We start from the raw sequence: 72,089 nt of genomic DNA, 5'->3' as shown, positions 1-72,089 counted from the left end.
GCTCCGGAATTTGCTAGTATTGTTGGCATGTATAAATAGAGTATTTTTTCTATGCCACAGGGAGTCTGCAGCTGCTTGCTTAATACAGACAGAAAGTAAATGTTTTGCTCTTGTTACGGATCTGCGTACTTCTCCTCCAAGCTTCTCTGCTCTGAATGAATTTCACTGGCGCCAAGCCCTCACTAGGTGAATTATATTTACGTAATAAAAAGGATGCCTGTTTGGGGTATTTTCTGAAGTTGCTTCATGTTAATGGCTGCTGTGCTTTGAGGCTGAGTGAGAAACACTGGCACCTTCCACCTTACGCAGAGTGGCTCATTTTGCAGACAGTCCTTCAAAAGCACAGCTTTTACTTACCTGGTGGAAGAATGTGTTCAGTTCCCTTGAACTGAGTATTAAAATTTTGCAAATTCTCTCTTTATTCAAATAACTCATGAACTGCTGAAAAAAAATTACTTCATTTTACTCCTCCAGATTTTGCTGATAAAGATCCAGTTTTCCTTCGCATTGTGATTCTGTCCCTCCACACTACCCTTTCCTTGAGTGGTAAAAGAGGACTTAAGGATTACACCCTAAATGCCTTGCTTCAGACATGAGTCATTGTTTCATTAATACACCTATTCTTAGACTTAAAATAGCAAAGAGGACAATTTGCTTGAGTCACTATGCCTTGAATTGTCTGAAATTTAAGATTAACAAGAATAAAGCATCATATTACATTTCAACAAGGCAAAAAGTGAATTATGTTTAGATGTCTATAGTTGATATTAAGAAGTATTTTATCAGCTGGACTTTTGCTAATCAATAACTGATGGGAAGCATGTCCCAGTTTTACATTTTGTCTAAAGATTATGCTGTAAAACAAAAACATGTGTATATATCCTTTACAGAGTAAGTTAATTCAGAGGATTATGCCCTGTCAGTAAAATGCAAGCAAGATACATTACTCCAAAGCCTATCAGAGCATCAGTAGGCTGCCCCCATAAACTCTTTAACATGATAAGACAAAACATAACTGTGTTTAAAGAATCATAGAATGGTTGAGGTTGAATGGGATATCTGGAGGTCACCTGGTCCAACCTCCTTTCTCAGGCAGGTCTGCCTAGGACAAGTGAACCATGACTGTGTCCAGATGTCTTTTCTGTTTCTCCAAGCATGGAAACTTCACAACCAACTCATTAACCTCCTTTCCTGCAAGGGGACATAGCTAGCTCATGGCCAGCTTGGTGTCCACCAGAACCATTAACGAACAGGTTTTATTTCTGGAAGAAGAAGCCTATGCAGCAGTGGGGGAAGATGTCGGAAGGTTCTTTTATCTTAAGCGCGGTAATGTATGATCCGTATATCCGTGGTTGATGCTTAGTGTTGTATCATACAGTGCTTAGTACAAATGCCAGAGATTAGTATGGCCTTGTGTTAACTCCCTACAGCTGTGACTAGTAAGTTGTTTTCCAGCTAATGCTTCCTTATTTACTTGTATTAGTGATTAATATGTACTAGCAGATTTCTTAGTTTTGAGAACAAGGATTGTATGTCAGAGCAAAGAATGATAGGAGAAGTACATTATGACTTGATGACATGTTTGAGATGGTCTCAAGGAGAAAAAATTCATCAGAAGACCTGGAACCATATTCAAATAGGTCAGTGGGAATAATTAGCATATATGCATGTATTAAAAAATGTGATGAATATGTATTAGTTTCAGGAATATAACCTGGTCTGATAGGTTCCTTAGCATGCATCCTTTGAGGACAATTCCCCATGCATCCAGCACTGCTAATAAAGTAATGTTGGCTTTCTAACCTAACAAATTTGTTGGAGAGTCTATTTTGAGGTTTGTGGTGACAACCCCCAAATCCTTTTATGCTAAGGTTCTTTCTGTCTGGGTGGACCCCAGCATGTGCTGGTTCCTGGGGTTCTTCCTTTCCGGGTACAGAACTTAGTCCTTCTCCACTTTGAACTTCATGGATTTCCTGTCAGCCCATTTCTTCAGCTTGTCAGGGACCCTCTGGGAGGCAGAAAAAACCTCTGGTGTATTAGCTCTCCTCCCAGTTTTGTACCATCATCAAACTTGCTGAGGACACACTCTGTCCCAAAATGCAGACCATATGAAAATGGACGGGATTGGTCCCAGACCTGACCCCTGGGATGAAGCATTATTGGCCTCCAGCTAGACACTCTATGTCTGATCACTAACATCTGAGCCTGCCTATTCAGTCAGTTTTTAGTCTCAGACTAGATGAGGTTGGCTCATCCAGACCATAATTTATGAGCTTCTCTGCGAAGATGTTATGGGAGACAGTGTTGAAAACCTTACAGAAGTCAAGACAGAAAATACCAATTGCTCTTCCCTTGTCTACCAAGTCAGTCAACTCATTGTGGAAGGCTATCAGATCAGTCAGGATGACTTGGTGAATCCATGTGGACCAATCACAATCCCCTTTATAGTCAAACTAGTAATTTGGCCTCTAGAATATTATTAAGACTCTTCTGTTCTTTTCTGTTTGTTAGTAGTGCTGCAATAAGGATGAAGAAAAAGAACTATGTTTTGTATTTTCATGTTGCAAATTGTGTGCTCAGTTGCAATTGCTAGAATCTTTTGATATTAAAACAGAAACCTGATCTAGGAAGGTCTCAAATCAAAGTATAAGCTGTCACTAGCACTGTCCAGTTCCTCTCATCCAGTAAGACATAGGAGTTGCTACTGCATCATGTGAACTGGGACTTCTGCATGCACTTTCAAGTGTGTAAAGACCCTCTTGATCTGGCAGAACTTTTCATATGCTCATGCTGAACTTTTCTTGGAGTATGGGATTTCTCAGTCATGTTTCTCATGTTTATTTCAAAGAATTCTGGAAAATGAGCAGCAAAACTTCAGTGGCTCCAGAAAGGCAGGAGATTTTCCAGCTCTTTACCTCTATGTATGGAAGGTGTTTTACTGCCAAGAACAAACATGGATTTTAAGCTATCTTGGGCACAGAGCAGTCCTTTGTGACCTTTTAGCTGAAATTTTTAGCTATGTATTAATGTCTTCCTCTTTTCTCCCAAACTGACATATTACCTAAAAAAAGTTCAGTGTACAAGCATGAAGCTCCATGCCTACGCCTCAGCTGCTGCTGAGAAAAATTCCAACTATTTTGCTCAAAAGCATTCACATGCATCTGGACTACTAAAAAGAAGAGCTTGAGCCTTCTTTGCTTTGCTTTTATTCACAGAGTACAAAATACAATTTTTGTGGGGGGTTTTTCTTCCCTTGAGCATCCATATGAGGCCAGTGATAAACCCATGCACAACCTTAGACTGGAGTGGTCTTTTTACGCAGTAGAAATTCAGCCTTTTTCTATGTGAAGTTGTAAAATTGGGTAAGACTAGGTGCAAGCCAGCATGCTGAAGACCCAAAATATTGTTTCTGTCTCAGCCACCATTAGAAGTTTGACCTTGAGTCTGCATCTTTACTGTGTGTAGGCTTCTTGGCACCAGAATGGCTTAGCACAGTGGGGCTGTAGCTCAGAAGGGAACTCCATGCACCGTTATAAATTTCTACACACTATTTTGCTGGAGATTCCAGGGTCACCTTGTCTGATAGAAGTAATCACAGAACTATAAAACTAAATACTCTATTACTGCACAGAGATGAGGTGCAAGAGTAGCAGGCATATTGTTCTCAATGCTCTTCTGAATAATAATAGACAAGGTCGTAGTCTCAAACTTCTAAAAAATCTCTTCCAAAAGAAACATGCAATAAGGGCGTTCACTTTGCTAGGACTTTGCTTTGTATTAGACAGGGTAAGGAAGGGTCCAAGGATACAGTAAAAAGGCCTGAAAGTTCCCATTTTGACGGCAGCAATTGTGTTTTTCTGATTTGCATTTTGGCTTAGACTAGCACACTGTTGACAGGTGTCCCAGTCCTTTCCACTTGCCTCTCCTACTCACTCATAATCATTAATGCAAACATGGACACATTTTAACAGCCGCAACATAAACTCACAGCAAGCATATAGCAATGCAGACATCCAAGTATTAATATCTGAAGAAGGGGAGTAATTCCTGAAAACTGCTTTCTTCCTGCGCTGAACATGGAACTTAAAGCTCAGCACTATCTGCGTTTACTCAGATCCCTTCCAATATGTGCATCTGGATTCTGAAAAAAGACCCCAGCCCTAGAGACCTCAACTGCATGAGGTAAAAAAATGAGAGGAACAGAGTATGCATTTTAGACCTCAGGAGAGGGCAAGAGTCCTGCCTGAGTAGGTCCTGGTAGTATGTGAAGCTGCCAGACCATTAACCCTTACAGCTTGATACTGAGTTTTCAGGGCAGAATTAGGTCAGGTCAGCACTCCATGATCAGGCAGTGGTAGGTAAGTCTGAGACACCAGGCTAATTTGTTGCACCTTGCAACAACAAAAGGGTCATGATATTAAGATTCAGGCATGATATTCAGTTCTACTGGGAGATGTTTGTTCAGTCACCTTGTCTGATAGAAGTACTATTAAGAACTAGTTGCTGTTCTGCTTCATCAGATTTATTTCTGCTGCTGTACAATAGATTATTGTAATTGCAAGGCCCATGGTTGAACATAGGTTTCACTCAAACCCGGATCTCTTCTGACAGCTGTGTGGCCAGACCAGATACTGAGCTGTGTAGGCACAAGAACTCTGGAAGAAAGTCGTGGTACCTATATAGCCAGCACTGGAAGCCAAGTAAATCTCACATTTGTAGGTTGACAGGATCCAGGCGTATTTCCCCACCCTTAAACCAGTATCCCTCGTTTTATAGCTCTTGCAGTTCTCAGAAACATAAATCTATCCTTACGAGACTTTGTATAGCCATGAGGCTTAATCTTCTGAACCTGCTATGCACTGGACTTCTGTGTAGTAACAGTTCATGGAAAAGATTATTACCAGGAAGCCAGGTCTTAAACCTGCTTTCCAGCTTTGGCCCAAGCTTGGTGTCTGTTGACTCTGCCCCACATTGAATGACACAATTGGATGAACAGCTCTTGAAAGCATTATATGTCCTGAGCTGGCAATAGAGTTTGGCTGGCTGGACAACCTGCCCAATGGTCGCTGCACCCCTTTCACCATGACAAGAATCAGTGGCAGAGGTACCCTAGATATGGAGGAGGCAGCATTCAGGGAAACTGGGAAGAATAATTCTCTGGACTGAAGTAAAACAGAGAAAAAACGTTATCTAGCAGCACCTTAATGTAATTTTAAATAGTGTTTGAGATAATACATTTTGTGCTTGTTGATGGAATGTGAGCCAAGTACCACAGCACATGGGAATGAGCCCAGGATCTCTGGCCCTGAAATTCTGTGTTTCAAAGGATTAATCAATGCCTCCACCTACTTCACAGTATATCACTGATGGTCACACACATTGGCTTCAAAAAGTAAGAGATGAGGCCCATTAAAATCAGGAGAGTAGCCAAGATGTTCCCACATTTGATGATCCTGCAGAAAAGAGGCATGGGGTTCTTTCCATGTATCTTACTTCCAGTGTCTTTATTTGTAAGAAAATCAAGTGTTACACCAGTATAATTGTGAAGCAGCCATTCCAAGGAGAAAATAAGTATGCTGTCTGCAGAAGAGGAAGCAGGTCGTATGGTTAATGCAGGTTTATACAGGGTCTCTGCACCATCAGGCTACTACTCTAGCAGGCCATGTAGGAGATGCTTGGTAATGTTTTCCCCTAGCCCTTCATAAAATGCAAAATCAGCAAAAAGAACCAAAACAAATACTGTTCACAGTAGATCTGAATGAACTATGGTTTTCATACCTCTTGGTACAAAACTGGGAGATGAAAGGAAGGCTACAGGTTGCTGTTCATATGAAAAAGTGGCTTGAGAGAGGACAAAAACCCTTGCTGTCTCTGTTGTGGGAAATACTCAGTAAGAACATGTCACCATGCTGCTCACTTCCAACTGGACCATTTTCTTATGCACAGCTGTGAGACTGATACCATTGTCCCCCATGCCCCATACCTGCTAAGTGAATTCCCAGATCTGGGAACTAAGTTTTCCTTGGACATGAGCTCATTTTATGATAACAAGCTCCTTTCATGCATGAAGTCTGGCTTTCTACCAGAGGGTAGACAGTTTTCACCAGATATCCCCTCCATGTTTCTTTACTTACAGGACATGTTAGAAAATTCATTTGCCTCGTGGATCTTTGTCTTATGTCACCCACAGGAACATCTCAGTTGCCCTCCTCTATCATAGTGTACCTTCACCTGTATAAAGTTCTTATAAGGTTCTGTTTGTGATGCCTTGTCTGATAGAGCAGCAGGAAGCTGATCTCTGCTGCCATACCAGAGCTCTCTGATGTGTTGGAGGCCTCACACTGAGTGACAAATTGGTTGACCACCTTCCAAGATTCTTCCTAGCCGCTTATTACCCCTTCAAGAGATGTTGTGTAGGTCCTTTAGTCATTCCAAACTACTTTTTCTTCTTTAATAAGGAAATAATATAAGAATTATCACTAATCTTGTTACACTGAAATAGTATTATTAATTACCATTTTTCTAAATTAGCTCTCTGGCAGATGCCTTATCAAACCAGTTAATCACATTTGGATGAGGCTACATACCTGCAACAAGTGATTAGATTGTCTGTTCACCCCAGGACCAAGAATTATCAGGAATTACAGGCAACTCAGAGTCACCACAGTGCCAGCTTGTGTCTTGAGGAGAGGATGTGTTGCTCTGGATGACTTCGAATTTAAAATTCTAGTTACATCAAATGTATGTGGCTCTCAAACATGATTAATGAGTGCAGAGGGTTTAATCCCAATGCCATAGCTACAGCTGCTTGTAAAGCAGTGCCCAAAAGTGTTGAATTTCCCTGCTAATAGGCAAGAAGCTAAGACAGGCTGATTTGTAAGCATGCTTAGTTCAGACTTTTAGTGATTAAGCAAGCACTCACCTGATATAAGTAGTAGCTCATCAATTTCCAACAGGGTATGCAATGCAAAGAATTGAAATTCAGACAATGTTTGGAAGATCAGAGGTTGTTTCCAGTCTAGCCTTACCAAATTCTTGAAGTCATCCAACACTTCCAGTTTTAAAGGAATGATTTTCTCTCTGAAATTCAATCTATGGAAAGAATGGCCCCAACTCAGTCTGAAGGGCTCTACAGCCTTTCTGATTACAGACAGGCTTTGTTCTCTGCCAGCTCACTTCTGCCCCAGAAAGCAGGGGCTGTGCAGAACCTGAAACCTGTCTTTCCCCTGGGCAGTGGACAGTTGGAACTCCAAGCAGAAGCTGAACTTCAGAACGGCAGCACATGAGTTGTTCCACTGAACTCAAAAAATTCCATGGAAGGAAAAGCTGAAACCTGTAAACAGCTTATTTCTTCTCACACAACTCACCAAGCTCATCACATCAAGTAGGTATTTTAGACCCACTCAGTATTGGACAGAGTCCAATTTTTAAAACGGTTTTTCTTTAAGAGTGTGAGAGGTGAGTTTTGCTCTGGGGTACAAGTAACTTGTCCCTGAGCTCACCTGAAATTTTGTCCCATTTCCACCTCAGTGCACCTTGGCCATTGTAGTCTTTCACATTGCTATCCTGAGGAATTTTGAGTGATTAATTTCTGGATGCAGGAGTCGCTGTGCAGGGGCTTCTTGAAAACAAAACAGTGGAGCAAGTGTCTATTCTACTAGAGCATCTTGATGCCTTTTTGTTTCTTTACAGCCCCCTACACAGTCATAATTTTGTTAAGTTTTCCTCATCTCTGAGAGAAATGACCTAGCCTATACACCACCTGGCATTGTCTCATCACCAGAAATAGCCTGGAACACCAGATTTGGAGCTGCTCATCACCTCCTTCTCAGAGCCCTTGAGCAATGGATTTCACAGTCCATTTTTTCACCACTGTGTTTTAGACTCAGACCTGTAGTCCCCAGCGCTTATCCAAGTCTTTGTTTGCCTTTGATCTGGAATGTGCTGCAGTGATGTAGAGAAGAGGAAGAAAACCAGAAAGCAATAGACCCTGAAAAACAGATGGAGGTTGCGATTCAGACTAGGACAGATAAGCAAGCTCTGACAGTGCATTTATAGCTCTAAATCACTTCATTTTCACATGACTGATGGGCTTAGATCCCCTGGCAGCGTGTCAGATACAGTGATCAAGCTATAGGATTCTTCTCCTTTGTGATATACTTTTGACTGAAACACTTTTCTCCATTGCATGAGACTTGTGCATCCAGGAGTGTCTATAAGCATGATTTTAGCACCACACAATCTGAGCTTTCACTTGAACTGTGCAATTTTGGGAATCAACCACAAAGATTCAGAAGTGGCAGGATAGTTTTTAGTGACCGACATACTTCTGCTATGCACAGAGGAATGGAAGTAAAGGTTTGCCCGGACAGCTCTGAGGAAGGGACAATTGTACCCAGCCTGTCAGTTTCAGTTTTCTCTCTCAGAGTAGCCTGAAGCTTCTTATCTTTTAGTTTTGGTTTCTTGTCAATCAGGCAAAATATCACTTTTGAGCTTAAAAGTGCCTCAGTCTTTCTAGAGAAATCCCTAGAGAATGAGCTAGCTGCATCTTTCTCTGGATGTGTTGAGTACAGGCTACTTCATACATTAAGTTCTTTCTTGGCACCGGTGAGTTAAAAGGTCACTTTCCAGTGCTTAATATTTTGCAAAGCATACCCTGCCTGTGTAACAAAGGGAACAGACCCAAGGCAGTCTCTAGGGATGCAGCTCAACATGTTGTAACAGTGAAGGATGCAAGGCCCAGACCCTTAAATCTAGTCTGAAAGGTATTCATAACTCTAAGGTGCACAGAAATAATGATAAAGATGACATAGACAAGGGGTTTATATATTGAGATAGGTTTCTGTAAGCTGAGGGCTGACTAGTAGAGGACAGCTCTCAAAGGGTTGAGCACTCAAAAGGTGAGGGAGCTCTCCATCCAGTCTCAGACTGAAACTGAATGGGTACCTTTCATATATCAGTTGATAGTTAAGTCAAATATGACACCCATCCTAGGCAGCGTTTTCTCTGTATATGTCAGTGCATACACACACACATTGAGCCATGCTGAGTCACTCTGATGTCCAACCACATCTTGTGAATATTTGCCATACATTGAGTACAATTTTTGGTAACTTCCATATTAGCCATTATCAATGTTAACAAATAATTATCTTCACATATAAAAAAAATACCAGGCCAAGACAAGCTACAGGTGAGCTCCTGTACTCTTTGTTCAGTTCCCTTTCTTTGTTTTGTTTACATAGCTTGTGTTCTGATAGCATCAGCCTCACCTTCCATCTCCTCTTATGAAAAAGAAAGCACACCTAATATAGGACACTCAAGTGCAGACTACACAAATGTCTTGGGGTGACTTTATGATGTGTATCCCCTATCGCTGCTCTATGCCCAGAAATTAATTTTGTGTCTTTCTGTGCCTTTAAACTGAGCCTGAGGGGGGGGAGAGGAGAAAACCGAGCGAACTTTTCAAAGCAGTTGTTCAAGGACACAGACACACAGACTCCTCTGCTTCTGCAGCAGCAAGAGCAGAGGAAGCAGCCTGCTTGCTTTTCAGCCAGCTTTCGGCTCCTTTTCTCCAGAGGAAGATGGAGAGTTGAACTTTGTTTTCCTGGGACTTCGGGGATTTTTTCCCTTCTTCTCTTCTGGACTGTTTCAACATCAGAATGCATCGGGAGAATTTTCCACCAAGGCCCTGAAGGTGGGCCCACACTGACCCAGCTCCGAGGAGGAGGAGAGAGACCACATGTGCAGAAGGACTGTGAAATCTTCCCAGGTTTCTCTCCACAGCTCTGAGGTTTTATTATTTAGCATTATTATCCTTTTCCTGTGTGCTTGTTAAATAAATAGTTTTGATCTCTTTCACCTTCCTCCGAGGAAAATTTCTTTTTTTTCCCTAACCTGGTGAGGGAAGGCTGGTTGTAATCTGCTTTCTATCAGAAGATATTTTCCTCCAAATTTGTCCAAACTGGCACAACAGATTTTAGACAAAGGCCAGTGGTGGCAGAAGACACTGCTTGACAGGCTATAGGATACCATGGTGGGTTTGAACCTTAGCTTTGCAGTACTGAAATGCAGAACTGGCAGCATTCACTCTCCTACATGTTCTTGGCAAGCAGATTTCTTTTTTAATAGAGCATCAGTAGCTTACCACCCTCACAAAGGCATTTTGAGGAGTTATTCCTGATGCACTGAAAATACCTTTTTTCTTGTCTGTTGAAACATAGTTAATGTATTAAGATACCACTTTTGTTTAGCAAAGAGTGAAAGGTTTTCCAGATGCCGTGCACAGCCCTCCTGATGTGTTCATGGAAAGCAATCCAGGCCTGCGCTACACAGTTACTCTGCTGCAAGAAATGAAACAGAGTGATACCTTTCTCTGCAAAGCTCTAGGCTGTCAGTGTCTTAGGCTAGGTACAGCCTTAATCTTTTCCATTTCCATGGTTCACCATAACAGCCATGATTTAAGACCTAAGCAGAAAGTAACCAGCCAGTTACTTGCCCAGTGTGTAATTTACTGCAAATTCTGCCCTTTAGTCAAGAAGGTTTCAAGGCAATTTGTTATTTCAGTGTCACTTCACTGCATATAGCTGTTTTGGGAAGACATTTACATTCTCAATCAAACTTGGAAGAGGAAGCCTACCTGACTTAATGACTGACTATGCTTAGAGCCACCTGAATAACATGCACTGAGTGAGGAGAATAAGAAACATCAAGATTAGTTAATCCCATAATTTTACCTTTCTTCTGCTTTTCCTCTTCATCCCATTTGGACAGTAATGAATATCAAAATCATAGATGACATCAATTCTAATTCACGCAGAAGGACATTAAACACCCCCACTGAACTGATGTGAGGAGGGCTGAGCAGCCTTCATGTGTCTGAAACCTGGACTCAGGTGTGACTGCTGATTTTGGAGAATACTGGAACAATTTGACCCAAACATAAGAGCTATTTCTTCAGAATGGATTCTGCATCTATAAGAAGCAGCTTGGTAAAATGCGTACAGCACTTGTGTAACAACATGCAGTACAAGGTTACTGAACCTTAACTAGGTGTGAAAAATTGAAGGAAACAGCACTTCCAGGAGTTCTGGGGAGCAAGTAGCACATGTCTGCTACCCTCAAATCTTGTTCTTGATGTCTGATTAAATGAATCCAGATGAAACTTGGCTGGCTCATTGATATATATGCATAAACCAAAGTAATGCAGAAACCTTTCTGTGTGCCAGGAGCCCGAGCCAGACTGCTTGTGGATGATGAGAAGGAGCAATTTTTTCAGTCCAATGGAGAACTCAAAAGAGGCCTTTCTTCACAAATAATTAAAGGATTGTCTAACTAGGAACAGTCAGAAGGCAGAGTGTAAACAGCCAACATGATGATTTTCCTTATTCATCTTTTAGTGAATCATTCTGTTTGTTGGACAAAATAGAAACTAGTGAATTTAGTACAGGGCTTGTAAAATAGTTTCATTGAAATAAAAATATTGTCTCTCCTTGGGGAGACCCAGTGTTTTAACTTTGCAGGACATCTCCAGCTCAGCCCTGAAGCTTTTACAGACAACTGCCCTCATTAATTTAGAAAAGTGGGTTTGTTTAATATTAGCTGTGTAGTATGATAAATGGCTCACTGCTGTTTTGCCAGTGATTCCTGAGGCAGAAATCCTCCTTCATCAGCACATCACAGAAGTGGTTGAATTCAAACATTCCCAAAACTACACCAAAGAAATTCTATGGTCAGAGCAATTTGTTTTCCTAATGCAAAAGGGGTGCACGCTGAAATTCAGTGCAACACATAGCTAAAATTGTGGGTTTTTTAGAGCTATGACTATATGGGATCAATTCTTTAGCAAATGAACCAGCCAGTTCTTGCAGCTTCATATGTTATGCTAAGAACAGATTTGAAGGAAATGTTCTGTATTTCCCTATACAGGCCATGTCCCTGCGGTCAACTGTATTCCCTGCATTAGTCCTAACTCTTTCCCCTCTTCTCACACAGCTGGACCCCTAACAAACGAGTCTGCTCCCCCTTGGTTCTTTGAAGAGCCTACAAAGGTGACACAGAAAATAGGGGACCCTCAGCTCAGCATGCTTATGAGGACTACTATCACATTATCTTTTCTAAAATCCTTGGGAAGAGGGAGCATCAAGGAAGCTGTTCCTAGAAAAAAGAAAAGTTCTCACTCCATGCAGCTCTTACAGAAACCCACAGCTAGGTCAGTGTAATGCACAACTCTTACCAACTACTTTCAGAAGTAAGCTGCTTTTCTGTATCATGTATTAACTGCTTCTGTGAAGTCTCCTTTAGCACATCTCAATTTTCAGAAGAAAATTCCCCTTGCTCTTCATTGAGAAAGCTAAATATGCTCCAACAAGGTGCCTGATCATGTAGGAAGGAATATTTCTGCATTACATTCAGGTGTATTATCTTCTTGTGACTGCACTGTAACACATTAGTCCTGCTGTAAGTCTAACATTGAAACACCACGGAACAGGCAACCACCCCAAAAAGAATAATACTTATTGGTCTGCCAATACTGTGGTTCTCCAGAAAAGTCCAGGGACTCTGCTCATAGGAGCACACAATGTTTTTTCAGGGTGTTTTCCAGTGTGTTTCACCATCTGTGATACTTCCAGCCTTGCCTCTCCTGCACCCATAGAAGTCTCTAAGTACTTAAGTAAAACCAACCCATTCAGGAGTCTGCTTTGAGACAGAAAAAGTCTTGGATAGTTTTGATTAACAGAATTTGATAAATTAATTACAACTGTTTTCCGTATAAAATCTAAGCCTTAGGATACCAATTCTCTACACTGTCGTGAACAACAGGCATTTTGCACACTGATTGTAAGAATAAAACAGAACTCAGATAAAGACACAGAACAGTCCTACAAAGCCCATCAAGTCCCTCTGGTACTTGAAGCCTTAGAATTATTGGAATAGCCGTGTTTCAATAAAGTACTCGGTATCTACTTTATTTAATTTATGTCATTCTATATATCAAAGTTTTATCACAATACTTGTCTGCATCAAGTATTCCAAAGCTGTCACATATACTTATGAAGACATGGTTTTAAATAGATACTTTTATTTTACCAGTTTACAGGTGGTTATAGTGCTGACATATTCCCTTATGTTTCAATGAAATGTCAAAATAGTTTTTACTGTAACAATGATGCTATTACTGTAACCGCTGTAACAAATGTTCAAGCTGATATTCACCAAATACTCTCCTATTGTAGTCATGGAAGACGGCACTGCATATTTGAAATTACGCTTTCCAAGGGAATTATTCAAACTTACAGGACTGAAACATTGTTCAGTAGAACAAGACCCTTTGACCAACATAGAGGGGAGGGGAGTTGCTCAGTTCCAGTCAACAGTGAAGGAAATGCTGCTTGGAGTTAAGCCCTGTAAGTCCTTACCTAAGCTTTGGTGGGACTGGAACCAGGAGCCACTTTCCCTTTGAATGGAAATTATGATATTGGATGAAGGAGAGACAGACATCCTGCCTCCTTTCAAGTTGCAGCGCCCCCTGACAACTCCCTCAAGACTGTGCTGTGCCACAGGGCTGAACGACATGGAGGTTCAGGGGAATGTCTGGTTCTGGTTCTGTGATAATGGCATGGTCAGAGGCTCCTCCTGGCCACTGCTTTATGAGGGGCAGCTTCCTCATGTGAAGGCAAGTATGCAGCATCAACTGAGAAAGCTCCTTCCCTTCTTGATGAGTGTGCACACACTCAAATGCACACATGCATATGCGTGGTCGTACACATGGGGATCATGTGCTCACTGAGACTGCAGCCACAGACTTGGGTATCTAGGGGTGTGGGGATCTGTTAATCCATTGCTTTTCGTATTTCACATGTTTCCCCTGTTCCCTGCCCTAGTCCTGGCCACTCCCTCGTTTTCTCCCTATTTGCTCCTGTACCCCAACCCTGCCCAGGGACCGCCCTTGGGCCCCTGACAAAACCACCCCGCACCCAGACCCTGTGGTCTCTACCTCTGAATATCACAGGGACAGGATGTGATTAAAGCCATCTCAAGCCCTCATGAGAGACCCTTCTCTACCTTCTTTACCACCACTGCATTGCAACACTGCTGGCTGCCGGAGCCAGATCGCAGGGCCGTCCGAAATGGACTCCGGGATGCGACTGATCACACGGCCCTAGGAAACCCTCGCTGAGCTCTCAGGGAGCAGCAGCCTCCTAGGCAGAGTCTAGAGGTTACACCATAGCGGGACTTTAACCATTTCTTAAACACCTGCTCTTTTTCTTGTTTACTCTTAGCCTCTGGGTTGTGAGAGTAAGTCCCCATGCCAAGCAACCAGATGCCTTTTCATTTAGATTTCAGGTTTGCCTGCTGCAAATCTTTTATTCCCAGTGCAGACAATCCTATTGTGTAAATAATTCAAAGCTTCCTAGAAAAACTGGGACATGTGGAAATGAAGAGCTGTGATTGGACTGACAATCTGAAAGTCTGAACAATTTCAATAGATCAAAGAAGGAAGTACTGAAAATATCTTCCTTTCCCAAGATGGATGACACGCTGAAGGAACCACTTCTGCTAATAATGACAGCAATTTTGTGGCTCCATACACATTGAAACCAGCTTCTACTACTAAGCATTCACTATTAGATGTGGGGCTAAGTGTACAGTAATACCGTATACTTCAGTGCTCAAGCTTCACATTGTTGAATTGAGTTTCAGGAAACAGAAGTTAAGTGCCTAAAATATAGTGAAAACATTGAATTAAAAAACAAATCCCATGAGCAGTTGTGGTTTCCACCATTTATTCTTTTTTATCTTTGCTGCACCACGGTCTCTAACAGAATATCAGTATATCCAGCAGTCTGTTTCATGGAAAGAAGGAAACCTTGGGTTTCATAAAACTGAAATGCAAAGAGAACCTATCGACAAAAAAATTAAAAGCTAACTTATCCTGAATTCTTCCATTCTGCCCCTTGAAGCAGCCTCCGGGCAGCATTCAGAGGAGAATTTGTGGAAATACCAACCCAATACAAGTAACTTCATGTTTACCCAGTACCTGACTGGCTTCCTTTGTTATTAGCTATTGAACTTATCATCTTTCTCATTAATAATATCAAGTCACTTATTTCCTACTTTAGAATATCTAAAGGTTGCCTCCAGTCACTAAAAAGTGTATTTTCTACTCAAGTTAGTTCACAGAAAAACACAAAGTTCAAGAGACAATATATGGGCTGCAGGTCAAGAGCAAAGTTTTGCTCCTAAATCTGCAGTTGTTTTGCTATGATGCTTTGGACCTTTCCCCACGTGTCTACTTCCCTTTAATCACTATGTTCACCTAAATGGTTCTCAAGGTGCAAAATGTTTCTTCCAAGGCTGGAGCATTTGAGTAAGATTTTTCTAATTTTTGAATCATAGCTAGATGTTCAAACCCCAGCACAGCAATAAAGTTTTCTGTCTCTACCTTTGCAATAAGGGTTATGGAATTTCTCATCTAAACAGGAGGCAAAGACCTGACCATCATTATATGGTTAATACCAAGGTTTTCCTGCTGTTAGCAGGACTATGTTGGGTTTACTTGTCAGTTGGAAGAAACACAGTCCATCCCATATCAAGCAGTAAGAAACTTTTCTGCAAGACTGAGCTTGCTCAGAAACTTTTTTTTCCACAAAGATCAAAGGTATGGATTCAGTTTGTAAATATGGTAGACAAAAGACCCTAGCATCAGATCTTTAAAGTCAACAAACAAGGAGACATGGTGTGCATGCACTGTCAGTAGGAGCAGAGTTGGTTTTGTTGTGTTTTTAGAAAGTATTTTCAACAGAGAACCTAATGACTTATAAGCATTCATTCCTACAATAGACATTTAACAAGCTCTTTTTTCAATAGCTATTCCTTCCGACCATAGACTTTTAACAAACTCTTTTTTCCATAGATTGATCAGCCTAATCCAGGAATTTTCCCACTTTCCCAAGCCCTCCTTTCAACTCCCCTAGTTGTGTTACTCAGGGTATGCAAATTTTTTTTAAAAATCTCTTCAACTGTATCCTACTATTGTAGTAACCAGTTCCTGAGAAACTGCGAATGCTCAAGACCAGTTCAGAGAATTGAACCAGTGGAATTTTATGAGCTCAAGAGCTACAACAGAGGACAGACACCCTCTCCAGTCAGCAAGGATTCCCTGTTGGTGGTCTTTCAGTGCTCCTGTCACTGTGATTCTTAACAAATTATTACCCAAAACTAGAATACCTAATTTTGCCCAGACCCTGCAAGCTGGTTTGTGTTCATAAGAGAAAAAGTACTCCCAGCAAGCCAGAAGAATCCTCAAGACAAACAGAGTGAAGAGTTGCTAGTCCATTTTCCATGTAGTTTGCAATACTGACCTTCTAATGCTTTGCTCAGGAACACGGCAAATAAATCCATGGAATGTGTCATTTGTAGTGCTCCTGGCAACAAGAAATTCAAACTACTCCTCAAAGAGGTAATTTACTGTCTCTCTAGTTCAGACATTTTTCACTATCCCCACTACTAAATGCAAAATTAAGTTAGTTATTGTATGGACATTTGGTTTAAAGACTGCCTTCCCAGAGGTGTTAAAATCCATTAGATGCTGTAAGGTATTGTAGACCGGCCTTAGGGGATTGAGAGTCAATTTATCTTCTCTCTGGCACTGAAGGAGGCAGGGTAGTGAGGACAAATGTGAGTGACAGCTTGTTTTCCTTTGCTCCCACTTAGCCAATCAGCATGTACCAGGCTTGGCGAAAAGGGACAGACCTGAAGAAAAGATGCAGAGGCAGGAAACAGAGGGACACTTATTAGCTGGTAACCAGGCGGGGACCCAGCTTTGTACACTGCATCCCAGACATAACGCAGTGACACTGGCTTAACCTGGCACACAGCAAATCTGTGGAGGTGGAGCCCCAGAAGACAGCAGGATTATACTCCAGCTCCACCAACATGCCGTCATGACCCGAGTGACCAAGAGAGAAAAACATCCAGAGATGGATGTGTTTCATGGATGGGCAGCTTTTCACCCTCCAACAAGAAAAGTGTGGTTTAGACATTATTATGCCGAGTGGTAATCTGTGCGGTGGCGTGCTTTGGCCTTCAGCTCACACAGCATCCAGTTTTTGAGGGAAAGCAGGAGTAAGGGTGGCTGTAAGTAGCTCTGGCAGGCAGGCTGGTCCTCACAGGTGCATAACCAAGACACCAAAGCAGTAACTGAGCCACTTAAACCCTAACCCAAGTACAGCTTATAAACAAGAATACGACAAAGCAAGTGAGTAAAGTGGAAGACACTGGCTGAGACAACTGAACAAGACTGGTTTGCCCCCAGCCCTGATAGACTTGTAAATTCCCCAAGCTGTTGGCATTAGGCAAAGCACTGCCAGCTGGTCAAGGGAGGGGATTGTCCCACTCTGCTCTGCACTGGCGCAGCCTCACCTTGAATGCAATATAAGAAGGACATAAAGCTCTTGGGGAGCATCCAAAGGAGGGCAACAAAGGTGGTGAAGGGCCCAGAGCAGAAGCTGTGTGAGGAGCAGCTGAGGTCACTTGTTCTGTTCAGCCTGGGGAAGAGGAGACTGAGAGGAGACCACATTTCAGTTTACAAGTTCCTTTTGAGGTGAAGAGGAGGGCCAGGCATTGATCTCTTCTCTGTGACAATACCCATGGGAATGGCCTGAAGTTGTGTCAGGGGAGGTTTAGGTTGGGTATTAGGAAAAGGTTCTTCCCCCAGTGGGCAGTTGGGCACTGGAACAGGCTCCCCAGGGAAGTGGTCACAGCACCAGCCTGACAGAGTTCAAGGAGCATTTGGACAATGCTCTCAGGCACATGGTGCGACTCTTGGGAATGGTGCTGTGCAGAGCCAGGAGCTGGACTCAATGGCTCTTGAGGGTCCCTTCTAACTCAGAATATTCTGTGATTTTGTGATTCTGTGATTCTGATTCTCTTGACTTCTGTTCCTGGTAGAGCCGTTAGTTTGCACTTGCAAGCCAGAAAGTCCTTTTTCCACTGCAGAGTGAAACACAGTTCCTATTAGTGAGCTAGTACGGCACAATTCTGTCTCTAGAAGGTTTTGAATTCCTTTGAGTCTTCTCCTGTCGACTGTTTGTGAATTTGTAGCTGGAAGGTTAACATCCCAAAGCTTACAAAGAGGAGATGTGAGGCTTGGGGTCTGTAATTGCCTCAAACGAACATGTAAGCAAGCCTGTCCTCCATATCCTATTCAGAAATTTAACTTCCCTTTTCAGTTTGCACAACAGATAGCACAGCACTCATGTCTTTGCCCTTGCTCAGGCATGAGAAAACTACAGCCTTCGCATGCAGAGGTGTAATGGAAGCCCAACTGTGCACACATACCAAGCTGAGCCTGAGATACAGGAAGAAGTTTCTGTGCATAAAAAATGGCAACTTTTGTAATCTTCCTGCTTTTTTCAAGAAAGAGAAAATTCATGGTTGCACGGGTCTTTCAGTGGAATAAAAATCCTTTTATTTGAGTTCTCTTGTACATCTTGTCCTCTACTAGTTATTTATGGTCTGCCCTGCAGATCTTCAGGTTGCCTTGCAAGTCCAAGGACTAGTAGAGACCAGCTCTATACATTGTGAGTATACTGGGTACAGAGCAGAGAAAACTGGTGATAAATGCATCTGACAGAGAAAGGGGAATTTACAGAGTCAACAGATGATGCTGAGTCAAATCTCAGCCCTGATATTGAGACTATTTCTTTGTATGTCCATGTATGTTTTCAAGTGAAATATCCCAGATGATTAACAGGTCTCAGTATTCCAGTCCTGGCTATGCAGATAAAGACCACCACCCTATTTATTATGTTCAGTTCCCTGGACTGCAGAAAAATAGGGTTAATCAAGTTTTAAACCTGGCTTGATACCTGATTTGCATCTTTTAGCAAACTAATAACAAGTTCTTAACAGCTTTTTTTCTTTCCTAATATTGATTAGCTGTGGAAATTTTGGTTTAGTCTTTTTAATTGCTCATATATACCCTAAACAAAAACAAAATTACTTGACTGACACACAGGATTTTCCCACAGAAGGTCTTTCCCTAGATTTTCATACTAATTTATGCAACTTCTTGCTCTTTTTTCAGCACGTGCCATCTCCTAGCTGCCCTACTTGGTGAGCTCTACTTTGTAGGACCTCCAAAATCTTCATCACTATGGCCTGATTTTTATCATGGGACTTCTGCGGGTGTCTTTCTACTATTTGCAGGTGTCCTCAAGAATGAAATCATGGCTTTAATTAGAAAAACTGGACAGTGTAAGTTGTCCTTTACCTCTGACTACACTGTCAGTGTTCATGTGGGGGCCTATTGTACTCTGACACATCCACATGGGTATCAGCCAAGTAGTTAAGCAGTTCTAGCTCAGTGAAGATATCAAAGAACACAACTCCAGCTGATGCCAATATTTTTAAGGCGTTGACTGGGTGAATTGAACTACTGTTACAGTGGTGTTTTGAAATTAGCAATAGTTTGCAAAAGGAATCAGGAGCTCTCCCCCATGCATGTCTCTCATGTTCAGGTATGTACTTCAGGCACTGATGCAGTGGTTTCCAGGCAAGGTATGAATATAAAGCAGTGGCAATCAGGCTACCACCCTAAAAGTGCAGTCTCTGGCATGGTCTTGTTACACCAAAAGCAAGAGGCTGGTGCCAACATATAAAGAAATTTCAGTGTTCTCAATCTAGGATTTAAAGGCTTCCCAAATACAGATGCTCTGTCAGGATCAGGCTCATTTCATCCCAGAGTTTGCAGAAACGCACTGTGGAAAGTGGTTGTTTTTTGTAGTTCCCTCATGTGGAAGAGCAGTGCCAGTGCTTGTAGAAGATACTAATTTTTTGTGTTTCTTATTCACTTTCAGCTGAACAATTTACCCTGAGTCTACAGAGCATCATTAGTTCCTGAGACAGAGCAGCTGAGAAGACTGCTGTTTCACATGCTTCTCTTCACTTTACTGCACAGGATTGAGAAACTTTTTGAAGGGACCTGGTGAGATCTGAATTAAGAAGCCATCTCAGAGGAACAAGGTTAGTACCTGACAGTCAACCAGTGAGGTATAGGCAGTCAAGTTTCACTGGAAACAGTCAGCTCAGACTAACTACAAACTCCACTGGTGTAAACTACGTTCCCTTAAAAGCTGTGTGAATTCACACACCCACACAGGACTTCTTAGCCGTAGGTGCCTATAAGATTACCTGGTGCCTTCCTACAGACCTTTCTGCAGAGCATAGATTGTAGACAGCATCTGGTCAGGACTGTAAATTGCGTAGAGCTCAAAACTGCTTGGTTTCACTAGTTAATGTCACTGATTTACTTAAATGTTTGTCACTAAATGAGCACATTATGCATCCATTACAGACCTCTGTGTGTCAGCAAGAAATGAATGCTCAAAGGTGCTGACAGCTCTGGTTGTAGCACTGTTCAGGCACTGCTGCGATAACTGCAAAACAGGTAATTGGCAATCACAGGACACATGCCTCAGTACTCCCATATTCAAATTACTGCTAGAATAAGATCTTGTTTGTCTGCTTCATTCATCATTAATAGCAGTAATATTCCTGGTGCCTTAGACTGAAAAAGTCTGTCAAAAGCATTAGGTAACTCCCTCATCACATCTTACCTCTTGCCAGTATATCTATACCCATGATGTGATGGGGATCATAGGAAACCATCCTACTTTTAAATGGATATAGTTCGTGTCCCAGCCCTGAAGCCTCCCTCACCACAAGCACTGTGTAAATGGCAGTCATATCTTCTGGTCATAAGTGTGAGGGGCTTTGGGAATGGAGAAATCTTGCTCTGTGTCACACAGCTCACCTTTCTGTTCTTGAAATAAGACAGTCAGCTGCACTGGTCTTGCAGGAGGAAAGAGGCAGCTCTGAGAGCTTTCAAGAACATTTACATGGTGCAGATAGGCATTCTCCTTGGAAAGGAGAATGGACTATAAGCAGTAATGGAGGAGCAATGGAGTTATGGAGAAGTATCTTGTCTACACCTGCATGGTAAACAGACACAGACACAGGGAAAGCTGAAGGTAAGGAAAATTATGCTTTCCCTTCATCCATCTATCAAAACAGTACACATCACCAGCTTGAGCATGACACGAGGCCCAGCAGAATGGAGTGGTGGGGTTCTGTGTACAAAGAGCAATACTTCTTAAATCCCTTTCCAAATTACTAAAAGAGATGCTTCCCAGAAAGTGGAAGCAACCACTCTGAGGCACTTCTTGAGTTATCTTAATTTGGTAAGAAACTGATTGAGAGAGTCCATGTACACAAGGGTTTTGCTCTGATTGAGCTAAGTCAGTTTATGTTTCAGCTGGTCTAGTTTCAACACATGAGCAAAGATTTGGTGGTTAGATGCAGGGAACTGTACAAACTGCAGTGAAAATATTTCTGCTTTAATTACGTTTCAAGCCAAGAGATCTACTGGTCTCTGAAATGCACATCTCAGTTGCTGACTTTCTGGCTTTTAGAAGCTACTTTAGGAAATGGACTGAAATCCAAGAATGACATTCCTTTTTTTTATGCTGTTCCCAATCAAGAGTTTATGAGTTTCTGCTCAGAGAGCAGAAAAAAAGTCTGCATGATAGAGCCACCAAGGAAAGAATATGAGAATTACAGAATTTCCCTTTTTTTAGCATTGAATTTACTCAAGACATTGTAGATTTCCTAATTATATTAATGGAATGTGTGATTAGAGATGTTGATAAAGCTAGAGTTTACAAGAAAAGACATGGCTTTTTTGATACACCTTCTAAAATGTTCTCAGGCCCGGGCTAAATAGTTGCCCAGTTCTACTGTGATAGGTACAAAACTTGCCAATATTTTGATTAAGCAAGGTATTAGTGCTAGAAGGTAGGTACAAAATATTTATACTTCACTGGTACTATCAGGAGATCTACAAGACATTCAACAATGAAGGACCCCAGTTAACAGCAGCTGGGCTTTTAGATTCTGGAAACAGTAACACAAGATGAAATTGCACAAGAAAATGCAAGCAGATTTTGTGTCCTTGGTGCACTCATACCAAAGTTATACTATGCATCCATCCACCTGTGAGAAACTCCATGGCTATGCTTCACTACACCGGTTTTTTCGTATTTGAAAGCTAACTTCGCACCAGATGCCACAGCTGAGCAAACAGTCTTCTTCCCACATCCTCTTTCAGGTTGCAAATTTGGGCCAATGGGTTTTTGTGCAAATCTTTTCTTAACACAGGAACAAAGGGCTGATACTGACAGACTAAACTCCTCCTTGCCAAGCAAAATGGATTACAGCTCATGCTGAGGCTTGCAAGAGTAATGAACTTTACAGGGTTCAGTCATGCAAAATGCTGACTTCCTTCAAGGAGGGCTTATCTTCCTGAACTCCATTAACCTTGGTTTTTAGGCAGAGCTTTTCATCCTCTTGGTAAGAAAGGCCTGTTATCCAAGCATTCCCAGGGCTTAAAGTTATCCTCAGTCCTTCAGGATCATTTATCGTCTACGCAAGATCATGTCCATCTCTGTAGGCACATCCCTAAGGAAAGAGCTCCACATCAAAGCTGGCTGACAGTACTGAAGAGAAGGAAGGAAGGATTCCAGGAAGGATTCCAGGAAGGAAGGGAGGGAGGGAGGAAGGGAGGAAGAGAGGAAGAGAAGGATCATATGGCTCATTAGGAATAACCAGGCAGTGGCACAGTGGCATTACATGCACGTCTTGCTCGCTATAGTGATTTCACAGCCTAGAAATGAACATGGAAACCAGAAAATGGCTTGCCTCTGCCTTCTTTCTGCTTTACTTTGACTATTGTCTGTGCGAGGTTAACACAGTGCTGCACTCTGCTCTTTCTACCATGGGTAGTAAAGGAACAAACCTACCCAGAGCCGACAGCATCAGGTTGTTCCCTTTCACAGCAGTGTCAGATGAACGAGTCCTTATTGCAGAATGGGGAGGGCACTGGGTGAGACCATCAGAGCACTCACACCATTTCTGGACATTTGTGTCACTGACACCACCAGAAAGAAGTAGTTAGTGGAGGTCAGAGGATGTTATTATGATGTTATTGTAGTTACATTGCCTTAAGGTTATGTGAGTTCCCAAAATATGTAGTGAGGATTTATGTCTATCTTCTCAAGTATTATTTAATTTAACAGCATATTCCTCTGCCCACAAAACCAGAGCTCTAAAATACTGCAGTGGTCTCCATGGAAATAGACAGTACCAGCCCTGTCTACTGGTGGTAATATTTTTAGTAATGAAGGAATTAACATTTTATTTTTGTAGAGGCATTTTGAAATAAAACCATTTTATCTTTCAATTCCTCACATTCTCTTGCACATGGAAATAGGTACGGCAGCTGTCCGCAATCTCTTTGCTCTCCTGCCCCTAACTTCCTTTCCCCAAAATAAATAATTCTTTTGGGGTTTTCTTGTTTGCTTGATTGGTTTGCTTTGGTTTGGCATTTTTATGTAAGGGCTGGCAGTTGCAGCAAGGACTTCCTGCTGAGAATTTAAAAAATAAGGTTTTTTTCTATTTTCTATTGCTGATACAGGCCAGGATACCATTGGCCTTCTTGGCCACCTGGACATGCTGCTGGTTCATGTTCAGACACTGCCAACCAGCACCCCCACATCCTTTTTCCCCAGGCAGCTTTCAGCCACTCTTCCCCCAGCCTGTAGCACTGCAGGGGGCTGTTGTGACCAGAGTGTAGGGTCTGGCATTTAGTCATGTTGAACCTCTTACTGTTGGCCTTTGCCCATCAATCCAGCCTGTCCAGATTCCTCTGCAGAGCCTTCCTGTCCTCCAGCAGATCAGCACTGCCACCCAGCTTGGTGTCATCTGCCAATTTACACAGGGAAGTCATGTCTGAACAAATCATTTATCTATTGCAGCCAGTAACAGTTTTATTCTGTCCTTGACAGTAGAACCAAATGGTAGGAGCACGAGCACTATTGAGTTTCCTTTTAAGTTTTCTTTTTTTGTGGGTTTGGTTTTGGTTTGGTGTTTTTTTTTTTTTTTTCCCAAACAGCTCAGATCTCTGTAATGGAAAAAAAAAAAAAAAAGAAAGAAAGAAAGAAAAAGACTTTTTTCTGAACCTTTGTGTTGTAGGCTGCCTTCTGGAAAAAGGATGGTGGGAGATCTAAGCCTGACTGCCATTGAGGAATCAAGTGGCAGGAAAGGGTATTTCATTAAGTATTAATTTCTATTTTCTTCTGGGGAAACAACACACTATCTGTGCTAAGGAGAAAAATTAGTCTGGTCAATTTTCATTGCAGAATTGCTGGGTTCTGTTTTCCTCCATCCACTATAAGGCATTCAATTTGTGTCCAAGATCTTCCTCATTGTCTTCAATGCCATCACTTCTAGCTTAAGGAAGAATCCAACAAAACAGTGGTGGGAAGTGAGGGTGTGAAATAGAGAAAGCTGCTGAAGTGTTTTGTTTCTGGGTTTTAAATCTCTCTGTTCTTTGCATTTGGGAACATGACAGTGTCAGAACTGTAGAGATGCTGCAGGTTACTCAGAAGAAAAATGTATTTCACACTAAGCTTCCCCATATGACATTGTGTTTGCCCCCAAGGTGAAGATGAAAAGCTAATCAATGGTACAAAGGTGTATGAACTAAGGCAAATGTGCCTGAAACCCTGGCCCTTAGTTTCCTTGTTCAGAAGCACCTGCACTGAGAGCAGTGAAAACTGGCAGCTATAGCAAAGGCCTGTGTAAATGAGGCTACTTTCTGAGAACAGCATGAAGGGAAAGACTAATGTCACAGCAAGCAGCTTTTCTCCCACTGTATGTCAGCTTCTGGTTGTCATGGGCTCTGACCTCTTCAACCAGAGAAAGTGTCTTCTTTCCTTATGGTCTGTGAACTTTTCACCCCTGAATATGTCTAGCAGTTTTTGAAGATTAGGTTTTAAACAGGTTAAAAGTACCCTGTGTCAGTGATTATAACTCAATCAAACTACATTTCCTTATGTCCAGAACCTGGCCCTGATTGGCTTGAACACTGTGCACAATGCTGAGCAGTAGCAGAGGCCTATTACTCACTTTACATAAGAGCCTTCCTCTGAATTCGACATTAAAATCATGTTCCATCCTCTTTGAGCCCAGCTGTGCACTGAGATCTGCAAGCATCTTAGTAGCTTTGACACCTACAATTGCTCTGTATCTGCTTTTGGCAATTAGTGGCGCATCAGCTGCAGTTACAGGGTGACATTTTGCTGGCACCCATAGAGACAGATGTTATCCAGTCTCTTGGTGAAGACTGGATTCAGGTCTATACCCACACACAACTCAGAAGAAGGAGAGATAGGATGGTTGCTCTCAAACCATCCTATTTGGCTTAATTTTTCTGAGAATTTGGCTTAATTTTTCTGAGCTCACCAGAAGTCCATTGTAATCACCATCAAGAGACAAGGAGTCGAACTGACACTGAAGGCTTTGGCAGAGCAAACTTAGGCAGAGCTGAGGCAGAGCCTATTTCTGAATCGTTACAGCTCACAGCATCATCTCCTTTTTTTGGCAGATCCCAGTAGTGAATACTCATAAGACAAGAAGTACTACCAGGCATACTTCTCAAGTAATATTGAATCAAAATAGCAAGTAGCAATTTTGCATATTTGGCTGTCTGATATGGAGAGAGATGGCACACATTTGGGAACATCAAGTCCTAAGTGTCTCACAGAAAACAAGTGAGTTGGGCACAAGGCAGATTTGACACAGAAAGATTGCCAGCTGTTTTATTAGATCACCACTCCTAATAGTATGCTTATCTCACCACTGCCAGCTTCTGAAATCTAGACAGCTCACAAAGGAAAAAGCACTAGTTGCAGTCTCCATTTTGTTGGATGAGTACTCTTTTACCCTGCAAGACAGAAAGGCTTGTCTGTGACCACAAATAAGGAGATAAGCTTTATATTCATCACAATAAATTCAAATCCTTTATCCCCTGGTATATCCTTAATAGCGTTTTGGAAACAGATCTAGTTTTTAATCGGAATCTCAGGAATTTAAAATTGCATTGCTGTCAATGGAGCCAAGCAGCTGTCTCTCTCAAGAAAGAAAAGAATCAAAGAAAGTTGTCCTAGCTTTGTTACAGATACACTAAGTAGCCACAGTTCTGCAGATGCCTTCTCTGAAAAGCAGCAATATTAGGTGGGGTGGTAGCTGACCTTGAATAGTTCTCAAATAGTCAAGGGCTTTGAAGCAGGATGAAATGTCTTGTGAGAAATCAAAGACATCAACAGAATGGCATTTGGCATAACTTTAAACAATGAGGCTTAGCCTCAGCTAATCTGCCTGGGACCAGGAAAATTAGGTCCTGCTTTCTCCCCCATAACCCACGAGCAACAAAAGGTGTCTCCTTCCCTGCCTCAGGTTTCACATCCATTGATGTTGGCCCTAATAAGTGTTCACACTTTGAGATGCAGAATCACGGTGTTTTCCTACAGCAACCTCTTGAAGTGGTATTTTTAGAGGAGGCTGAACTGCTCCAATTCTGTTCTTACTGCAGTCAGCCAGAATTTCACTGGTAGAACTGTTAGCAGTCAGGCAAACCAGAACTTGATTGCAGCTGTCAGAGAGTGAAGTTAGGCCAGTGCTGTGAGGCTTTAAAATGCAACCCATGGTATCATAAGAGAAGACAAAAGCAAGAGGGGAGGAGGGAAGTAACACACAAGCAATCCAGCCACATGTCTGTTCTCCTACATGGAGTTCATAACATGGGCAGCAGCAAAATAATTAATTTATTACGGATGTATCATTCACAAGAATAGGGTAAATTTGATAAATTTAATAGTGGACCCTCAACACTTCCTCTCTTTTCTTTCTTCTTCTAGGACCCTGCCATATCTAAGAACTCTTGTTATAGGAGTTGTTTTCAAACTATGGTTTCTGACTGTTGTATGGCCCCTGAAGACAGTGAGAGTCACATCTGCCAACTCTGGAAAATAGGAAAGGGAAAAACAAGGAGTTTTGCTAGTTATATCAGACCTCTCTAATTTTCCCTCTCCTCAGTGGTACAATCTGAGTACTGAAATCTGTGGTCACCTCTTCATTGTCCTCTCCCAGATTAAAGGAATCTGTTCTGGCTCAGGAGAAGCTTTGAATCTATGAGCAGGAATCCTGCTGTGGTAGTAGTGGATCTCTGCTGAGACATCTTCACTGCAGTTCTGTGTATGAGCCTGATGCTCCAGTGAAGACAGCTCTGTCTCCAGTCCTGAGCAGCACAGTGTCCTTATCCAGAGTAGATTTAAACTGAACAAAAGCAAGAGTGGAAGGAGGAGGGGAAATACATATAAAAACCTGTTATTGACTCTTCTGGTAGAAACAAGTCTCACTCCTGCTGGCACTTAAACTCATGCCCGCTTCTTTCATAGTTTCAGCTTTCAAAATCTTTAAGTCCACAGGACCTAGAAATCAGTTCTTCCCAAGTGCTACACCTTGTCAATCATGAAAGGCCAGAAAGACCTTAGAGAGGGCAAAGAACAAGAAACATGGTCAAGTAGAGCTACACATCTACTTTTCTAATGCTCAGCTAAGCTCTAGTCCCTCAGAAAGGTCTGACACATCAGCATAGCTGAAGTGCAGACTACTGGTAATGCATGTAGAAATATGTTTTCTTTCACTTATTGCTCCTCTCAGGAAGCATACCTCCATGTACTCCAGGCAGGTATGGGAAACAAATCCCTTTTTAAACAAAGATGATATGAAACTACAATACAATTTTTCTGCACCAGACTAAGAACTCTGGATCTTTCAGTCTGCTGAACCACTAGCAGTTTCCTCTTTAGTCCAGTTCAACCCTTTAGATGCCTGTGCATGGATATTAAGCATGAAAAGAAAGGCTTCCTTGTAAAATGCCTTATTTCCTACTGAAGCAGAGAACTAAATTTTCAGACCAAGGAAGGAATGAAAAGAGGGATATTCGGCACTGCTCAAAATTTTATTCAAGTGCCCCCTCCTGTGGATGTAGAGCTACAAGCAACCAAATAACAGTTTTAGAGGCAATTTAGAATTTTACTTGGGGTTAACCTAACGAAGAAGAAGAAGAAACAGAAATATTTTGGTGAAGGAAGTAGAACTTGGTCCTGTGAATGGGTCAGATTAGGCTGTCTTACACCACAACTTTGGCTTTGAAAATACCTTTTGTTTTAAGAATAAGTGTTGGCTCTTGGATGTACTCCATGTAGCACCTCCTTTGAAAATCATGGTTTACAGAAACGGTTATGCAAACTCAGTCCAACTCTTGACAGTAGTGTCAATGATAAGAGGAACAGTGACAGTCAGCAATTGTCTCTGGACCTGATCAAATGAGCAAAAGTGCAAAACAAAAGCAATTTGTGGGGGAAGAATAACGAAAAATGAGCTACTATTGATTGCTTTCTATTGCAGAATCATCTAGAAACAGAAATCCTGACAAAACACTCCGTAGCTGAATCAGGGGAAACTTAATGGAAACATATTCAGTATTCTTCCAGCCCATCTATAGTCACTAGAGAGTAAGAGATACTGATGGTGTCTTCTAAACATGACCTTGGTCTCAAAAACCATTCGCTTACAAATTTACCCAAAGGATCTGCTACCAATTTCCCTCTGCAGGATCTGCTCTTCACAAGCCAAAAATCTTTAATAGGCTGTTCCTCTAAAGAGGACAGAAGTGACAAAGCCAGGCCATGTGTGGCTGCCTGCTTTCCCTCACTCTCCCAGGAAGAGGCCTCTGTCATAGATCAGCTTTGGGCAGAGCAGGAACACATCTGTGTTCATCAAAGTTCTTACTGAGCTTGACCAGACTTACAGAATTGAATTCATGACCTGCACCATTCGTGAATCTAGGATCACCACTTTGGCCAGATTTCTGGTGTAACTCACGCTATCTCTGCACCTGGGATCTCACTGAACATGATCAGACTTACAGTGCCTAACCGTTTACAATCAGAAATGAAGCCTAGATGCACCCAGTCCCTCTGATCTCTCAGGACCAACTGGATGCCAGAGTTTATCTTCTGCCAAATGTCTGTACTCTTAATTCAACACCTATACACAGGAGAGAGGACATGGGAGGGACAGTGCCTCTCAAGGAGCTGCCCTGGCCCTGTCCTGGGAGGGTGTGCCCAGCAGGGGCTCAAGAGATACAAAGTGCCTGTGTGTCACTGACAGTTCTGGGAGCCATGACACACGGCAGCAGCTGAAAAGCTTTATAGCCATGACACATGGCAGCAGCTGCCGTGGGGCTTGTGCAACAGCCCTAAGAGTCCCTGGCGAAGCACACGGCCACACCTTAGCACAGCAGCCGCAGGTGGAAAGGAGAGATAGATCTTAAAGGTCATCCAGTTTAAACTCACCCGCCATGGTCAGGGAACACCTTCCACTAGCCAGGTTGCTCGGGGCCACATCTAGCCTGGCCTTAAACATTGCCAGGGATGAAGCATCCACAGCTTCCCTGAGCAACCTGTTCTGGTGCTTCACTACCCTCACAGTAAAGAATTTCTCCTAATATCTAATTTAAACCTACTCTCTTTCAGTTTCAAGCCATTTCCCCCTTTCCTATTGATGCCATGATGATTTTTTGCCTTTTCTTTTATACCCCTGTTATACCTTTTTACAACTTCTGTATTCTTAGTGCTTTTTGCCTGCATTCTTGGACTTGTTTATCCAGCTAGGAGACTAAACATTTTAGAAGCTTCGTAAGTAAGGGTTAGTGTGCCCCAGACCCCAAGGTCCTCTCCAGAACACATTCTGTAAACTAAGATAGAACCATCCAAGGGAAGGTTCCTTGGGGAGGGCGGCGCATTCAAGCCCCTCATTGGGGAATTTTTGATAGGTATGCTAATTAGTAAGACCTATAATGTTGTACCTGATCTTTTGGGGTGGGGGGGCACTGCGGTGTGCATTTCGGTGCATTTGACCTGGATATGTGCACCTAAGGATCCTTAAAATAAATACCAAGGTAAAATCCCTTTTTCCCTTCTAACTGTGTTTGAGTCTTGATTTTAAGACCAGGAAAAGGCATCACTATCACTTCATGCTCCCTCTCCATACTTCTTGTAGGCTCCCTTCAGACGCTGAAAGGCTTCTATAGCATCACCCCAAGGCCTTCTCTTCTCCAGGTGAACAATCCCAGCACTCTCAGCCTTTCCTCATAGGAAAGGTGCTCCATCCATCTGATCATCTTTGTGGCCTACTCTGGATTTACTCTAAAAATTCTGCATCCTTTTCATGCTGGGGCCCACAGAGTAGTAAATAGTACTCTAGGTGGTGTCACAAGAGTGGAGTAGAGAGCAAGAGTCACCTGCCTCCAGCTGCCACACTTCTTTTACAAAATTGAAGGGGGTCATGTTAATGATGGTGACTCCTCTTGCTTCTATGAGGATCTCCTTGACATCTTTGTGTTAGATGCTAACATGCATTTAGTTCTTTGCCTCTTCTGTTCATCAGCTCCTTTCTTCAGGACGGAGATTAAATTTGGTTATCATTCATGCTACTTAAGTTCTGTGACATTTTTGCACACGCCTCAGGAGCCTGGACTCTCTTAGCTGTACCGCACCTTCTCTGCTTGTGTGACAGTGCCCAGCCACCAGGTCGTACCGCTCACCTAAACACAGCAGTATGGCACTGCCCCTGTACACTCCATCCCCTTTTACTGCAACTTTGCAGTGCAGCCTTTCTGTTCTGGTGTCCCAGGTGCTGTGCGTAGAGGGCTGCTGCTTGTCTGCGTCTTCCCAGTTCAGCTTATTTGGATGAACTGGCTTATTTGTGCAGGTTCTGCCACAATACGGAAGTGTTTGGGAAAGTTTGGCTCCATCCTGGATTTTGCTTATAGGAGTGCTTTAAGCGTTTTTCCATCTACACCTCAGAAGTCTATTTTTAAAAATATCAGTTTGCAAGGTCAGAGCATGAGGTGTCTCAGTGCACATGCAACACTAGATATGGAAGCAAAGAAGAACCTGGGAGATGTGAAAACATGTCAGCTCAGCTGCTCAGAACAAAGCACCAACCTTTCCCATGCAGACATCAGTTGCTTCAGTTTACATGATGCTGTGCAGACAGAACTTAACCAGTATCTCCTGCAGGTCACAACAGCTAATGTACCACCACCCGCAGAAACACACACACCCACACTCACACCTTTTAGAGCTGCTGCTGATTAGAAACAGCGTGTTTATTACTTAGAGAAATTTAGACCATGTTTAGTTTACTTCTGCAGATATGAGAACTCTAATATACATTTGCATAGCCCAGAAATGGTCAATTTAACATTCTTCAAATTTGAGGGGATAGAAACTGGAAGGATTCTTTTCCATAGAGAGAGCATATTTCTGGCAGTGGAACAGATCTTTCAAAGCAAGAATTGAAGAGGACCACACCATAGCTAAGTAACACTTGATTCATAAAAAGTCTCCCCTTTTGTATATAGTTGGCTTTGTAAAAAGACAGCCATGTGAGTCAACAGCTCCATAGAACTGAACTGTTCCCCCTGCTGCTCAAAAATCATAAAGAGTGTACAATCTTTATTTTCATTAACTTGACAAAGAGCCACAACAGTTTCTCGGGAATCAAAAGTATGTAAGTACAAGCCCTTTGGACAAAATCCTGTTTCGATTGTAAGTGTCCACTGAAAGGACACGGTCAAAAAATGAAGAGAAAATCAAGTGGAAAAACATACTAGCTAGAAGAAGAATGATGTTAAGATTGCTCTGGGCATCCAAATCCCGTGGCTTTGTGCTGTGTAGCTATATACCACATCAAACATAGCTTCAGTAGCTACTGGGATAGACTGTGTTCAGGTACTTTGAATGTCACACAGAACACAGTACTCTCAAAGGCATTGGATACCAGCAAGCTAGAGTTCAGACTGATTGCAGAATGATGCGGTCCTTGCAAAATCAAAAACAACTAGCAGAGTTTATTTAAAATTAGGTTATGGTATTCTCAGAAGAACGGATATTTTAAAAAACTCGATATTCCACTGCCATCTATTTAAAATTAGGTTATGGTATTCTCAGAAGAACGGATATTTTAAAAAACTCGATATTCCACTGCCATCTATTTCTCTAAATCAAATCAGTGCTTGATGATGTTTTGGCCATGTGTGCCTGTTAAAAATCTCAGTATTTTGTTTTCACACACAAGTACCAAGTCTCTTTCAAAAAAAAAATTAGCCACTTCTCTCAAATTTGCTGTCTGTATTAGTGTCTAGTTTTAATAAGAACAAGCTTGTAGCATCTCTGAAGTCATGAATTAAGAGCACACAGCTTAAGATTTCTTGAATTCCCTAATGTCTGGTTTTGGATGCAACTAAATGGTAGTGAAACAGACATTGTGAGCTTTCATGTAGTTTGGTGCCTAGATGTGTATCTGCTGTGTAGAAAGACACATCTAAACAGACACCAGAAAATGGTGCCCTATGTGTTCAGACTTTTCTAATATTAGTTGTGTATATATAGTCTGAAATTCCTTTCTGAAAGCCAGTGCATTGCAAACTGGTTTCTCACAAAGTGATTCTGACCTGCCTTTAATCTGCTGAAAGTCTGAGGGAACAGAGCAGGCAAGAACAGTCCTTTTAATCCAGAATTCTGAAAATAGTTTAAAAGAATCAAGCACTTGGCGTCCAGTTACCTTAATCAAATTTATATTTCTGTTCCTGGCCTTTCAGACTGAGTACCCCAACCTCATCTTTCACTTAGCAGAGCTGCAGAGCTAAGCAAAGAGGGGCCATCCCCTGCAGACCACTCTGTTGGCTAGCTGTTGTCAGAGGCACGCTGGCATTGCGGCCAGGTGCTGTGCAGTTGCACCCAGACCACTACCCTGCCAGTATGATAAGCATGAAAGAGGGGTTTCGCTCACTATTCTCCCTTGTGCTTCCTCCTGGGTCCATATCTCAGGGCCCACTCCTTGCTTGTGTCCTTGCACTAAGAGGACTTGGACTACTGGCCAGCTCTGGCTTGCCCCACAAAAGCAAATCAAACTGGCATTAGCAGTCTGAAGAGCCATCTCCCTGAAAAGCTGCTTAGGTTACAAAATCAAACACAACCTAGAGCATAAAAGAAGGGGTATTAGCTTGTTCAAAGCATCAGCACCTAGCAGCTAAAGAGGGGCTAGGAGGACAAATGCACCCAAAATCCTGCTGGGTCAGCACTACAGAGCTTGAGATGGAACCTGTAAAAAAATTATTTCTGCTGCAGCTATTGAGATTCACATCCATGCCCAGTTCGCGTGTACCACCACACTGGCTGCACTGAGTGCATCAAGCACACATAAAACCTACTAATTCTGTATTTGTGGCTCAAGCCTTCAGCCAGCATAATAAAAAGTGATTAGTGGCATTTTCACTACAAACAAATCTGAATGCCTCACTGGAGTACATCTTCAGAGACAGATAAGAAACTTTAAGGTCAGATATCTAAAAATACCTTAAGATGCTGGGTATTTTGGTTTCTGAAAACATTGTGCTATAGTTTGTGTGCTTTCAGAATGGGAAATCTTCAGAAGCCATGGGCATTGAGATGGCTGGATAATCAGTGAACTTTGTCTGATGCTGCCAGTACCTAAGACAATTGTATGCTTTGGCAGATCCTTTGAAATTACTCTGTAACCAGTACCAGTGACATAGCTTACAGATTAATACAACAATTAAGGCTCCTTATCTTCTTCACCCGCCAGTGTGATAGGACAGCATGCACTTCCAACAAGTTTGAGGCTCCATACACACCCCTGTGGAGATTTACAGTGAGCATTTATTGTTAGCTGTAAGCGGTCCCAAAGCGGGGGCAGTAAGTGAGGGGAGAAGAATCTACAAGAGCTGAGGCAACCAGTCTTACACGTGTCCAAACAAATAACCTAAATTCAGTGTCCCGGACAATTTTTTAGAACTCCTAAAATCAAAGGGTGAGGCTTCTTAGAATGTGTTTGTGAGCAGGAGAGTAACCTCAGTGCCATCCAGTGGCCACTGGATGTTAGAAAAGAGGAAAACTGCAGAAAGTCCATCCGTTAGCTCCAATTTCCCAGCTCCCTAATGGCGCATTGAAAAGGCAGTCTGCCTGTGACAGAGCTAAACAGAGCTGCCAGTTCCTAACGCCAACATATTTATAATTTTCACAGCTGCTATGGACTTGCTAATAGCGTTTGGGACCTGACTTAACGGGTGAGAATAGTCAATTGTGGCTTCTCGGGGCTACCAAAGAGGCTGGCCAAACATGAGTAGTTTGCTTGAATCTAGATAATCAAGCATGAATTCAGATTTCTGGCCAGTCTTAGCCAAATATTCGCCTTGAATGCTCAGGGCTCTTTCCATCTGGTGAGTAACTGAACTGCAGTCATCACAGAGCTTTACCAGCCATTATGGCTATTTCCTGAATAAAACTGAGAGGAAAGTAAGAGAAATCATTTATCCAGTTGTAAATTAAGAATTTTGTAAAATGCAATTTGTTAAAGTAACCAGACAAAAAAATTGTTCAGTAATAGTGCTTGCCTTTCAACTGCAAGATTAAAGATGTGGTCACCTAGAGACTGCTTGTTCTCGGGAGAATCACAGCATGGCAAGCCACTTCATCTGCTCCACAATGCAAGGGAGCAATGCAAGCAATTTCCCTGTCCCCTTACCTTAGGATGGGCTGCTCAGAGAGGTTACTCAAAACCATACTGTGATCCAAGATCTCAACAGCAGGTTTCATGCATCATTCCACACTAGGACGTCCATCTCAGCACTTCAAGCAGCTATGACAGAAACAGAAGAGAGATTATAACGTCTTGCATCATGTATGTCTGAAAAGACTGTATTAAAGCTGCAAGTACACTATGTTGTAGCATATTCAGATATTACATACCTATATATGGCTTCTTGACTCTTCTGATCTAGGAAACTGCATTAGTAATGCTTATTTTTTAAGAATATGCTTTAGTTGAAATTTAAATTATGGCATTTCAAGTTATATGTACATATATAGTAGCTCTTCTGGTTGCAAATCAACCATCTCATGATCTTAGGAAATGCAAAAATATGACACTACTTGCTAAAGAAACCATAGCAAAGCAAGATTAAACATAATTCTGGCCACGGTTCACTCTACTTTGGCCCAGCAGGTTATGTTAATATATGTATTAGACAACAATCAAAGAGGAAGGAAGGACAAAATCTTTGCCTCCAACTTTGTGCCACAGCACTTGCTTAACCAAATGAGTAAACTGGGCAATGCTGACTGTGGGTAACTTAAACTTCCAACCTCCGTAATCCTGTAACTGATAGTCAAATGAGCTGATCGAACAGCCCTGTTTATCTGCAGACTGGTTTGGATTCCACTGGTGTCCAACAACTGAGGAAAAGCATTTTGTTGTTTAGTTTCAGACAATTCTGCAACCCGAGCTGATCACATACCCCAGTAACACCACTTGACATCAGACTTAGTGAAGAGTGAAAAATAAGTTTTCTGGATGTGAGTAGGTTTGAGAAGTCTTCCACAACTAAAAATACACAGTAGTAGCCAAGAAAGAGGCAAAAAGGCTCTTTTCTTCTTTTTTTTTTTTTTTTAATTGGAAACATCAACATCAGGTTTGTTTTTTATCTCCAAGGGCACAGAAACAGATAAAGCATGATAATACTGCACCATAAAGACTGTAGTACCAGACAGCAGGAATTCCTCCCTGCACTTGTGGTAGACACAAAAACTATTGCACTCCCATCAGTTATTGGCTGCTCGGTAATAGTCATGTATATGATCAAAGGCATCTCCAGCAAGGAAGAAATGCATGTTGCTATTAACATTGCTAATGACAACGAAAAGGCTTTTCCCTCTCATTTGTTGCTTAATGACTCTACTCCCACGACACTCCTTACCCATCCTTCTCTTGTAGTAAAATAATTCAAAAGCCCCATTTTATGTAACCTCACAAGATCATCCAAATAGCAGTCTTCATGCAAAATGCAGACATTCCTCTGGGGCATTCTCCTTCCAGGCTAAAAACTGCTGCATACTTCCCTCATGTTCCTATTTTATCTTTGGTGAGATAAATGCTAATGCTCAGAAGTTGCCTCAAACCTGTGGAGGTAAAGTTAAATGAATTTTAGGCTGAGGCATGGAAATTCTTGCAGGTTCCCTCCTGCCTGCCAGTACTTCAGTGTTTCAAGTTTTCGTGCTGCTCTGCCAGGCAGTGCTAAGACGAAGTTACTCTGCACTCTGCTCATTTTTTTCTTCCGCCTACATCTTTGTAGCCTCTTGAGGCCCTTGTGCGTAAAACCTACTTGGCCTGTATCTCAGGCTTGTGTCTCAGATGCCTTTTTTTAAAAGCAAGTATTTCTATCTCTGTCCAGTCTCAAAAGACCAAATCCTGCAATATTTGTTAGGGGACTGTTCCAAACTCTTTATGCCTTTGGGCAATGGTTTTTCCCATGAAGTCATGCAAGTGGTGTAGTATGTTTGTTATGCTTATGACAAACCACCACAGTTCAATGAGCAGTTGTTCTCTTTTGTACTCTGTTTTCATAGAGAGTTTTTAAGTCTAGAGACAGCTTAAGGATGAATGCTGAACAGCTTTCTCACAGGCAGCAGAGCTGTCAGCAAAGGAGAGAAACTGGAAGAACCAGGTAAAAGCAAGGACTGATTTTAGATTGCTTTGCTATCAGCTTTTTCTGGTTGTGCTCTGGCAGCTCGTTTTCTCAAGTGCCTTTGACATGTTCAGTATGAGGATGAACATATCCTAGACAAGGCTTCTGCTGCCAATATTCTCTAGTATTGCTCTAAATATAACCCTTTTCCCCTTGCCAAGCCCTTTCCCATCACAGTTTGTGGGAAAGTATGTTCTGCATCAAGCAATGCTGCACCTTCATTTTCCTTTCCATTCCCCCCCCCAGAAAACTACCACCTGAAGAAATAAGTCTTAAAACAACATAGTCTTGCTAGAAATTTGTGCTAGACCTTGAAGAGGCTTATTTAAATTTAATTTGGGTTAATAGTGGTTTAGCACTTTAAAAAAATTAAAGGGAGTTTGAGAGATGGAAGATAATGGGCATCCATACTGTAGATATCTGGTGTGTTTTTTGACATTGTGCTGGATGGTGTTCTCCATCAAAGCTAGATTTAACCTGTCATGTTAGCCACCAAATGGATAAAGACCTAGTTGATACCCCTAAAAATGTAATTGTAAGGAGCAACTCGTCTTCCACTGGAACAAGGACAATTCCCTGTGCTGTTAGGTATGTTCCAAAGGACTTGAAAGAGCAAAACTACCAGTAGAAAGAAATCAAACAGCGCATGGCTTTTGCATCTAGTAGACAGAGGTAAAAGGAGGTCCCATAGTGAAGCTAAGCAAAATCTAACATTAAATTATGTACATTGAAGTGTTAAACTAAACTTTATGACAAATCTTAAGCGTTGCCATTCAGGCAGGCTGAAACACACCAGCTCAGGAAGAAAGAATGGGGAATACATATAGCCTGCCTTTCTGGGAAGGCAGATTGGTTGATCACAAAGATCTAAACCTTCAGAGAACAGATGGGGAAGGATGGGAGACTGAAGGAAAGTTGTTCTTCTGTCACAAGGACACGTATTGCACTGAACCTTGCCGCTACAAATACTGTTGCCTCCACCATGCACCTTAACAGTAAGTCATGCTATGAATCTGTATTTGTCAGAAAAGAATATTCCATGTGTTCTGAGGAGTTCATCAAAAGCACATGGGAGATGACTGGGTTGTGATGAAGGCTTTCCCCCGTCTCTGGAAGACGTCACTAAAAGTCTTGCATTTACCTCTTCAGACGCATCATGATCACTCCATGTATTTGGGAAAGTGTTGGGAATCATCCCTTCCTCTTTTGATAAACAGATATTTACAACAAAGGGTTAAGTCTGAATTTCTGAGGTTGAGACATCATCAATCAAACTCATCGAACTCATCTTGCTTCCTCTTGGTCTTTGGAAAGGAAAAAAAGACAAAAAATTGCACAAAATATGTGTTTGGCCTGTGGGCATGGGGGGATTTGGCTGTGGCTTTCAAAACATCAGGTAAGTTTTAGTGTCCATTTGACATACATATAATCGAATGACATTCTCATGATGAGGCAGTTTAGAAAACAATGCATGCATTCTTTGGGAGAAGTGTGAGCTTGTTTCAATGTGAATTGCCTCCTGCCCAAAGTAAAGGAGACCCACAGATTTCTGAACCCTGCCCACTGCAACATCTGTTCCTTTTGATTCTGGAGAGGGGGAGAGCATAATCTGACCAGCTTCTTTGTAGTTCTGAGACCAGAAATAGTGAATATAAAAGCAGAATTCTTTTTTTCTTTTTTTCATTGGTTATATTTAGGTTCTCCAGCTTCTCTCAAAAGATTTTACTTTCAAAGTGGATGAATAGTTTTCCCTGCTGTGCTCTTAAACACAAGGACTTCTAGAGCTGGAAAGACAGTCAGTACTTCCACCACAACAGATGAGCATTTTGGATCTTCCTGTGTGGCATCCCTGGCTGAGTCTGAGTCAAAGGACTGGGGAGAGCTGGGAAACTGAAAGAGGGCGAAGTAAAAGATGTGTCTAGTTTCCCAACTGGCTACTTGCTCTTCTTGCTCTGTTCCAGGCCAAGGTTCTTGTCCCTCCAGCAATGAAGCCATACAGTGCACCAACTCTCAGATCAGGCCCTGGGCTGGAGTGCTTTCAGAGGACTGGCAGTGTCTGTAGTTCTCCTTCCCTTAATAGCCAGTTCCCTTAGAGCTAACTGTCATTTCAACCAGAAAAAAAAACAATTCAGAGGGAAACAGGTCTTAAAACTACCAGGTGGCTATTCCTAACTCTTGCTTTCCTATGGAGTCTGGCAAGTCTATCCATCCTAGGGATTTCTCAGGTTAGAGTTCTTCCTCTGTTTCATCCACTTCCAGATACCGTTGACTCTTGCTATTTGGTGAAGAGCCTTTGAATCCAGCTCAGACTTTTGATTTGTCTTTATGTAAGATAAGTTAACTTTTGCTCACACTAATTCAATCCGTTAACTCATAGTGTCAAAAAAATTACATATCAAATCTGTGAGTAAAGGAATGGACATAGAAACTTCAGTTTTGCCTGGTGCATGATGAAAACCTCCCCAGAATTAATGCTTTTTAATGTAAAATAATCTGGTATGATATTTATCAGCACAGTTTCAGTGTCCAGTAAAGAGTTTGTTGGAATCCCTGCTCTGCATATTCAACCTTTTTTCCAGCTCACCAGAGGCCATGACTGGGGGAAAGGGAGCCATAACAGCAGGCAATCATCAACAGTCATGTAAGAAAGGAATTTGGGTTTGTTTCCTTTCCTGTACCTTGCCAGTCAGTTTTGGAATATGAGCGTCATTTAGTCTCTAAGTAAACCAAGAAACCAAGTGGTGTTTATCTGCTGCATTAGTTTATTGTGCTACCTGGCTCCCAGGGAAATGGGTGAATGGCAGAAGGGAAATGAAGCACTTTCTGTATCACATACCTTCAGTAACGTCATAACTCATATGTGGAAGACCTGTTGCTCTGAGTTATAAAAGGATCATGCTACTTTCAGAGTGACTCATGGTCCAATCTGTTCCTTTCTGCAGAGAAACAGCTTACAGAGCTCTGGCTCATCACAGTATAAAGCAGTTTCCTCCTACTGATATAGAATGCTCTTAATTTTAAGGCTCTTCCTCCTTTCTATGCAATTAAACAGTCAATGCTTCTCTTCCCATCACTCCACTTGGGCTCTGAAGGTCACACCGAGTCCTTTATCTTCCGGCAAAGGACTAAACAGGGTCAAAATGTGACATAAACATGACAAATTTCCAGTAGGACTTGCAAGGCAAGGCAGTTTGGTTGTCCATCTCTGGAACAAACTGCTGATCAGAGTCCTAAATCCTCCAGTGTGGTGTTGAATTGCATGTGACATGTGGGGGTGTAGTTTTAACGGTGACAGCTCTGCTTATCAGCTCTTGCAGACTTGGAGCATGCTCCTCCTGCTGCACTTACACTGAAGCTTATGCTCATGCAACGTGATACAGAAAATTAGAAATCAAGCACCTGCTGACCTACATGTCACTGGTTCTCTGTGTGGGGTGTACTCTCCATCCTGCATCCTGCCACCTTCTACTGCCAAATCCACAGGGACATGTGGCAAGAAATGACACCTTTGGCTGTAATGAGAAAAATCCCTCAAATACAGGATTGGACCCATCAGCCTCTGTTTGCCTGTGCTTCAGTGGGACCACCTAATGTGGCTCTGACCCTCCTGTCAACGCTAGTTAATGAAAGATATTAGTGCTTTGCAGAAATCCTTTCTGGCTGAAAACCTGAAATAAGAAACCCAAATTAAGAGGTTTTGCACTAAAGGAATATTAACAGAATCGGCATCAGGGGAAACATCAGAGAAATTTAAGCTGCCTGTGTTTTGGATTGTTGGTGTTGGTAGTTATGGTACAGACCAGCCAGATCACTGGTATATCCATGCACAACGAACAGCCTTGTTTGCCACTAGGCAGAATACAGCTTTGCTCTTTCACCCAAGGAATCCAATCTGGGCTCAAGGCTTGGGTAAGAGCTGCCTTGCAATGCAACAGTCAACTTGACACCAGACAAAAGGTTTCTCACTAAAAAACGCACATGTGCTTTTCTCCAACACTGCATGCCATTATCTGTGTTGGGAGCTATGGGTTGTTGTAGGCATTCTGCTCTCTAAGTAGCTACTTTTGCACCCCAGCAGACCATTTGGACAGCTAACTTCCCAGCCATGGATGGATGGAGCTTGGAGACTTGGTCACAGACACAAGCCAGTAGTTCTTATGTGTGCTTTCTTTGCAGGCATGGCTTCTTTCTCTGGTAGCAGGGGATCAAGGAGTTGTGCCTTCAAACTTTTAGCCACTGACAGCACCCACATGGTATCCTGTCTGAAAGAGATGTTAAATACAGAAGGGACAGGTGAACAGCAGGGAATTTTCTTTGTGAGAGACCAAAGACAGTGGGACAGCTGTGGGCAGAGGGAAGTTGCGCCTCACTGTGGCAGCTGGAACACATGGCCTGGATCTTAGTCAAGGAAAGAAGGATAATTTCTAGCTACCAGCCTCCATCTAACCACACTTCTCTGTGACTGGTGCAAACCACCTCCAGTGCGGCAGATACTGACCTGCCATGGAGTTTGGTCTGACCAGCTCATGCATACAGAAATGCTGTGTTCAAAAGGCCTCTTCTGAGGAGTGATGTTCACAAGCTGAATGGAAGGCAAAAGAATGAGCAGAAGCCTTTTGAACAGCTTAATGAATAGGTTTACCTATTGATACCTGAATGATATTCTTCCCTTTTAGATTTTTTTTTTCTTTTGGTGATATGGAAAAACAAAGGCTTGAGCACATCCTAGCTCCCTACCCTATGATTCCAGCTAAGTTTTTCCCTTAAAGGAAGTTCTTGCCAGTGCTTTACAAGCCTAGAAGTGGAAATGCATTGAGAAGTGGAAGGAAATATTACACAAAGGGCAATTCACTCATGTCAAAACCTAACAAAGAAGTCCGTGTTATGGGACCTACATACCATTTGGGCAGATTCTCTTTCTTGTGCACACTTTTTCCTTGGCAAATACTAGTGATATTTAGAATCGCAGAATATCTTACTATGTTAATTTACCTCTTTGGACTGTTTTCTCATTGACTGCTGTTTAAAAACACACGCTAATTTTGCAGCAAACTCAGTCTGGGATGCTTTCCTCTGTGATTGTTTGTCACATCTCCTGCTAGACAGCCAGAGGACATGGATGTTCTGTGTCAGAGGGGTCAGTGCTCAGACACCTGAGCAGCACTGCAGTCACAGAGACATCCTATTTTCTTAGCAGACAATATGGGATCTGCAGAAAACTTTTCTGGTTTTTCGTCACCAGATGGTGCTCCAGCGCTGGGCTAGTGCTGCCTTGGTCACTTGCTGAAGCACCAGATTCTCCTGAAGCTTTGGGCCGCCTGTTCTCCTGCAAGACCAATTTCATTATTCTGGTTTGCAATTCTGATTGCCACTATCTTGGGCCTTTCTTCAGCAAGGGTGAGTGAGCCCTCCACCTGCTTCTCAGTAGCAGTTTTCTCATTGAGTTGGTTAGCTCATAGGATTTGTCCAAAACAGTATGTCTGTGACCTCTTGTATTGCTCCCACAACAGGCACTGTAATTGGATCTGGCCATACTTCAGGCTTCTTCTGCTCATCAGATCTCTTTTTGGAGCATAGCACACTCTTATCATGATTAGTTGCTTCTTCATTAAAGATACCAAAGCTTGTTCGTTGTCTGAAGTTTTGCTTGAGCACCAGCTAGACTGAAGACCAATCAGGTAGACAACATGTTTGACATACTTGGAGTGACTTCCTTCAGGATGCTTTTGTTTCCATATGGAGAGTATGATCTTGGAGGGGAATCAAGCTCCTGTGAGTTCACAGAGGTGGGCAAGGGCTGCAAGGAAGTGTGGGAATGCTGGGGCCAGGAAGCCTAGAGCTGGGGAGCAAAACATCAGGGTGCATGTCTACAGAGTGGTGTGTGCCAAATAAGTCAACTCCTGAGACAAAAGAGATGTCAAGCTATAGCCTGTAAAGCCAGAACATCTACTGCTGCCACCAGACTGCTACTGAGTACCCAAAAGAAATCTTCATAGGTTACGAGGCAGTGCCCATAGACACACTGGATCACTGAGAGCACAATGAATGGAGCCAGATGTGTTTTGACCAGACTGCAGCTGAAGTTTCTCACCTCACACTTGAGAGCAATAGAAGCTCACTCCACCCAGTCTGGGAACAATAAAGGCATTTCCACACAGCAGACCTGTTCAGTACAAGGGAAATACGCCCCACACATTCTCATAGCAATGGGAGCCGCATGGTCCCAAAGAGATTTGGGAAACCTGCCTTTTAAGCTCAGATATTTTGGTAAATGACATCCTTCAATCTTCACGGACTTGGCTTTGTCCAGGGGAAGGTGAGCAAGCAACTCTTCTGGTTGCCTGGTGCTGGGCCAGTGTAACCATGACAGTATCCTTGGACTGCATTAGAATAAGCAGAGCTCTGAAATCCACCCTCCCAAACTAAGTGTTGAACACCTCAGACACTTGCTTTGACACTGAGTGAGGAACTCCACCTCAGAACTAAAAAATATTTCCAATAGAAGTATGTGGTGAACAACAGGAAACTCATCAGGAAACATTTTTGTTAAAAATATGCTAGTTTTGAAATTTGGCATTCTAGACAAGACCTGCTTACGCATCATACTGCCTCAAATCTAGGAGGTCAGGTAACAAAAGGCACTTCTTTTTACCACTAAAGACCTGGATTATATCCCTCAAAGTGCACATCACAGAGAATTTATTACAGGTAACCTACTTTGGGATTTGTACTGCAGGTCAGAAAAAATATGCAGCCTGTGCTAGCCTTTTCCTGGTGTTTGTCTCTGGCCTTGTTTTTCAGCAAGTGTGTTGATTACTCCAAGATGGTAACCTTGGAGTAGCAAGACGTGTCTCTGGACCCCAGGACAGCCTACGAGAGAGCAGTTTCTTCTCCTCATGCTAAGGAGGAATACTGCACAGAGGCCCTCTGTTTTATGACATGATTAAACATCATGGTATGAATGCAATTTCTTGCTCTAGGTAATGCGTTTGTATGACACTGGTAGCAGTGTCAAGACATTTATCTGTCTGCAGGCAGCCTGAAAAAATAGCTGATTTCGCTGACAACTACTCTGTTCCTTTTAGAGGTGTGCTAATTCTGATGTCCATCTTTATGACTGCCTATCAACTCAAGTAAATGAAGCTATACTGAGAGAATTAAATAAGATCCTATTTGACCATGGAAAATCAAATTAAAAATCAGAGCATTGAGCAAAATTTAGAAAAGTACTTTCCTTATTTCACTTTGCTTTCTAATTTGATGTGTGAAACGTAAGATATCCCTTGGCAGTGGATATTGTCCACTATATCACACTAAACCAACATTTGTATCAAAAGATACAATATACATGCAGCATTTTTACTTCTGTGCATCTGATTCAAAGCCTGTCTGTGGAAAGAGTATCATAAATAGAGCCTAAAAACTGACTTAAGATTATGAAACAAATAAAGAAGAACATTTCTTTACCTTCTCACTTTTTCTTACAAATCCAGATTCTTGGAGCTGGCACAGCTAAAAAAAAAGCAACTATAATAAAAAGAGCAACTCACATTTGATAAAGGAATAATTGCAACTGCTGTTTCATAAGAAAATCATGGAATCATAGAGTGTTTTGTTTTATTTGGAAGGAACCATCTAGTTCCAACCTCCCTGCCAGCTCCCACTAGAACAAGTTGTTCAGAGCTCCATTCAGCCTGGCCTGGAACACTGCCAGAGATGGGGCATCCACAGCTTCTCTGAGCAACCTCTTCCAGTGCCTCAACAACCTCAGAGCAAAGAATTTCTTCCTAAGCTGTAATCTAAACCTACTCTATTTCAGTGTAGACCCATTCCCCCTTGCTCTGTCACTACATACTCTTGTAAAAACTCCCTCTCCATCTCTTTTGTAGGCCCCCTTCATGTGCTGGTGGGCAACAATAAGGTCACCCTGGAACCTTCCCTTCTCTGAATAATTCAAATTCTCTCAGCCTTTACTCTTAGGACAGGTGCTGCAACCCTTTGATCATCTCTGTGACTCTCCTCTGCACCCACTCCTACAGGTCCCTGTCCTTCCTGTGCAGGGACCCCAGAGCTGGATGCAGTGTTCCAGGTGGGGTCTCACCAGAGCAGAGCAGAGGGGCAGAATCCCCTCCCTCCCCTGCTGCCCACGCTGCTTTGGATGCAGCCCAGGGCACGTTTGGCTCTCTGGGCTGTGAGTGCACATGGCTGGGTCATGTCCAGCCTCTCATTCCCCAGCACCCCCAGGACCTTCTCACAGGGCTGCTCTCCATCTGTTCATCCCCCAGCCTGTGCTGATACCGGGGGTTGCCATAGGCCAGGTGCAGCACCTTGCACTTGGTCTTGTTAAAAATCATGAGACTCAAATGAACAGGCAAATTTCTCAGGCCTGTCCAGGTCCCTTTGGATGGCACCCTGTCCTCAGGTGTGCCACGAAATACAGTTTTGTGATACCTTTCTTGTCAGAACAAAAGGTTCTTCTTATTTTATTTCCCTGGAATAGAAATGGCATCTACTATATTTTTGTTCGCTTTTTTCTGAATTAAGGAAAACCCAAGGAAGATGGAAACTAAATATAATGAGATGAAACAAGGTTCAGCATTTGGTTTTCATCATGAACTCTCTGGGATGAAAGTTTTGTTAGAAAAGCAAAATATTTTTGGAAATAGAATTATGGGGGATGACCCTTGTATAATCAGTAAAGAGATTTAGATTTCATAATAGATTTGCTAAGTTTTTAACTTTGTTTTATTATCAGTGAGACAATAAAAAACAGTAAACAAGTAGTAAATAATAATAAATATTAATAATTAATAATAAAAATTAATAGTAAATAATAGTAAATAATAAATAGCAAGCAAAACTTTCCAATGGCATCCATTTTTCAGAAAGACATGAGCAAACTAAGTAGAGATGCTGGCACTTGTTAGCGTTGCCAAAGATATCCAAAGGAGATGGCCAGACACTCCTCCTAAAGAGCTCATTATGTGCTCCTGATCAAACCTTGAGCCCATGCAGCTGCATTCTAGCATGGAAGAGACATACTTGGACTTAAAGCTACACAAGGAGGAGCACTGGAGGTTTTCCAGTTCGTATTTCAGTAACCTTCCTAAAAAAGTTTATTCTCTAACAGCTGCTAAATTATTTTATTTCTGAACTCCCAAATTAGCCATGCTACAGCTACACACATGTCCACAGCTGCCTCAGTCTTGCAGAGATTAATACCTCAGCCTGCCTGCCTGGAATTCAAGAAGGAGAGTTTCCTTCACCCAAGGCCCTCACAAACACACACCTCCTTTGCAGCATGCCAAACACCTGGGGACAGACAGAGCCCTGCCGTGAATGGCACAGCAGTGCAGTTGCATGGCTTTCTTATGCATCGTACACAAAAGATCCTACATTTCCCACACAGTCACAGGTCGGTTGTGTGTGATAGGGCCAAAACCTGGTATAGGACTGTGTTAGGGCAAGAGTCATTTCCTAGGCATTTCTGCTCCCAGCACAGAAGGACAGAATACAGATGTTGTAGGGAGACAGAGTCCTTTTGCAGCTTTTCCAATAGTAAACCAGTATCTGTCTTGCACACATAGCAGAAAGGCTAGCATTTAGATAACACTTCTGCATTGTATGCAATAGCCTACTATTGAAATATACAGCATCCTAGAACAGCTTACCTCCCCAGTCATTCAAAACAACTTAAGATGAAACACGCTGTTATATAGCTGAAAGAACAACCAGGAGCATACCAGAGAGACTGAGGCAGACTGCTGTTTTCATGACAACACATTATTACAGAACACTATAACCAGAGCTTGAAAGTAGGCATGAAAAAAGCACAGAAGCAAAACTACTTTCCTGTGGTATGCTTCTTCCATCATGTTTCTAAGCTGGAAGCTAAATGCCTAACAGAACTTAGGTCAGAATGCTCCTGAAGACTAGTGGAAGATGAAAGGGTATATGCGGCGAGGTCAGTAGACTGAGACAAAACCATCAGGTTTTGTTTCAAGTATTCTAAATCTGACTTTGGCTTTTCTTGTTTTGTTTTGTGGGGTTTTTTTCCCTGCTTCCACAGTCTTTGTTTACAGACAAGGAAATGCAGGGCCTACCCTCCCTCTCTGTCTCCCTTCCTGCTTAATTTTTTGAGTTGGTGACTCAGGGCAATTTGTCCTCATGGTTCTGCAGACCTCTCTGCTCAAAGCTCAAGGATCTCATGTAGTCCAAGGAGACAAACTTCTACAGGATCAAAAGTATCTAAAAGACCACCTTACACCAGTTTTGTGGTCTGTGTTAAAACCTGTGTATTTATACTTTAAAAATGCCTTTGTGGTGGAATAAATAATGGGATTCCTGCTCCTACAGTCAAAGTAGCGCACATGGCTCAGGTCATAGCTCCCATGAATTTAACTTGAAGCAATGATAGATTGTGTCTCAGAGTGGTACAGGATGTGCCAAGGACTCAGTCTGGAATGCTGAGCATCTTCCAGGTGCTTCTTGCAGCAGAGACTTGTTACATCTTTGGACACCAGGCAGTGGGGGTATTGGCCCTTTTTAGTTCCCTGGCCTGTCACAGACTTCTGTGGGGAAAACTTTGACTTGGATCATTTAGGCTGTAGTGCTGCTAAAATGCATACCACTGCATGAACACTTGTATTTTTCATCAGTATAAGGCCAACTGCATTGGCTTCTTGTACATACTTACACTAAAACTGACACTCTGTGAAGTAGCCACAGTTACGTTTCTGCTAGCACAGCTCTCTCAGTCCATGCCCATCCCCATGAGAGCAGCAGTCTACAGAGGCCCACTGACACCAGATAAATGACAGAGCTCAAAAAAGTTGCCTGTGCCATCCACACTGCTTAAATTCTAACAAACACAGAATGACCCAGATCTTGTGCTCCTGATGACTGTCAAGTCCCAGCTTCCTCACAGGAGAAAAGTAAATGTGCTATGCAAATGAGACATTGGTTGTGGGCTTTTCAAATATGGCCCAAGTTTTTCTCCAATGGCTGCTTCAAACATCACTAAATCTCTGGGAACCCTCTGCAGCATAGATAGCAGAGGATGCATTCAAACTTTTTATTAAGAACAACCTGCAGACATCCCTCCATGCCCCTTCCTATCCCTTGGGAGTACTGTAGGGCAATGAGAGTTGTTAGCTGTTCAGGTGCCATGAAAGTCAGTCAATAGAGTGCCACAAACAGGAGGTCTCATTGAAAGGAGGGCACCAATTATTAAAGAAAAACTATATTATCATTTCTTTATTCTGTCTTTGGGGCTGGGTGTGCTCCATAATACCAATGAGTGGGTGAGAGTAAAGGCTCTTCTTGGGCGATCCTTTCCTAAATGCTTCTACAAATGATGCTTTTTTAAATCTCCCTGAAAAAGGGCAGAATGGGAAAGGCGAGGTAAAGCCAAACAAAATTTTTATCACAGATTATGGTCAACAGGAAAAAGCAAGCAATGTCAGCCACAAATAGAAAAGGCATCTGCCACTCTACAAACAGCCAAGTTTACCTTTAACAGAGGAAATTCATTGAACTCATGACATCCAGATGGTCCTAGCAGATGATCTTTGCTGGAAGGCACTAAAAAAAAAAAAAAATACAGAAGTCCCTGGTATATTGTTCTAGAAGAAATCTCCTTTCTGACCCACTGGAAGCAGCTGGCTTAACCTTTCATATTTAGTCAAAGAGTACAGCCGGAGGATTAATTCCTGTAGATTCACATCAATCTTCATGGCACCAGCTCTGATATTTTTGGGGGTTTTTGTTGATTTTATAAAAGAAATAATATTGTTTCTGGGTTTCAGGCCCTCACTGCCCTCCAAGATGCCACATGCAGTATTGACATAAAGTTTGAAAAGAGTCTATAGCTCTAATTAATAAGTCAAAATTATAGTGTGGTCCCAGGGGCAGTGAACTAAGTGTGCAGTGCTGGTCTTGCACAATGGGGAGGATGAGATGACTCCTGAAATCCTAGGCTGTGACTCGGACCAGGAGTGCTGGCCTGTCTGGGGGATTTCTGCAGGAGCATCTCCTCTCTGTGTTATGCCACATAATAGGAGCACAAGTGCTTTTACAAAGCAGGCCAGCACCAGCAGGGGTTAGATGAGTCACTGCCTTACCTTAGGTACTGCATGTTTCCTTGGGTGATGAGTCTTTGAGGGGAGCAGTGTGGCTCTTCAGACAAGGACACAGAACCTAAAAGGCAAGAGGGAGAGAACCAGTATGGATACGATTAATAGAGTCAAGGAGCAGTGCTGAAGTGGAACACAGAATATCCAGTAGAAGACAGTAAGGAGCAAATTAGTGCACTGACTTGTGCAAAGTGGTACTGTCTGTGTCTTTAGAGCTGCTGTAATAGGCTGTCTGGCTTTATACCACACTTGCAGGAGCACTAACTGCATGATACATTCATTTTTACACCCACTCTTTAATACTTTTTAAGCTCTGTGTACCTTGCTACCACGACATTCCTTCTGAAAAGCTTTATCCTTTGCTGTTCTCCTCTTCTGCCGAATTTGATCCTTTCTGCTCTCTCCATAAGGAACTGGTGTACGGGACCTTGCTATCATTTAGCTCCTCTCTGAGGGAAGCCTTCAGAGCAATAAACGGTAAGAACATCCCAGACTCCTCATTTCTTTCCCCAAATTTGTTGGACATTACTGGTCACAGAAGAGCTCCAACAAGGCACGTATTTTTAATAAATCTTAACTTGCAAAAGTGGTGTATGTTGATGACATTACAGGACTGAGCTCCTGAAAAACAGAAGCATGATGAACCTCCATAATCCGTCTACAATATCCCCTAGTGGCTCTTTCTCTCTCTGGAAGTGGGTGGAGAAAGATAATTACATATCAGAAGTATATTCCTCCTTTCCAGAACATGACCAAAGAGATCAGTGATAGCCCAAAACCTGGAGTTCCCACCCCTTTTTGTTTTCATTTTTCTTACTTCTTATCACTTACCTGCCAGCACTTGATCCAGTCTCTTTGAATTTTGACTTGTACATCTATGAGCATGAAAGAACTCCCCCACAATGAGCAGGTGTGATAACCAGACAGACTGCTGTAAGACTGACCAAGCACTCTGAAAAATGTTAGATGAGAAGAAATACTCAGGAGAGAAGCTCAAGTTACACAATTGTTACATATTTTTTTATTGATCTCATGCACGTGGTTTAGAAATGCTTGAGTGATGTTCAAATGTGTTATGAAAAGCTGCAGAAGTGTAAAGCCCTTGTGTAATCAGGGAGCGTACTATGACCATTGCTTGCTACAACCTAGACCTATGAAACAACTTTAGACATATGAAACAACCCAATAAAGAGCTCCCAAGGAGCTCCCAATAACAGAGTTGCCAGTATGGTTGCATTCGACATATGTATCACTACCTTTTTACACACTATCCCGGGGCAGATGCACCAAAGCCTTGTTCGGCCGCTTTCAGACAGGCTGAGGAGAGCTTCTCCAACCTTGCTTGCAGGTGAGAATGGTTTGACTGGGGTGGAAAAATTGGGCCTCTGTTATTTCTTGGTGTCCTCTCCCCATCCCTGCTCTCTTTATTCCCTTTTGCTTTATTATTAACAGGTTCCTCATCTTGGAGTAGATCTCCTTAGCCAATGCGTCATTCAGAGGAAACACTTGTATGGTACAGAAGCAGGGCTCTTCATGGTTCTTAGAAGACCTTTACACTCTACATAAATAACTTTTAAACCTGCATCATGTGAGAGTACAAGGTAAGATACACAGTCACTTATTTTTGGACTTTCAGAGGCATTGGACTATAAAAATGAAAGGTACAAGGCTCCTAGGGGGAAATTGAATTCCTTCTGCCCTGGCAGTGGTGCATGTTTCCTCAAGAATCTCTCTGCTTCATCCTGCTGGATGTATAGAGCTGCTTGGCACAGACCAGTCAGAGAGTGTGTCCTGTGGCCATGTCAGATACACCATCAGTGCCTGCCCTCTCCTGCAATCAGTGAACACTTGGTTCTTGAAATGGAAAATGGCCCTCAAATAGGGACATCAGACTTGAAGGAAAAAATTACCATCTGATGTGATTTTTAAAGGTAATGATTATGAATCCTTTCTGATCATTTTCCAAGACCTAAGTATCCATTTGGAAAGAGAAGAAGTTTTTCATTTATCGCACCTGCTTCTTCCACGACCAGACCACAAGACTTCAATTCTTATTCACATTTGTCCCCTGCATCCTGCTTACATAGGGTACAAAAGTCTTACAGCAAGAACAACATTTGTGATCTAACATAATGTGTATTAGCAACATCTACAAAAAAAGGTGTATTTCACCATTTGTTTAGAAAAAAAGATGATGAAGCCAGCCTTTGGTTGTGAATGAAAGAAGACTGTGAATACCCAGAACAGTGTCACTGATTCAAAAAGTCCAGGTTTTGTCTTGTTTTATGATCTCCTAGAACCAGATGTCCCTTCTAATATGACTCAACTGCATTTCTTCAGAGCTCCCTATGTCAAGTGTTGCAGGGACTTCCTGACGTACAGACAGTAGGGCATGAGCCATGCAAGACAAGTCTCATGCCACTGAATGAAATTATGGTTTGGGGGGAAAACTGAATGAAAAATGTAATCTGGCAAAAATCTTGAAGCAAATTTTAAAACAAATTTTGCTAGACAGAGAAACCCAGTGGACATTACTGAACAAGAGGGTAACATAAGGGTCTGAACCATGGCATTGAATACAACGGCCTCTCAACTCAAGCTCAATTTCACCTGCAGCAATGTCCACTGAAAGGACAGTTGTCTGAGGGTGAGCAAAATTGAAATAAACTTACCCTTTAGCATCCTGCATATGATAGAGGAAACAGCTGAGGGTAAACCTAGATAAAACAAAAAAGAATAATCAGTGAATTAAGCTGATGCAGCTGAGTAAAAGCAGAAAAAATTGGAGAGTAAGACATGGGAAATAAATAGTTGGTTGCTGCAGGGGTTGTTGTGCTTTCCTTTGCTGGATTAATTGACATGCAGCTGGGTACATCAAGAGCAAAGAGAATATTTTGATGGTTTTAGCAAGTATTCAATACCATGAATACTGGAAACAATGACAAGGACTCTGCTTTTGGAGGCACAGACAGGTACAGACGGTCACGTCTGCTTGACTTGTGTGCCTACTGCTGGCAGCAGGCCAGAACCATTTAAATGCATTAGCTCAGAGCTGTACATATGCTGAATGAGACTATTCAGTTCCTGGAAAAGAGCTGGTTTGCGTCTTGCCATTAGCAAGGGCAGACATAGCAAAGATGTATCTGCCTACACCATTTGTGTAGGTGCAGCTGAAAACAGCATTGAGGCCCTTGAAGAGAATTTATGGCTTGGTTTTACAAATAGATTTTTTTACACAGATGGATTTTTTTACTTTTTCTGACTGTTTCTGCCACAAATTAAGTCTCCTCAGCCAACTCTTGGTTCTGACAGAGAATATGATAATTTAGTCCACTCAAGAGTAGCCACAAAAATTTGGTACAAACAGAACTATGTTGCAGTACCTACCAAAGCTATGCAATAAATCTGTGTTCTACTTGGAACTCAAATGCCCTGAGTATTGTGGTGATAATAGCTACATTTGTTTAGAAAAAACCAGTCAGTGTACATACTTGAACAAGACTAAGACTTGCTGAGCAGAAAGAGAATCAACTAAGAGACAGCAAGAGCAAGAAATGTTAAATGGCATACTTCATCTGTGGAATGCATTTGGCCTAGATAAAAAATGTATCTATATGAAGGGAGCATTTTAGCTACCTAATGTCCCATCAAACCATCTCCTGCTCTTTGTACATTTTCAGTGGCAAAGAAAGTAAGGAAAAAAACAAGGCATGGTTTGTGGGGGGAAAAGAATGATAATATCTGTTACTAGAGCAACTGATAAAGTTGGAAAAATATATAAGCTTTCAAGCACACTAGGACTTTTTCAACATTTGCATTATTATATTTCCTGAAATAAACCTATATGGTAACAGAGTTTATTTCAAGGCTGATAGCACAGAAATAGATAAAATTATGCTATGACATTTTGTCTGAAGTACTACCCTCTGTAGACAAAAATCTCGGACTTCACAGGGATGGGAGTTTTGCAGCTCAACCTTTATCTGTAGAATATAGGTCTGGTCTTACACTGGAAAAGAGCAAAACCTGCACAGCCTTCAAAGTTGTCAGTGGGTTTCTGTTAAATAAGACAGCCTGAAATCTATCCATGCTCTTCTTGCAGAGCCAAATTTATAAGTCAAATGAGCACAAGCTACTCTAGTTGAAAATCTCAGAGGATATATTCTGTCCTGACTTGCATGATGATGACCTCTGGCAAAAGAATGCCATTACTTCCATTGATATTCATTACACTTTCTCCAGACTGAACTGAACCATGAAGGGTAAAGATGCAGAGATAAACAACGAGACCACCCTACCATGTCCAGCTATGGTAAGAATTTGGCCACTACCATTCCTGATAGAAATAAACACTGTCTTGTTTCAGTGAGTCAAAGTGCAGGAATGGGTCTGGCAAAATATCTGTAGCACACAAGCTGTCCAGAGACTTGTAGAGCCACAAGAAAAGACCCATTTCAGTGGACCTGCATAAATGAAAATTGCCTGTTGTTTACTTTTGGCAGCTGGCAGCTGTTGCCAGACTTTTGAAAGTTCTTGGTGCTGCCCCTGTAGGTATGGTAGCTGTGCTTCAATGCACTGGGCTGGGGCTTTCTTGGGCAGCAGCAATGGGTTTTGTGCTTGCAGCCTAAGCTGATGGGGTCAAAGTGGCTTCTGATGGGATGGCAATGGTGTAGGATAAATGGGCATTGTGTATACTGCAAGGAAAAGATACAATAGTTATTAAACTGTGTAAAAAAATATTATCTTTCTGCTGCTATCATGATACCAATTTTGTCACAGAATGAAAAATGATAGATAAGGAAAGTAATCTGACCTGCTTCGCCTGAGGTGATGCTAATACCACCTCTTGCATTTCTCACAGTGCCCTGGCAGCAAGTCTGTTCCATTCATAACCTTTACTATCAAATCCAGTGCTGCAACATGCTCTTCAAAGTACCTGGAAAATTGTTGCCACTTTTCAAATAAGCAATGTGGAGTGGTCACTGCCTCAGTACTGTCTGTGTGAAAGAGAATCCCTCCACCATGATGATGGGCAAAAGTCAAGCTTAGATTTGGAGCTTAGGTTTAAAACACAAGCTTAGGTATGAAGCCTGGGCTTTGTATCTGGATGCTTACCTACTAGTGGTGTCAGTTCATTTTAGGATGGCTAAATGATTTGCAACGGCATTGCTAGATCTCTGTGGCAGAGCAGGCATTCTTTCCTCAACATCAGATCTCCATACATGGGCTACTTACCTTCCCAATGTTAGTTTTCAACAATGCTTAATAATGATTACTGCTGCCGTGTATTTTGACAACAGACTCCACTTGACTTTTACTGAAAACTTCTGTTATTCAGCTGTACCCTGGGGATAAGCTGTTATATGACCTGGTGGACCTCCCTAGAAAACACATTCATATGGGACTCTTCATTTGAGAACATGGAGTTTGCTTCTCGTGTCAGCAGCTTTGTCACCCAAATATTATAGAATCATAGAACCATAAAATTATTTGAGTTGGAAGAGAGCTTAAAGATCACCTAGTTTCAACTCCACTGCCACAAGTAGGGACATCTTCCACTACACCAGGTTTCTCAAAACCCCTGGCCTTGAACACTGCCAGAGATGGGGCATCCACAGATTCCTGGGCAACCTGTTACAGTGCCTCACCTCCCCCACAGTAAAGGATTTTTTCCTAATATCTAATCTAAACCTACACTCTTTCAGTTTAAAACCATTCTCCCTTGTAAAAAATCCTTCTCCTGTTTTCCTGTCAGCCCACTTCAGGTACTGGAAGGCTGCTCTAAAGTGCCCCTGGAGCCTTCTGTTCACCAGGCTGAACAGCCCCACCACTCTCAGCCTGTCACTGTGGGAGAGAAGAGGTGCTCCAGCATTCTGGTCATTCATCCTGGTGGCCTCCTCTGGACTTGCTCCAGCAGGTCCATGTCCTTCCTGTGCAGGGACCCCAGAGCTGGATGCAGTGTTCCAGGTGGGGTCTCACCAGAGCAGAGCAGAGGGGCAGAATCCCCTCCCTCCCCTGCTGCCCACGCTGCTTTGGATGCAGCCCAGGGCACGTTTGGCTCTCTGGGCTGTGAGTGCCCATGGCTGGGTCATGTCCAGCCTCTCACCCACCAGCACCTCCAAAGTCCTTCTCACAGGGTTGCTCTCAATCTATTTATCCCCCAGCCTGCAATATAAAAATATGAAGACAAGAGATTATCTCTGTTTTCAAAGGAAATTGAAGTGACAGTAAGTGTCCTGGTCAAGTTGTCAGAGGAAGCTTGAGGTCAAGTAGGAGCTTTCAACCATCTAGATCATGGTTAAAGTCCTTAAAAACATGGATAGATTTTTATCAAAGTGTTTGCCTTCTTAAGGTCTGCTGTGTAAAAGACAGAACTGTTTGGGGGTTTTGGTTTTTTTTTTCCTGAATACCTAAAGGCATTATGTACATGACTCTGTCAAGACACAAGATGCTATTTTGCATCGTGGCCTGTTTTCAGTAGTGTCTACCATCAGCTACAGCAGCAACTAAGTGTCATTACCTGTTCTGGTAAGCACTATTAGAATGAAAAGCTAGGACATCTACAGAGAAAGGTTTTATTTTTTTAATCTATGTGGTTTTTTAATTCATGTGTTATTGCAAACACATAAGAATACAGAATTCAAATTAGTACTTCAAATCCTCAGACCTTTTTTATAAATATGCACATATGATAAATAATATGTTATTTGAAAATAGGGGAATAACTACTTGCAGAAGCATGTTTGTATTCTGTCATCCACATTATCTCATCTTTTGAGAAACAAACAAAATTATCATAATTGTTCATTCCTTTCATGCCTTACCCTTGTCATTACCATCACCACCACTATTCACCTTAATGTTAGTGGTCTTGTCTGGTTTTGGCTCATTGCAAGCCTCCTCTGGTTGAAAATAAAATCTACTCTTCAGAATTTTTCAAACTCCTCTGCCTGAAATGTCATTTTCTGCTGCTCAGCATCATGCAAATAATATTGGAGATCTTCTCATACAGTGGATTATGCAGGCTTGTCACATTGCAAGAGTCTCAGTGAGAGGGAAAGTTTGCCTTAAGAACAAGGAGAAAATATTTGTCTTGATGGAAGGAGACAAAAGGACAGTTTATTTAAGAAAAGCTTTGTCTGAAAGGTTTCTTAATGAAGCTAGTTTTGTACAAATATAGCCAGGACAAAAATAAAGTAAAACAGTTTGTCATGTCCTTATCTATTCACAGTTCTTGATGAATATTATCACAGCTTTCATTTGGGCAATTCATGAATCATGGCCTAAGTGAATATGCTTGCATGTTATTCATTGTATTTGCCTTCTGAATAAAACCAGTTTAAAATATCCTGGGACTTTTTTCAACAGCAAAATCTGTTTTCCTAAGAATGTGACATTAGAGTCAGCCAGAGTGGATATTTTTTGTTTATTTTGCTTTTTGTGGTAATCAGGAGTTCCCGTCTTGCATATTTGCTGTTTTGAGAGGCCTGGCTGGCCCTGCTGAGCTGCCATTGAAGCGAGTGGGAATGCTGGAAGAAACTTGCACTCCTTGATGAATATACCATGGCAGCTCTATGGAACAGAGGCTTCCAGTAATGGAAGCCAGAGCTGATATTGATACAAAAACTGTAACTGTATGTGCTGGTTACAGAGAAAAGGCGGTGGAGCTTTTAGAGCTGTTTAATTCCATACCACCTATATCGTCGGTGGGGACAAGGTTTCATCAGGAAGAGCCAAGTGCCAGAAATTCACCATCTTGCCTGGCTCTCTCCAGAGAGAAGGTGCTGGGATCAGCTGGCAGCCCCAGCTCCCTCTTTGGCACCACTCCTCCCTCCATTCCTTCAAGCCCATCAAAGTGTGTGCTCCCAGGACTGAGTCAAGCTGGGTGAGCATGGCTGAACACAGCCGAGCACACCGGTCCAGAAAAATAGCAGGCAGCACAACACAGATAATCTGGCTCCCAAGGGGGTTGCTTTGTTCCGTTTCTTCATGGTTTGTTTTGGGGTTTTTTCAGACTTGGGGTCGAGGAAGGATGTTAAGCCATGTGAGCTCTTCTCGCCATATTGCCTTTTTCTGCAGACCACGTGGGCAATGCTGCTTTTGGGAAGTCTTTTTTTTTTTTTTGTTACAAGTGGTGAATAACTTTTTGTGGGTCCCTCTCTCTTTTATATACTTTTTTTCCATTAATACTGCACTGGCTGTCATGAATTTAGTAAGTTTTTATTCCAATTTGTATTTTCTCCTCATTGTTCCTCCGTTATTGGAATGGGTGAGGTAAAAGAGAGGGGAATGTTTGGAGTTTAGTTCCCTGCTGGTTGTTAAAACCAGCACACCACAGTAAGTAAGTGCTGCAAGGAAATTAAGGGTAAATCCAGCATCCCACTTTACACAAGTACCATCTGTTAAGACTGGGATATCTTCAAAACAGCATTATTGTCAACCTCTCTGAGTATACCGTGGTGATCATTAGCAACTTGTAATTTAACTGATCAGGTGAGGATCTTAAGATGGCAAGATGGAACTGCCTCAAGAACAATGTCATTCTGGTTTGCCTCATTAAAAAGTTTAAATATCAAGTTTGATTCTGGTGACTTTTTTTCCTTCTTGGCCCCTTATATGTAATAACTTGGTTTAATAAGTTGGATGAAGGTTTCTGTCACTGGGTCTTGTTAGTATCACCTTGTTGAAATACACAGACCACAGTGAGGCTTGTCAGGCAAGGAATAACTCTATTTTCTCAACCTACAGGCATTTCCTAAAAGATCATCAGGTAATTCATCCAGAAGCAAGTGAGCTGCTCTGACATGAGAGGATACGAGGGGCTAACATGAGTAGATGCAATGCAAAAACATCAAAATACAGAAACAAAACTTTCGAAGAGGGAAATGCAAGTTTAACCATCAAATTTCAAAGTTACACTTTAATGCACAAATTCTTTTCTTCCAAATGAGTTGCATTTCAGATTATTACACAGCTAATTGAGAGGAAAGTATTATCCTGCTATTCTCCACTCATTTTTTTAACAGTCAAAGAAGTTGTGAAAGGTTTGAACTGAGTTGTCAAGATTCTGACCACCCCTACTTCTGAGGCTTTGCTCTGCATTTTAAGGACTACATCATATTGAACCATGATAGGCAAGAGGTGACAAATCACAGTAGGGAAGATATTACCTGCTACAATACTTATCCTTTTTTCATTTGCAGCTGCTACCTTATTATTCAAGAAGTGATCATGCATGGCTGGAAGGGAGGATACAGACCTCAAGGCTTACAGTTGCCATTCCCTGTGGCCTAGCACACTGAACGTACATCTGCAAGCAGACAGAACAGATATGAGAGCCCTCTTCAGTAGGGAATAATACCCACAGACATGCAAAAAAAACAAGCTAGGGGAAACACACTAAGTGTGCCTAGGATTATCATACGTACTGATATACTACCAACTTCAATATAACATTAAGAACAATGATTTTTCTCCTGTGCTTTACATTTCCCTGATGAGACCCAGGTTGTGAAAGGAGTCCTGCTGCTGTTATCACACAAATTATTCCTGGTGTACAGAATTTTTAGAGTTGCTCTGTGGGGTATGCCCAGCCCCTGCCCTGGAGGGATCTCTGCTGAGATAAGAGATTTTTCATTCGCCCAGCAGGACTCCCTGGAAAGGCAACCACTTCTGTGGTCACGGTGAGAAAAGACAGACCCACAATCCTTTGGGAGACCCTATGCAAATCATTCTGTAACCCATTGGTCTGTTCCCATCCCAGATCCTCTGTAACCCATTGGTCCTCACCCATCCCCTGTATCCCTATAAAAGCAAGCTCTCTGGGGCCCTGGAGGGAGAGGGTTTTCGTCCCTGGCTTTCCCCTTTGCTGGAGGGGACCCACAATAAAGCTCCCTTCGTGCGGAACCAACCACACGAGCCTCTCGTCTCTCTCTCTGGTCTGGCCTGGAGGCTGCCCTGCAGAGCTGAGCTGGAATCACGAGCTGATATCACTAAAGAGCTGACAGCCTCTGCAAGGGCCCTCCTGCCAGCAGCTGAGGGAAGACACCGGGCCTCGGGAAGGCGATTCCTTTCGGGACCATCTCCCCGGACCGGTCATCTCTTCCTGGGTCAGAGCCGCTGACCCCCCTCACCAGCTGTAATATTGGTCAATCTCTCTTGATGGCATCAGCTTTAAATGGACACCACAGTTAGGTCTGTATACCTATATGGGAGTCACTTACATTAGCCAATATGTGGGAAATCAAGCCTGTGATTTAAGAGAAATGAAGATTTCTGCTTCATTCTCTAGCTCAGCAGGCAGATGATCACTTGGTTTGACAGACCAAGGAGCTGAGCTGCAGTGAATTACTAGCACCTCTTCCAGCAGGAGCTCATTGTTAGGTGAGCTTGGCTCAAGTACAAAGCCATGCTCTTCAGCTGTGGGTATAGCCTGCTCCCCCATTGTCCTAATTTTGGCCAGGAGCTGGAGGTTATTCTACACCTCCTCGGGTCATTGCTGGGGCAGAGGAAAGGGACTCTCTGGACTTCTGAGAAGAAGTGTGTGGGTTTCAGTTGAACAAACTTGGTAGGCTGAGGGAAGCCTTCTTTGTTTCATTGTCTCGGGATCCCTGGTAGGCATTTTTGCATGTGAATCACCTTCTCTTTTGTAGGCTCTTTTTATTACTTTTATTGCTGTTATTTTTTGCTTTCTCGTCTCATTGCTGTTTCCAGTAAATTGTTCTTACTTAAACCTGTTACCTTCACCTTTTTACCTCCAATTCTCTTCTCTATCTTGCTGGAGTAGAAAGGGGAAAGGGAAGCAAGTGAGAAGTATGTGAATCCTTGTTGAAGATGCCATGGCTCAGGAGGAAAGTTCTACCATCTCCTTATGGTTTCCATGCTGGAGCTACGATTTCAGATGGTGAGAACAGAGGAGACAACAAGAGGATAGAAACAGAATGAGTCTAAACAAACACAAAAATATTTTTGTAAAGGACTCTCCTCTTTTAAAGTATTTCATCACAGAATCACAGAATAGGCTGAGTTGGAAGGGGCCCTCAAGGATCATCAACTCCTGGCTCTGCAGAGCACCATACCCAAGATTCACATCATGTGCCCAAGAGTACTGTCCAAACGCTTCTTGAACTCTGTCGGGCTTGGCACTGTGACTGCTTCCCTGGGTAGCCTGTTCCAATGCCCAACCACCCTCTGGTTGTGTTTTGGCCACACAAATTTTCTCCCTACAGCAGTGAGCAGCATATCTATCTTCTTCCCATGTCACCTGAACTTGCTTCCACTGGGCATACTCCTTCCTTTTTTGCCTTATCCAAGACACTGGATCACTTTTCTTTATGAAGAAAGTAATTCACAGTCCAGTTCTGAATCTTAGTCTTGGGAAACTCAGCTTCTCCTGTTGGTATTTTACACAAGTTTCTTCATTATGCAATGAAGACCAAAAAAAAAAAAAAAAATTATGTTTTTTAATTAGAGGCGGCATTTAATTCTATTTACAGTTTTTGACACTGACTCAAACACTTTCAAGGAAACAATGGCCTATTTACTGACAGAAAGAGGGGCTTTTATCCGAGCAACATTTCTCCAATTAATATAAAAGCGTGCTCAAACTTTTAGTCCAGTATCATTAAAAAGAGATTTGCAAATGTTAAAGACACTTAACTGGAGATTGGTGTTATTTTCCTCTGTGCAATTCTTGTGTATGTCTCCTCAGGGCTGTGTGCATGTATGTGAGCATTTGTCTTTCCAAAAGAAAGAGTTCAAAAATATAAACAACAGGGCCTAAGGATATTTGTGTTTAGAACAAAAGGGTTTGTGGCACAGTTTCTACTTACGTAACTCAGCAGCTGGCAGGAGTTCAGCAATAAGATGAATTCCCAGTTCTCTTTGAAATCACTTGCTTTTTCAGGTAAGGTACCTTACTGGAATTGGACCTGAATCCAATAACCACTCCATATGGTTTTGTCATAAAGATTTGACAATGTTCGATAATAAAGCACATAAGTGTTACACTGTTTTACCCAGGATCTCATTAATCTGAATGGGAACTATATATTTAAATATCTTTGGACATCTGAACCTGGAGCACGAGCCTCCATTGTAATATGTTGTTCTAAGTGTTCAGTCACAGAGAGATGGCTGCGTTTTTGTAAATCATGTTCTCCAGGGGCTTACAGGGCTTGTTTTATCAATTTTAAAACTAATTACAGTTCCTCTGACAAATTTCAGGTTCCATTCAATACCTGTAAAACAAAGAACATCTGTGTGAAGCATGGGACTGGTTAGACATCATTTTTGCAGTCCCTGGTGGCAGCTTGTCTTCCCTATAGTGTATAGGAGAAAGATCTAACTACAGCCATTTTCTGGCAGCAGCTTAGCATCATCAGCCCACTTCCTATGCATCTCAGCAAGCCCTAGGAAATACATAACCATCACCCCTTTGGACAAGGCAAATATGGTAATACAGCAACTTTCCTTATTCTCTCCAGGAGACTGGACAACCATTTCTTAAAGTGGGAAGGTACTGACCTCTCTCAGAAGGAGCACAGTGTCTGTTTGTATTCTGTGGGGACCCAAATTCACCATTCCTTCCCACCTGGAAAAGAACCTGATGGTCCATGATTACCATTTGAACACAGACACCTGAAAAGGGGAAGTTAAGCAAAGACATGGTGAACAGATGAAGCCAGGACTGCTCCTCTAATGGCATCAGCAACACCATTCTCATTCTGGCAGCTTTTCTGGAGGCTGGCAGGATGGACTGGACGAAGTTCACCAGCTGTGCCATAAGGATTTGGTAGCTGGCGTGCTGGTAGCATGCCCTGCTCATGATCCAGGAGGGGTCCTGCCTAGCCATGAAGGAACGATGTGCCTTGATATCCAAGTATAACAAGTCCAGCAAGGATCTGTGAAGCTTGTTAATGGAAAAAGAGATACAGTTGATAAGCAGAGGGCCTGGGATTCCGACAAAGCTATACTGCTGCTGTTCAACAAATTATATGCTACCTGGACAGTTGAAAAGGAACTGTGTGCATTTCTGGCGTGCACAAGAGGGGGTTAAAATAAACCAAATTATATCAAGTTTTCAGAGGGCATGCTTACCCCTTCACTAATCATGGCCTAGTGCCTGTTGCACCATTGTCATCTACAGTTGCACCATGATAGACTTTAGCACTTAGGAACACAGCTGCCTTCAGAAGAATTTATCTGTGAGCTTTTGGGAAGTGCTCCTGACATTTCTTCTGGATGCACATTACTTTCCCAGGTACAGGATAGCACCAGATAACCTGAGATAAGTAGAGATACTTCTGGAATCTGTGCCCCTGTCAGTATGAAATATATATGTAAGAGACCATCTGAGCTTAGAAACAACCAGAAAAACAAAAACAAGCCAGTCAAACCACGCAAGGGAAAGCCCTTGCACAGGTAAAGGAATGAAAATCACTGGATTGAAGACCAAAATTAATATTGCAGATTTCAGTGGTCATAATTCCTTAATTTAATACAACAGCAAAACTGCCAGGAAATGCAGTCATATTTTGGCACTGAACCAGTCTCTCACACACTATTTCATATGCTGTCAGTACAGAAAGAACTACTCTGAGTCAAAGGGCTAATTGCAAGCAAAAGCTGACAAGAGAAGGGAGAGGGTAGCAGTAAGCAGTAGATTTCTGGCTGAAAGAAGACAAGTTATGATATTCTCCTGTTTGCTCTCTTTCAACAGAAAGGAGCTGGAATGCTTTGAAGAGGATAGAAAGGCAACTGGTCTAAAAGTGATAGGAAAAGAAGTGTCTCCCCATACTGCACTTTGTTAACCTGTGGAATTAGCTGCTGAAACATCTCCCTGAGGCTGACCAGAAAGACAGATTAAATACCATAAAAAATCTGAAATATTTCTACATATAATTTTAAAAAAATCCACAAACAACCACATGTAATTACATGAGAGACGACAAAGACTACTTATGAGAAGAATAAAACCACATCTGCCTTGGAATATAAACTGACATTCTAAGTTGGAGACAGAAATTTCTTTTCGTATTTGGTCATTGTTTACTGTGAGGTTTCTTGCACTTTTAGCTGAAGCAACATCTCTAGTCACAGTCAGACATGAAAATTTCGGCTAAAAATAATATTAATATCAGCAATTCAGTCTGATCTTCATCTGTTTCACTGAATTTATCCTCCAGTACAAAAATTCTAAAAAGTAAAAGTACTGCTCACATTTTCCTCAAGGCTAAACATTCTTCCCTAAAAAAACAATCAAGCATAGTCAGCTCAAGTCAGCATTAGGGCAGTAGTTGTTTTTTTTTTTATTATAGTCACCTTAAATCTTATAGAAGAAGAGAATGGTATCATAATGTTTCCTTAAAAGATATATGAAGCCCTAAAATAAGGATCTTAGGCTCAGTGTCTACATGAAAAACTGAAGTCATTTAACTGAGTAAGTATGATCTTGCTATATCTGTACCAGTTCTTATTGTGCTTGCAGAGGCTGTCAATTAGCTGAACTTTGTTTACTAAATAAACAAGAATAAGTAATACGATTACAAACCTAACATTAAATCAGTTTTGGTTACCTACTGATATTAACACCTGCACAGTTTTATCTTCTCAGCTGAGATGTTGTTGAACTGAGTCAGCCAACATATATTTTCTTTGCCTTTTGCAGTTTGAGGTAACGTGTCAATATATGACTGCAGTCATGAGCCATTTCAATCATGAAGTAAAAAGCACATGGTTCAGCCGAAACATGATTTCAGGGCTTCAGGTTTCAGAACAGCTTCTTTTCAATTAGCTCTGTCTAACAGGGGAATAAAGTTTTCCTGTGATACATTGATAAACAACTCAAGCATAAGATAGGGATGAATGTTTTCTTCTTTAGAATGAGAAGATTGTGGAAAAGATGCTTCCCTTAATATGCTAGCTATTCTCTTTTGAGGCAGCCTAGGCACAGTTAGGTCTCCTTGTTGCAAGGGCACACAGCAGGCTCATGTCCAGCTTACTGTCCACCTGGCCCCTGCTGGTGCTAATTCTGCTTGGTAAGCACATGAGTGTATTACTCTAAACTAAGCATTCTTACCCATAGTCCCATTTGGGCAACTAAATTGACGATCATCTGTGTCACCAAAAAAAAAAGAGGTTGAGGACAGCAGGAAAAATGAAAAGGTGATACACTGCAATAGCTGGCAAATTCAGTCAGTAATTCTACAACATGGAGTTCAGACAGACCAACGACAGTTTAGGCAATTGCTATGCAAGTTCTTATCCCTGGACAAATTGTAGAGATTTCCTTCTTATTCTGGAAAGCAGAATGATAGATGGGAGGATGCATTTCATTTCAGCCCAATTGCAAGAGAACTATAGAAAGATGTGGGATCACCCAAGGAAATACAGTCTCCTGCTAGTCTGGAATGTCATACTGCAGAAAAGCTAAGTTGGTCAGAGGAATTGTGCCCTGTTTCTATCTGGAAAGGAAGATTAGACAAATAGGTCAAGGTGGCCATTTTGTTTTTCCTCACTTATTTTTCTTGGGATAAGTTGAACACAACCAGGTGAGGTAGAGCTGCTGGCCCAGTCCAACTGGGAGGATCTCAGAAGCAGCCCTGAGATCTTCTGGTACCCTTTATATAGGTCTGAAATGCCTCCCCTTCCCTTTCTTCTCCAACACACCTAAACACGCAGCAGCAGCTGCATGTTCAACTCACTCCCTGCAGCTGGCAGGACTCGTGTCCCTGTCCCTTTTTCTGCAGTGTCCCTGAGCTGTGGAAAGGGAGACAAGAAAGTACCTAACACTAAGAAGCAAATTTGCATGAGCATAAATCTGCGTGCTACATTTGGGCAACCTTTCATGTGGTAGTAAAGATCCATAAGGCAAAACTGGGTTTGTACTATCTTTGGGTTACTGCTGAGGATGAAAAAGCAAGGCCAGTTCTTCTTCCCAGTGCAGATTCCAGAGGTCCACTGCTTAAAAGAAAACAAGATACCTATCACCATTTTGCACAACACAATCTTAATTGCCTTCATGCTAGTCATACCCATGAACACATCTAATTTATCTAATTTTTCTTTGATCTTATGTAGATTTCATGCGTGATTTTTGATTGGAGATTGGATCACAAAGCCTTTATAGTCTTCAGATTAGATTAGATTTTACCAGTTTTCCTTATATTCAATAAATATCTTTAGGTCATAGATTCACTAGGGTTGGGGACCTCTGGAGCTCATCTAGAATGGGTTCCACAGGATCATGTCCAGACAAGTCTTGAACATGTCTAGAGGAGGAGACTCCAAACCTCTCTGGACAACTTCTTCCAGTGCTCTGTCACCTTCAAAGTGAAGACGTTCTCCCTCATAAAGGTGGAACTTTGTGTGGAAGTTTGTGTTCATTGTCCCTTGTTCTGTCAGTTGGCACCAGTGGAAAGAGCCTGGCTCCATCCTCTTCAGATACTTGCATGCATTGATAAGGTCTCTTCTCAGTCGTCTCCTCTTGAGGCTGAACAGGCCCAGCTCCCTCAGCCTTTCCTCTTTAGAGAGATGCTCCAGTCACCTCATCATCTTTTTTGCCCTCCACTGGCCGTGCTCCAGGAACTCCCGTGTGTCTTCTACTGAAGAGCCCAGACCTGGACACAGCACTCCAAATGTGCCTCACCAGGGCTGAGTAGAGGGTCAGGATCCCCTCACTCAGCCTCCTAGCAATGCTCTTCCTCATGTACACCAGGATCCCATCGGCCTTCTTGGCCCCCTTCTTGGCCTGCTGGCTCACAGACAGCTTGTTGTCCACCAGGACCCCCAGGTCCTTCTCCCCAGAGCTGCTTTCCAGCAGGTCAGCCCCCAGCCTGTGCTGGTGCCTGGGGTTATTCCTCCCCAGGTGCAGGACCCTGCGCTTGCCTCTGTTGAATTTCAGGTGTTTCTTCTCTGCCCAACTCTCCAGCCTGTCCAGGTCTCACCGAATGGCAGCACAGCCCTCTGGGGTGTTGGTCACTCCTCCCGGCTTTGTGTTGTCAGGGAACTCACTGAGGGTACACTCTGTTCCTGCCTCCAGGTCATTGATGAGTAAGTTGAACAAGACTGAACCCAGCACTGACCCCTGAGGAATGCCACCAGCTACAAGCCTCCAGCTACGCCCTGTGCCACTGGTCACAGCCCTCTGAACTCTGTCATTCAGCCAGTTCTCAATTCACCTCACTGTCCTCTCAGCTAACCCACACTTCCTGAGATACCTATGAGCATGTAGGGGAAACAGTGTCAAAAGCCTTGCTGAAGTCAACATGTCTCCACTCTTCACTTCTCCCCACTCCATGAAAACCTATGTAGTTTTGACAAAGCCTTCATTCAGAGACATTTTCTTGGTTTGATACCTAATTAGAAAAAACTCATAAGAAACATATGGAATTGTTTGGTAGCTGCTTTTGTACTGCACATTTCTATTCCTGTCCAGCTCTATACTGCTCCAAAGGATTTCTCATGCCTTGATCTGTATAGATATTCAGGTCACAAGCTATGTCCTTCTTTTGCCATTCACTGTTGTGAAATACTTCTCTTTCCTGGAGAAAATGACATTCAGATAGTGCCACCGTACCTACCTTAGTGAAATTAACCTATCAACATATTGGTGGTATGTCTGATGATTTATAGTTCTTACAATTATAATTAATAACAATAACTAATTGCTACTAACAGCTGCTTACCAAGTTGGTTCACTTTGGATTTGCATGGAAGGGAGATCTGAACCCATGCCTAGTCCTTGATTATAAATTTTCATTTTAGTCTCTAGCATGATAAGCCACCACTTGCAAGGTGGAAGCTTTCTGGCTGGCAAGTGAGAAACTGGGCTAGAAGGACATGCTACACTTGCGAGAGAGAGCCTGCTCACACAACCGTAGCCAAAACCTCATGAGTTCAAAATGAATTAGTGCATGGGGAGTTGTTGATTCCTGTCCCCAAACTACAGTTGACTAAGGGCTTCCACAATCCCAAATTGCATTCCAGAGTAAAAAAACCTGCACATAGTATCTATGTCTGCTGGGCAATGTTACACTATACGTCTGCAGCAGCTACACAATCTGAAAGCAGGCATTTGCAAACCCCACTGCTTTATATGTTCCTCATAAGTGGGAAAGAAAAAATACATAACCATTTCAAACAGCTTAATATTTTTAGACAACCAAGTTTTTCTTTCAAGGTTCAATTGGAATTCTACTCCTGTACATTACAGCAGCTTCTTTCTGACACTTCTGTTAAAATCCAAAGACAGCTCCTATACAAGAATAATTTCAGCTTCTGAGTTACAGATATTTTCTCTACGCAGTAGAGCAATGAATCAAAGTATTTAAATTCAGACTGCTGTAATATTTCACAGTCCTGCCAGAGACAGAAACACAGTAGCCAAACTGTAAACAGCCCTGTTTCCTTGCAGTCCTGTCAAACGTCATGCAAGCTCTTACATCTTTCTTTAGCACTGAAGCCCATAGAACATACCACAAATGTAAACCTAAGTTGTGCATACGCATTTTCAGGACTGAAACTTGGCAATTTAACTTCAAAAGTGCATGTATTTTAGCTGAGTTCTTGAGCATCATGGTGTAGCAATTCTCTATTTTTTTTTTCCTTCAAAGGAAAACAAAGATCCATTTTATTTTTCCTTTTTTTTTTTTTTCTTTTTTTAAGTTACACAAAGAAGATGTAGCAACACCAGGCTATCTGGAAATCTGGGCCAGGAAAATCTATTGGACAGTTTAACTGATTTCTGAATTGCACTCCTTCAGATTATTACTATTAATATTATTGCTATTATTATTATTATTATTATTATATTAGTTTCTCTAGGCAGGTAGCCAAATGGGGATATTCACAAGTTTATTTTCAGATATTCTCAAGAGCACAGATATCTCGTGGAATATTTTTAACCTGGAAATGAAAACTCTTACTGATAGATTTTACCTCACTGTAACACTAGTTACAGAAAAAATATGACAGAAAACTTTGCCTGATAAACTTAATTATAGGCTTTGTCTGAGAAGAAAATCTTTTTTGTATCACCTCCCTGAATTTTTGCTACTGCTCACAGGAAGGGCTACCCCAGTGTGCCTTACCCATGGATAGAAACAAATCTCTGTGTAACAGAATATGGCTTGATTAAACTCTACTTACCTGCAGCTAAGTAGTTATGTCTTCCTACAAGCAGTCTTCAATCTCTGACTTGATAACTGCGTGAAAAATAACAATATTATTCTTCCTCTCATCTGTGCTTTCAGAAAAGTATAGCCTATTATTACTTCCAGCACTATTCATCCCTGCAGCAATTGACTTCCACACTCCAGTCTCAGGCAGTACCCGGTTATGTCTGAATCACATGTGTTTACTTACAAAGAGCTCCAGATGCTTGCATTGTCAAGAGCACTATCCCAAATTTAAGCTCTGCACTACAGACCAGCCAGAAATTATTTAGGTTTTGCCCACTCTTCAGTGTTTCATCAGTTGCATTATCAGTCACACACACGTCATTATGACTCAAAAGTGTCTCCCACTCAGAACCAAAACTCCTTTAGAAGAAACACAGGAAAACAAACATGATCTAAACAAATCTGAACAAGGATCTCTCTGCATGTGTTAGGGAAAACCATGAAGAAAGGGTATGTCACACTTTCATGTGAAAGCTGAGCAAAACACATTCTAGCAAAACTTCCAGCACGGATACACATTATATGTTAGGAATCCTTTTTATCTCAATGAAACAGGCTGATCTTGCAGGTAGCGTTTTCAGCTGACATTTTTCCCACTCAAGATGTAAAAACAAGCTACATTATTTTGCTACAGTGGCTGTCAACATCAGAATATTTTCTCACTTTTGTTCTGAATTCTCCCGAAATTTTGAATGCTTTTAACTAGAAAGTGCTGGTCCTTTTTTAAGTTATAACCTGGTCTTTATCATTCTCTAAATTGGCCTTTTCATGGAGTTTTGCAGAACTATAGAGAGAATGACATAAGAGCTTGACAGGTCAGTATAATTAGTTTATGTGGATCAGCTTAAATTGGATTTCCCCATTGCCATTGTTGGTCCAGTAATATTCATGGGAGGAGATTCTTTGTACTAGACTCAATTCAGACTGACCAGCATCCTGAGCACTGTGGCTGCATTCAAACACCTGAAAAATAGGCATCAACATTAAACTAAGAATGAAGGCTCTGGACTTCCTTGCTAAGGGACATGATTAGAGGGCCATGTTTCTTTTATGGTTTTTCTCAAATCCCTTAAAGCCCCATGAGTGGACCACAGTACAAAAGCACCCAGGCAGATATCTAGCCATGCCAGTGTCATCATGGTCGCACTCTCACATGGCTCTGCTGTTTGCAGAATTACAGAGTTGTGAGTTAGTGCCTCTGCACTGTTTATCCTCCTTGAAGAGACGGCGTGATGCGGAAGCACAGTCTTGGTGTACTCTGGAGGTATGCCTCTGCCAAGGGATCACCCCTCACATCAAGAAGTATGGAACAGGTTAAGTGACCGCATTTTCACCCTCAAATACTCTTTGTAGGAGATAGGATCATAGAATCGCAGAGTGATTTGGATTTGAAGGGACCTTAAAGATCATCTAGCTCCAACACCTCCTGCCAGGGGCAGGGACACCTTCCATCAGATCAAGTTGGTCAGTTTTTATTCCATCCTGTGCCAAAATGGTTTGACCAAAGCACAGATTAATCTGTCATGAAGAGCAGAATTGCTAGCATCAGATCTGTGTAGAAAAAAAGTGGAAAGCAGTGCTTTATTTGGAGAGTGTAAGAGGAAGTGATTAAACAAAACGTCTCTTGAATGTAATATAAAATTACCCTGCAGTCTTGTCCAGGACACTTGGTCTGTTTAGTAAAATAGAATCAGATTCTTTTCACTTTGTTTAAGTGTGGATGAGCTGCCTTCTCTCTTCAAAAAGCCCAGTGCATCCTAGGAGCTAGGATTTGTTCCCCTCCCTGTGGACAGTGATGGACACTGCACCTATTATTTTTGCAGGGCAGAAATGTGTCTTTTGGTGAATAACAAACCCAAAAAGAATCCCATCTGTTCATTTTTTTAAATCCATCACTTTATTAATAGCACTATATAGAAAACATTTTTCCCGTGGTTATGAAAAGAGATTTAAAACTTGACAAGGAATACAAAATAGCTCCATTTCATTTTCCAGGAAACAGAAAGTATTTCAAGTTCTAAGTTCACTGGGATTGTCAGTCATCTCTTTTTTGCTCTTTGAGTCTCCATGCATTGACATGGACAGCATCATCTCCCTCTTAGTCTTCTCTTCTTTGTCTCTCTAGTGTGCCAAAGGTTGACAGGAGCCAGAAAACAGGGTTCAAGAATGCAACCTGGTCCTTTGGTGCCAGCACAGCTCTGAAAATATAGAAGAAGACCCCGATGCAAGTGTCTTACTCTGTATAGCATATGTATTGCCAAGGAAACAGTCAAGTCCCATGGGAATAACTATGAACAAGAACAGAGTCTGGCCTAGTTTATGTCAATCTGTGCATGAATGTTTTGCTCCTAGAATAACAAGGGGAAGATGACAAATCTTTCCAGCAGTTATACCAATTCCTTGCAATAATCTGGAGATCTGAATGCTGTGGTTACAACACAACAGCCCAACAGTAAACTACTAGACCCATGCCCCATTAAGGAACAGGCTTTCCTGACTAATACACATCTCTCTGGGGCAAGATAAAGAGAGACGGCACTTTTAATTCACCAAGTCAGCTATCCCCTTGGAAACACTAGGACACACTACTATCACAGATGGAAGACTCACCCCGAAAATGCAGGATGAGGACATTGGTGCTCTCTGCTGCTGCAAAGATGAAGTGTATGAGCTCAATCCCATGAAAATCCTTATCACCACTAAGAGAGGCAGCCACATCTCATGCTGCAGCCTACAGCAATTCAGTAGACTTTCCTTGTGCTGAGTGAAGGATACATGCAGGTTTACAATAGCTCGAGTCTGACGGATTTTAAGTATGTTTTTTTAATGATATATTTCAGCTGATATGTTCTTAGACCTGGCTGACTGTTTTGTTGCATAAATGTTTATGCCAGCAGAAGCAGAAGAGTGGGAACTGGAATACTGGGGTGGGACTTTCCTTTTGATCACCAGTGCAGGCATACAAAATTTTAAAGTGACAGAAAACCACCAGGGGTTTTTTAGGGAAAGCAACACACAGAAAAGAAAATATCTTCTTAATATATATAACCTTGAAAATCAGACCATGCCCCTGAGATTCCTAAATGTAAGCTAAGTTCTTCAGAAAACCACTTCCCTTTTCTTTTCCATTCTCTACCCTCTAGTGAGCTTTACAACAGAACAAAGCAAGATCAAAATTGAGTCCTTGGCAGTTGGGCAATATTACAACAGAACACAAAACTGGGTAACACAAATTCCAGTTTCTTGTCTCTATGACTGTGATCCTTGTTTGTGGCTTAAGAATCTGGATGCCAGATTTCTGAGGGTTTTTAAGATAAACAATGAAGTGCAGCAAAGAAGTAAACATGCAACAAGGAAGAGCTGTTATGCATAAAATCTTACTGGACAAATTAGCATAATTAAGAAAATTTGCCCCTATCCCTCCTGAAAACAGATTTTTGTAAGTATACAATCATTCTGCACTGCTGCCTGTCAAAAAAGTATCAGAATAAGGCAGCTGGGATGTGCCTGCCTAAGGGAAAGAAATTCTACTGTAAATCTTCCCTTCTTCTTTGGGTAATTACAGAGTCTGGCTCTTTCCTGTAACATACTAACATGACTTTGCAAGTTCATTCCCCCAAATCCTTAAGCAAAAATTTATGGTTCCAAGTTTCCTTACTCAACAGTGCATGTGAGCAGCTGTTGCTGGCAATGTGGTCTGTATGGGCTCTCAATGAAAAGTTCATGAAGTGCTTTTTGGATAGAGATGGATTAATGGACTCACTCCAAAGGTGAGTACAGATAATACAGTCCCTGCATTTAGCAAAATCCTTCTTTTAAATAAATTCTCATTCACAGTTTTCCCTTTGGGTCCCACCCAGCTTTTAAGTGCAGGAGAAAGTGATCACATGTACTTCTTGAGCTTCTCATTCTTCAAGCCCCCTAAACCTCAGCTTCACTCTTTGCTGGAGTACCTGTCCAGTTTAGCCTTTCCAGAAAGCTTTATCTATCAATGAATCCCAGAGCAGACCTCTGCAGTTCCCTGACCCATCAGAATGAAGCAGCTCCCAATCCACTTACCAATATAGTGTTACCTTCAGTTTCTTGTTAGAAGAAGTGTTTGATACAGTCAGAAAACATTACAAAGTGGCAAAAGGCTCTAGCTTATGGAATATAGAGAAAATAGAGTTTATCTGTAAATGCATCTGTGAACCA

At 42.0% G+C, this 72,089-nt stretch overlaps 1 long non-coding RNA gene across 1 annotated transcript; it reads right to left on the bottom strand.

Moving 5' to 3' along the window:
* Positions 1-34,586: 34,586 nt before the first annotated feature.
* LOC121662369 lies at positions 34,587-68,156 on the bottom strand. Its single transcript, XR_006015267.1, has 7 exons — positions 68,080-68,156; positions 67,864-67,919; positions 51,387-51,431; positions 49,546-49,666; positions 48,703-48,778; positions 48,093-48,163; positions 34,587-34,695 (listed from the first exon to the last, which is right to left on the bottom strand). It is a non-coding gene; the product is annotated as an uncharacterized LOC121662369 (long non-coding RNA).
* Between the last annotated feature and the right edge of the window lie 3,933 nt (positions 68,157-72,089).

Source organism: Corvus kubaryi, unplaced genomic scaffold, assembly GCF_017639235.1.
Source record: "Corvus kubaryi isolate FWS band 111438036 unplaced genomic scaffold, C.kubaryi_AGA036_p1.0 37249, whole genome shotgun sequence".
In the NCBI taxonomy this organism is placed as follows: domain Eukaryota; kingdom Metazoa; phylum Chordata; class Aves; order Passeriformes; family Corvidae; genus Corvus; species Corvus kubaryi.
The sequence above is the reverse complement of the archived record's forward strand: the minus strand, read 5'-3'. Positions and strand labels throughout refer to the sequence as shown.